At 46.8% G+C, this 60948-nt stretch overlaps 1 protein-coding gene across 2 annotated transcripts; it reads right to left on the bottom strand.

Moving 5' to 3' along the window:
- Window positions 1–4213: 4213 nt before the first annotated feature.
- Window positions 4214–18594, bottom strand: LOC138662997 (oocyte zinc finger protein XlCOF22-like). 2 transcript variants are annotated; one of them, XM_069749034.1, is made up of 7 exons: window positions 18438–18594; window positions 13555–13704; window positions 13246–13425; window positions 13039–13162; window positions 12858–12955; window positions 12572–12662; window positions 4214–8142 (listed from the first exon to the last, which is right to left on the bottom strand). In XM_069749034.1, exons 1-7 carry the CDS (start codon window positions 18465–18467, stop codon window positions 7163–7165), a joined length of 1653 nt encoding a protein of 550 aa, XP_069605135.1. In that variant the 5' UTR covers window positions 18468–18594; the 3' UTR covers window positions 4214–7162. The 2 variants fall into 2 exon arrangements, with proteins under 2 accessions (XP_069605135.1, XP_069605137.1); XM_069749036.1 differs by having other exon boundaries at window positions 6668–8139.
- Between the last annotated feature and the right edge of the window lie 42354 nt (window positions 18595–60948).

Here is a 60948-nt window from a genome sequence, read left to right as displayed (position 1 = left end):
CGCATCGGGTACTCTAGAATATGCATGTCCACATAGTATATTGCCCAGTCACGTAGTTATGGCACCATAGAGGCCGGCTGGCCTCGACCAATCAGCAAGGCGGGATTTCCGAGACAAACAGACAATTAGACCCTTAGACAACACAATGGCGGCACTTGACAGCAGTGGAGGACAATGATGATTCCAGAATTCGCGGCACACTGGCGGCCTCGACCAATCAGCGATGCGGGATTTCCAGGACAGACAGACAATTAAACCCTTAGACAATTATATATTATATATATAAAGGGATTAAATGAGAAAAGGTAAAACTCACATGTTCCCAGTTCATTTCAGGCAAAACCATAATTTTTCTGGTAGGCGGAACCCCAAATGTCCCAGTGCATCAGGAGGTCTGGATAGGAACAGCTCCTCAGGAAAGACTCACTGCTGGGTGCCTTGCATGAAACTTATAGCTTAGCCTGGTGACATCACTAAAAGGGTTGGTTTCCTCAGACCCTCCTCTCTCCTCAGATTCACCAACTTTAACACAAATTTGTATAATGCTCGTATCTCCGCTCCAGAACATGTCAGAATCATAACACACCCAGCATTCATCTTATTTTACCATTGGCTTCCTATTGGTACTAAATTCGGGCTAGTTCCGGAGAAATCAGTATTTTTTACCTGTTGGAATTAGAGGCTAGCGCTTATAGTGGCTGATAGATCCGCCGATGGAGGTTAGCAATATATACTTATTATTTTTCTAGCCCAAATCGGTGGCCCAATATCTTACTATAACAGAACAAAGAACCGCATGTCCTTGAGAGGGATAACAGACCAGTTTCAGCTGGAGGGAGATTTGTGCCGCTACAAGCGCAATAAACCTTCCTGGCTTGGGGGCAGGGCAGAGCATTGAGAATAGCTTCGCACACACATAGAAGCAAAGAGAGAGGGGTTTTTTCCAGCTGCCATGTGCTTCTAGGACCATGGTCAGAAGTTCAAAAATCCATCAGCTAAACACAGAGTGAAGGGAGTCAACGCCCACCCTATATGTGCTGGCAAGAGAAACTAAAACTTATATTATACATTTTCCTCACACTATCCATGAAAAGATGGCCAACAGTGCATCTGCCACCTTATCTGCCCTAGTTGAGGACAGAGCCACTGCCTTTGGGTACCAGATAGCGTAGTCTACCACAGTGAGGATGTATTGCTTTCCAGAGCTGCTGGGGACGGCCAGCGGGCCCACAATGTCCACTGTGATCCTCTGGAAAGGCTCCTCTATCACTGGCAAAGGGATCAGGGGAGCCTTAAGCGCAGGCCCCCGCACTCTTTGGCAGGTGATACAGGAACGGCAGTAGTTTGTCACATCTGTCCCCATCTTGGGCCAATAGAGGTGTTGAGACAGCTGTGCCTTACTTTTGCTGATCGCCAAGTGTCCAGCGAGAGGGATATCATGGGCAATCTGCAATAACTCACCCCTGAATTGATACAGGATGACCAGCTGTCTTTCCCTCAACCACTCCTTTTGGGATTGACTGGGTACTGTTTCTCGATACAACCTCCCTCATTCCCAGAACACTCTCTCCTAATCAGTCATGGATGTGGGCATCTCAACGAGGTGTCTTAAACTCTCCGGGCTAGCATCTGAGTGCAGAGCAGCCTGGAACTTCTGGCTAGGGGCAGCCAGAAGCGACGTCAGGGTCCCTTCCCCATGGGAACCCTCTGGGACCTGCTCTGGGTCCATCTCTGGTTCAGTCACCCTTGTGACTGAGGAGGGTCCGAAAGGCAGAACGTTATCTGCGTTCTGTGCACTCTGCGGGTGACACCAGCTACATAGGCTGTCTCCCCAGGGAATTCCACAGACCCATCAGTCGGTACTGCTATGGGTACTACCTCCCCATCCACCCCCATTACCTCAGGAGCAGTGCCACTTATGGGGCAGTTACCTTCCTCTGTGGCATGGTCAGTTGCACGGCATCACCTTCCTCAAGGTTCCCATGCATCTCCCCATTTCCCATAGCACCATCTCTTGATCCTGTTAGAGGTTCCTCAGCCATCCCACCCTGCAGAGTGGCGTGGCTGAGCACTCCTGCACCTGTAGACACATCATCATTGGGAGATAAACGGTTAGCAGGTAGAACATGCCCATTAACATAATTATCAGTATCACCCTTGGCATTTCCAGAAAAATGGTTATCAGGTAACTCATTAAACATTAAAGCGTTGTCGGTTAACACATGCAATTTCCCATCGCTATCATCCGCATTAGATTGGGGAGGGGGGTCAGGGACATAATATGCAAACATCTGCCCCAAATCAGTCCCCCAAAAATGTGTCTGTGGACACGTTTTCAGTCAACCTCACCTCCTTCACCCTGCTCCAGGCACCCCAATCTATAAACAACCAGGCCATCGGCAAGGGACAACAGATGCCCCCAATCCCAGTGAGTCAGGGTTTTCCCTGGAATAATCTCTTCAGGGGCCGCCAGTTCGGGTTGGATGAGGGTTCGTTCAACCTCTGTGTACTTGAGGCCTGTAGCGACATGGCCCCCCACGGTCACGTACTACACGTTGTCATAGACCCTCCCAACCGCCCCCCCTACCCCACCAAAAGAACTGCTGCATTAGGCCCTGGGGCCTTGGCTGGGGGGTTCTTCTGATTCTTGGATCACAGGGCACTGATATGACCCATCTTATTGCAGGATAAACATTTGCAAAGATAGGTGGTAGATCTGGTTCTGTTGGCAAAGGGGACAGGGCCTCCGGTGAGTCGGCTGGCAGGGGTACTGGCATTGGTTGCAGGCTTACCCCCTCTCCAGTTGGCGGTGACTAGCTTCCGCACTTCCGATTTATGGTTAGCCTCATAGGCGTCGGCAATCTGCACTGCTTTATCTGCGTCTTTGGGCTCTCGGTCCATCACGAACTGTTGCACCTCAGCTGGGCATAGGTGTAGAAACTGGTCTTTGATCATCAGGTCTCCCAGCTGCTCAAGGGTGGTCACTGACAGTCCTTGGATCCACTGGTTAAAGTGGGTCCTGAGTCCACGCACCACATCACTATAACGGTCGTGTGGGCACGTTGGAGGTTCCAGAACTTTCTATGGTAAACGTCAGGTGTTAGATGGTATTTCTTTATCAGCGCCTGCTTGATGGCCTCATAGTCGCCATCTTCTTCTTGAGGGAGAGCAGCAAATGCCTCCAGAGCTTTGCCTCTTAGCCCTGGGGTGAGGTATCGGGCCCATAGCTCCTCAGGCAGCCAGCACTGTGTCAGTCTTTCTCAAAGGCCCTCAGAAAAGTGTCCAAGTCCTCATCCTTTTCCATCACAGGAAAGTGCTCTAGCCGGGGTTTGGAAAACTGAGCACTGCTGGACTCACCGCTGGACTGGGATGATCTGGGCCCCTGGAGTTGGGCTAACTCTAGCTGGTACTCCCGCTCAGCTTGGCGCTCAGCTCTCTCTGCCTCCCGCTGTGCTTGGGCCTCCTGCTGGTATTGCTGGATCAGCTTCAGACATCCATCACGGTCGTTGGCGGGGAGTTATTCCAAGGCCGCCTACAGTTGGGTGTCCAATGCGCTCTGATTGAAAGTAGGGTCAGCATTCAATGGTTGGACCTCTGCAGCAGCACCATTTTCGCCTGGGCCGGCTTCTGCGCCCGCTGGGCTCTGAGCGATTTCCAGTTGCACCAGATCCACGACCAGTTGGCTTTTGTTTTCGCCCGTGGCGTCAATCTGTCTCAACCCACAAAGGGCAATAAGAGTGTCCTTGGTATGTTGCTAATACTAGCCTTCACCTTTTGTGGCCATCATTGCTAAATAAAAGATAAGATAGAAAAACAAACAGAAAGGCGGGGGTAATCGTTATACACACTACTGTCTCAGGACTAGTAAACACTGAGTTCATTCTCCACAACTTTTTTGTGCAGAGTCCTCGCAACAACTGTGCAAGTTTTTAGTGAGAGGAATGATGGCTCAAACCTGATCACTAATGCTCTATTATCCCACCGCTCACACCAATATGTCATGAACCGAGGTTGTTTGATTGCCCCAGGTCCTTTTCTGAAGGGGATTTCTCTATATCCCAATTCCCAGTTTGGAACTTAAATAACAGGTATGACAGAAAAACATGATATACTATTCAACAATTCTATAACCATGTATCCACCTGGATTACTAAAGCCCATCATCAAATACTGCACAGAACCCAACAAAATGATGATCATAAAGCAAGTATTTGTATATCATGAAAATATAATTTTATTGTAGAAAAACAATTTAAAACCATACTGCAAAGCATTTCTTTGGGTTTGCTGTTAACTCTGCGACTCTGAGAGACTCCAGCACTGCTTGTACCTGGGACTGATGGGTCTCCCAGTTGGTACTAAAGATGACTGTCATCCAAATACGTTGATGCGTATTTCCGATGAGGCTCTAACTCTATGTCCATCAGGCTCTGGAATGTGGCCAGAGCCCCATGTAACCCAAAAGGCAAGACAACATAGTGATATAGACCCTCTGGCATTATACATCTACAATGGAATAGTTCACAAATAAATGTATCCAGGTGTTAGAATGGCCAAGTCAAAGTCCAGACCTCAATCCAATTGAGAATCTGTGGAAAGAGCTGAAAACTGCTGTTCACAAACGATCTCCATCAAACCTCACTGAGCTCGAGCTAAGGAAGAATGGGCAAGAATTTCAGTCTCTTGATGTACAAAACTGATAGAGACCTACCCCAAGCGACTTGTATTCGCAGCAAAAGGTGGCGCAACAAAGCATTAAGTTACAGGGGCCGAATAATATTGCACGCCCCACTTTTCAGTTTTTGAATTTCCACAAAAATTTAAAATAACCAATAAATTTCGTTCAACTTCACAATTGTGTTCCACTTGTTGTTGATTCTTCACCAAAAATTTACATTTGTTATCTTTATGTCTGAAGCATGATATGTGGGAAAAGGTTGAAAAGTTTCAGGGGGCTTAATACTTTCGCAAGACACTGTACTTTTACCTCACACCCAGCCGCATCCCTGCCCGGGGCCAGAGGGTTGGTATGCGCGAAGTCGCCTCTGTGACTAAGCACTCCCGGCCTTCAAGGCTTTTAGCAGGATAACATGACACAGTTGCTCATGTTTCCTTTTCCTGGGTTGGTGCACCCTATAATTCACTTCGCCTACCTTCCCTCCTATCTCAAGTGGCCCTGAGCTTTCTCTCTGGGATGGGCACTAGTACCAACACCCGGTCTCCTTCTTTAAAGGTCCTGATGTGGCCCTTTTATTATACGTGCAGCTCTGAGAGGCCTGGGCATCCAACAGATGGTCCTTTACTATGTGCCGCGCGGCCGCAATCCAATCCTCCATACTTGCCACGTGCTCAATGACACTCTTAAGTGGAGTGGGCTCCTGTTCACACGTCTCCTTGGCTACATCCAGCAGTCCCCTTGGGTGCCTGCCATACAATAGCTCAAATGTAGAGAACCCCATGGATGCCTGCAGGAACCTCTCAGATGATGAACATTAGATAGGTCGGAAACATGTCCCAATCCCTCCCATCCTTGGCAACCACCTTTTTGAGCATGGCTTTGAGGGTCTGATTAAACCTCTCCACCAACCCATCAGATTGTGGGTGGCACACAAACGTACATAGCTGTTTAATCATATTAGACATAAAAGGAGTTTCCTGATCTGTAAGGATCTCCTTGTGTAGCCCAATGCAACAAAACATGGCAAATAATTCACAAGCTATTAGTTTAGTCAAGGTGTGGCAGAGATGTATTGCCTCTGGGTACCGGATGGCATAGTCTTTAACTACTAATATGTGTTGGTGGCCCCGGGCGGATTTTACTATTGGCCCTACCAGATCCAATTCCAAAAAGTACCTCTATTATAGGCAAATGTACTCTGGTAGTTTGTGGTGAGTGAGGTTAGTTGGCACTGCGGACATCTATGCAGCACCTTTGGACCTCAGTGTAGACACCAGGCCAAAAAAACTACTGTAGTATGCGCTCCTGCTTCTTATTGGCCCCCAAATGCCCTCCCAGTATGTGAGTGTGAGCCATGTCGAGCACCGCCTGACGATAGGATTGGGGCACTACCAGGTGGCGTAGTCTACAACTACAAATATGTCTTGGTGGCCCCGGGCAGATTTTACTATTGGCTCTACCAGATCCATCGCAATCCTCTTGCCATCTCATGTCCCCTCCAACAACGTTTGGGATCCAATTTCTCCTGTTACCCTTGGGAAAAAAAATAATAGGGGGCAAAAAATAATTAAAAAAAAAATGTTTTATTTTTTACGGCTCTACATTATAAACTTCTATGAAGCACTTGGGGGTTCAAAGTGCTTACCACACATCTAGATAAGTTCCTTAGGGGGTCTAGTTTCCAAAATGGTGCCACTTTTGGGGGGTTCCCACTGTTTAGGCACATCAGGGGCTCTCCAAACGACACATGGCGTCCTATCTCAATTCCAGCCAATTTTGCATTGAGAAGTCAAATGGCGCTCCTTCCCTTCCGAGCTCTGCCATGCGCCCAAACAGTGGTTTACCCCCACATATGGGGTATCAGCGTACTCAGGACAAATTGTACAACAACTTTTCAGGTCCAATTTATCCTGTTACCCTTGCTAAAATAAAACAAATGGGATCTAAATTAAATTTTTTGTGGAAAAAAGTTAAATATTTTTTTTTTTTAAACATTCCAAAAATTCCTGTGAAACACCTGAAGGGTTAATAAACTTCTTGAATGTGGTTTTGAGCACCTTGAGGGGTGCAGTATTTAGAATGGTGTCACACTTGGTTATTTTCTATCATATAGCCCCCTCAAAGTGACTTCAAATGTGATGTGGTCCCTAAAAATAAAGGGTGTTGTAAAAATGAGGAATTGCTGGTCAACTTTTAACCCTTAACTCCCTAACAAAAAAAAAAATTGGTTCCAAAATTGTGCTGATGTAGAGTAGACATGTGGGAAATGTTACTTATTAAGTATTTTGTGTGACATATCTCTGTGATTTAAGGGAATGAAAATTCAAAGTTGGAAAAGTGTGAAATTTTCTAAATTGTCGCCACATTTCCGTTTTTTTTCACAAATAAACTCAAGTAATGTCAAGGAAATTTTAACACTAACATAAAGTACAATATGTCAAGAGAAAACACCATGATCCATGCAAGCATTCCAGAGTTATAACCTCATTTACCCCTTGGGGGTAAAGGGGTTAAAACATTTCCCACATTCTGAACAGGAAAAGGCTTCTCTCCTGTGTGAGTTCTATGGTGACGAACCAAATCTGATTTCTGGTTAAAACATTTCCCACATTCTGAACATGAAAAAGACTTCTCCGCTGTGTAAGTTCTATGGTGTCTACCAAGATGTGATCTGTTAAAACATTTACCACATTCTGAACATGAAAAAGGCTTCTCTCCTGTGTGAGTTCTTTGGTGTTTAACAAGATTCACTTGCTTGTTAAAACATTTCCCACATTCTGAACAGCAAAAAGGCTTCTCTCCTGTGTGAGTTCTTTGGTGTTCATTACGACTCCTTTTGTTGGTAAAACATTTCCCACATTCTGAACATGAAAAAGGCTTCTCTCCTGTGTGAATTCTTTGGTGTTCATCATGACTCCTTTTGTTGGTAAAACATTTCCCACATTCTGAACATGAAAAAGGCTTCTCTCCTGTGTGAGTTCTTTGGTGTTCATCACGATTCCATTTGTTGGTAAAACTTTTCCCACATTCTGAACAGGAAAAAGGCTTCTCCCCTGTGTGAGTTCTATGGTGACTAATAAGATTCTCTTTCTGGCTAAAACATTTCCCACATTCTGAACATGAAAAAGGCTTCTGCCCTGTGTGAGTTCTATGGTGACGAACCAAATCTGATTTGCATTTAAAACATTTCCCACATTCTGAACAGGAAAATGACTTATTTGCTTTAGGAGCAGTTTGTTTTTTAATGCCTCTTTTGTAACTTTGATTTTCCTTAGTAGTCAGTAATGAATTAGAAGATGGGACCTGTTTCATAGGATCAGATGACAGAACTTTGCTGTGAATGGATGATGATATATCTGGAGTAATGACATTCATTTCAGTTGTATCTTGTAGGATTTCAAGATCATCAGATTTAAAAATTGAAGATGTCGGCTGTCCCTCTGATCTTCTAGTACAGTCATCTGCTAAGATAAAAACATTTTTTTAATAAAATATCCTTAAGTTTAAAATTTTTAAACATTTCTACTTAAGCTGTCCATAAAATAGCAAGCTATGTAAAAAAAACTTTAATTATTTACCAAGACAATGACAGTTCACAGTCTAATAGAAAACCTTATTGGATGAACCAGTAGTGTGTGGTGTTCAATTGTTTGTTCATTCTGCCTCCCAAATAACGAATAAAAAGAAACCAATCAATGTTATGTAGGCAAAAATAATACCAATTCTCATCTTACAAAAAAACCACCAAGTCACCACTCAGGTCCATCATATGTCAATGGAAAAACAGAGGATCCCACACTATTAGTGGCTCAAAGGCTGTTGAAAAGCAACAGAGTTTCTATAAACCAATCCAGCAAAATCCGCTCTCACTTCTGAGTCTTGCAGTGTGCTCAAACAACATTTAGGATCCCTGTATTTAGCAATATTATGGTGAGAAGAATCCAGCTAATTTGCAGTGTGTGTTTCCTGGAGTACAATCTGTGCACTATGTGCTGGGTAATAAAATCGGAAATGTGTAATTTTCACTCTCCAACATCCACGGCATGTTAATTTCCAGAAAGTGGCTGTGAAGTAAAAATATAAAAATGCACCTGGTATAAATGTGGAGGTGCAAAATTTTGGACCGGTTAATTTTTTTAAATTTGTTTATGACAGATACCTTGCTAGAGCATATTGTCCTACAAACAAATTTATATGTGTCCCAGTTCATCAGCCAGAATCCACGATCCTATCATGCTAGGTCAAATTTATGGACACCAACTAATGTCCTAGAAATGAAAAAAAAAATAGGACTTACATTCACTATTGGGCATGCTAAAGGCATGCTGAAAAAAACGAGGATTCGGTCCTATTGGTCCAACCGCCCTGTTCAAGCCACCCCAATGTTTTCTGCTGTTCTTCCTAGGACCCATTATGAAATGCTCATGAGATTTCGGCATTTTAAAGACCATAGTCGATGCCTGCCCAGAAATTCCCCAGAACATGACAGAATATTCAAAATCAGACCCATCATCGAATTCTTGACACAAAGGTTCTTGAAGTTTTACACCCCAACAGAAAACATTTCCATTGATGAGTCCCTTGTAAAATTCAAAGGAAGACTGCACCTCAAGCAATTTATTCCTTCTAAGAGGGCAAGGTTCGGAATAAAGCTCTATAAAAATGTGCGAGAGTTCAACCGGATACACATCAGCTTTTTGCATTTATGAGGGGAAAGATAGCCAACTAAACCCACCAGGATGCCCTACTTATCTGGGGACATCTGGAAAAATTGATTTGGAGCTGATATCTTCATTTTAAAGCGCCATGGAATAAATGGCGCTATAATAATTAATAATAATTTTTACAAAAAGGCTACAATCTGTATGTTGACAACTACTACACCAGCATACCTCCATTAAAAAATCTGGTTGAACATAACATGGGGGCTTGTGGGACCATTTGCAAATCCGTCAGGGGTTTCCACAATCATTGGTCAATGAAGTCCTGAAATGGGCAGTCAGGGGCTTTAAACAATGGAGAACTGTGTGCCCTTAAGTAGAAGGATAAAAAAGATATTTTTATCCTGAGCTTGATCCACACAGATGCCACAAGGGCCACTGCAGACCAACAGGGATCCACTATTCCAAAACCTGTGTCTCTCATTGACTTCAACAAATATATGGGGGTGGGGGGAGAGTGGGGGGGGGGGTGGACCTTGCAGATTAGGTTCTAAAGCCACACCAGGTATAAAGAAAATCATATACCTGGTATAAAAAGTTAGTCATTTATTTGTTTAAGGTGGCCTCATATAATTCTTTTGTGTTATACAAAAAAGCCAGAAATGCTGATACTTTCCTTTCCAGGAAAAGGTCATTGAAAATCTTGTTTTTGAAAATGTTGTCCCTGCCAATCCTTTATAATCTGGAGATGTCAGAAGACTCACTGAGCGACATTTTATTGCACTCATTCCAGCAACTGAAACAAGAAAGATCCCCAGAGAAGATGTCGTGTATGTTCCAAGAGAGGAATGAGGCATGATACCCGCTATTATTGCCCACAATGCCCATCATTGCTGGCCTTATGCCTCCATGACTGATTTATAATCTTCCACACAGAACCACGTTTTTAAACTGTTTTGACATTCAAGCATTTGGTTTATTTAGTGACAGACACATCTCAGTAGAGCTGACTTAACAATTTCCGGGGGTAGGTGGGGGATGTCTCCAGAGACACAAGCTGGGCACAATATATTGGGCACTACAATGACATTTTTGCAATTTTTGCTCTAAAACTTCCACTACGTGTTCCTGGAAATCATCCGTGTAGTGAAAATGGTCACTATATCCATAGATGAATAACCAGAGGGGTGTCATTTCCAAAATGGGGTCACTTCAGGGGGATTCTGTTGTTCTGGCACTTAGCGGCTCTCCAAAGTGCCATAACAGCAGAATCCCCCCTGAAGAGACCCCATTTTGGAAATTACACCCCTCTCTGCGAATTCATCTATGGGTGTAGTGACCATTTACCTATCTACCTATTTTCCAATGTAAAATTTGGGGTTAAAACATTTTAGTGGTAAAAATTTAATTATTTTTTCTTCACTGCCCAATGGTATAATTTTCTATGGAACAGCTGTGGTGTCAGTATGCTCACTGCACCACTAGAAGAATTCATTCAGGGAAGTATTTTGTAAAATGCAGTCACTTTTGGGGGCTTATGCTGTTCTGGCACCTCAGGAGCTCTGACAATGTGACATGTCACCACAAACAATTCCAGCAAAATCTGCTCTCCAATATGGCGCTCTTTCCCTTCCGCGCTCTGCCATGCACCCAAACAGTTCTTTACCCCCACATATGGGATGTCAGCATGCTCAGGACAAATTGCACAATGACTTTTGGGGTCCAATTTCTCCTGTTACCCTTTTGAAAACAATTTGAGGGCAAAAATATAATTTTTTGTGGAAAAAAATATGATTTTTTTATTTTCACGGCTCTACGTAATTTTCTGTTAAGCACTTGGGGGTTCAAATTGCCCACCACACATCTAGATAAGTTCCTTGGGGTGTCTAGTTTACAAAATGAGGTCACTTGTTGGGGGTTTCCACTGTTTAGACACCTCAGGGGGCTCTGACAATGACATTTCACCCACCAACAATTCCAGGAAAATCTGCTCTCCAATATGGCGCTCCTTCCCTTCCAAGCCCTGCAATGCGCCCAAACAGTAGTATTCCCCCACATATGGAGTGTCTGCGTGCTCAGGAGAAATTGCACAACAAATTGTATGGAGCATTTTCTCCTGTTACCCTTATGAAAGTTTTAAAAAAATTAGGTCTAAAGGAAAATTTTTGTGAAAGAAAAGTAAATGCTTATTTTTTCCTTTCACCTTCCACTCATTTCTGTGAAGCACCTGAAGGGTTAATAAACTTCTTGAATGTGGTTTTGAGCACCTTGAGGGGAGCCTTGAGCGCCATTTTGCTGGATGTAATTTTTTTTCTAAGCCTCCCAATAGCCACAATATTATAGGCATTATCAACACTATTATATGCATTATGTAAAAATTGGGGGCAGGCCACTACAGATGAATACGTAAACAGAGCATATAAAGCCCCGCCCACAGCCCCACCCCAGAGCACCACATAAAGCCCGGCCACAGCCCCGCCCCAGAGCAAGACAAAGCCCCACCCACAGCCCAACCCACAACCCACCCAAAGCCCCGCCCAGAGCACCACCCCAGAGCACGAGAATCTCATTAACTGAGAACTACAAATACAGATTACACAGCAGTAAACCAGAGTTGCATTCATTTATGGTGGACCATTGGAGCTACTATTAATCCTGACCAGAAGATAAGAGAAAATAATGTTGCTCCCCATTTCAGGAGAGATTGTGCAGTAATCTGAATTTCTTAGGATCAAAAACAATGTAATTTATGCCGTGGTGTGAATCCATGAAACCAGGGCTGGAGCCAACACATCTCCTGTAGGCGGGAATAAATGTATATTACAGCCATCAGCCACGCACAGCTCAGAGATATATCATGGCACCGATGGGTGCCGATGGGTTTATGTAGATTATCACAATCCTCCTTGAAGTTAGTCGGTATTAATATAAATTGAAAAGTCTGGATAAAGGGAAACTCTGTTATTGTCCAGAAATTCACACTTGGCCTCACTGCACATTTAATGTTGTCGCTCATAAAAGTGAAATTTGGCCAGAAAGACGGGACCTGGTCTTGTAGGGACCATATGATCACATTCAGCAGAACAGAAGGGAGAGAATGGAGGAGAATGTTGTGGTCTAGAGGCAAAACGGTGATCATGGTAATACGGCTGGACTACACCACCGATAAAGCAGCCACAGCCAGTGATGAGAAGAATCTGTGACCTCTCTGCATTTAGTGGTTACTACTCACCTGGGTAGTCATATGTGGGAATCTCCTCTTTACACCACTCATTCCCCCTCACATATGTCTCTGTAGTATTAATATGGGTCAGATCTTCACCCTGAAACAAATATTGTAAAAGTCACCGACAGATGGAGAAGTCACATCTATGATCAGCTCTAATCCTGCCATCCCCACCGTTCTCATTACACAAGTATAAAACATATAATACTGGTGGATAAAACAAGACTGAGCACAAGACCTTCACCGGCGTCTACACATCATAGGGGAGATCTCCTGACACCTCTCCATCTACCTGATGATCCTGAGGAGCATTGGGATCTTCTTGGTTACAGTCCTGTGGAAGAAGAGGACGGGGACATCTCTCTGGTGTTGTCCTCTTACGGGATAGATCTGGAGGTAACACATACAGTGAGTGAATTCATTCTTTACATACAGATAATTATAGGCCGTGTGTATTTAGTCCGGTCTATTACCTGGAGATGTGAGGGGCTGGGGAACCTCCATTATGACGTTCTTGTACAGATCTCTGTGTCCTTCTAAATACTCCCACTCCTCCATGGAGAAATAGACAGCGACATCCTGACACCTTATAGGAACCTGACACATACAATGATACCGTCATCCCCCCGATCCCTTCATAGCGTTACTGTATAACGTCCCAGCATTCCCAGCAGTGTCACCTCTCCAGTCAGCAGCTCAATCATCTTGTAGATGAGTTCTAGGATCTTCTGGTCATTGATGTCCTCATGGATCAGGGGGTGAGGTGGAGGTCCTGTGATTGGGCTCAAGAGTCTTCCACATCCCTCAGACACAGGGTCCTGACAGCGATCACTAGAGGTCTTCTTCACCACTGTGTAATCCTGGTAATGGAGAGACACATTAATAAATCTCACTACAGACATTTCCAGAGTCCTCACCTCTCCAGTTCTGTCCATCTGTTATTCCCATAGATAAGAATGATGTAATGTGACATCATCAGAATCTCTCACCTCTCCAGTAAGCCGGAAGAGGATCTCTAGGGTGAAATGTAATATCCTCTCCGCCATCTTGTCTCTGTCCATATCCATCTTTGATGGGTAAATCAGGAAAATGTTCTTTTGTAGAAGATCTTCACTGAGAGGATCCGATATTGTAGAGACCTGAATGAAAAGATGAGCCGATGTAACATCATAAGAATCCTGTGTAATAATACAATTACTGGAGATAATAAGGGAAACATATGAGGAGATTTATTTTTTTACAGTATTTAGTTTCCGTCTTTACATCTACGAATAAATCCTATATATTTAGGCCACAGACAACATGCAGTTTCCTCCTCGGAGTCGGCAGCTGAATACGTTTCTCATAGACTCATCTTCCATAACGCTAATTCTCGTCTCATTTACCGACCCTGGAATCGGCATTAGCAATACTGCAGGAGATATTCATTACACGCGACATGAGAAATAACTATGATGAGGACGACATCTTGATCTTCTACTACGGCTCTAGAGACAGATTTGGCCAGTGTCGGTCACTGACTCCATCACCACCGGCCTCTATATGAAGGTTTCCAGTCTTCCCTGCACTGTAGTCTTTATCACGTTAGATCTCAGGTCCAAATCACACATAGAAGTTTGTTTATAGCCTGGGAAGGGGATAATACACATGGAGCTTCCCAGGCTAGTAATATCAGCCAACAAATGTATACTTAGCCTTTAGTGGCTATTAAAATGGGGGACCCCCCAAAAAAGTGAAGTAGAGTCCCCCTATATTTAATAACCAGCAAAGGCTATGCAGGCAGTTGTGGGTTGATATTAATAGCCTAGGAAGGGGCCATGGATACTGCGCCCCCAGGCTAAAAATATCAGCTCTCAGCCACCTGGAAAAGGCACATATCCAAGATGCACCAATTCTGGCACTTAGCCTCTCTCTTCCCACTTGCCCTTTAGTGGATATCGCTGAACTTGGGATGATGGGAAGGAGAGGGTAACAAATACCACACCCCACTGAGCCCTGTCAATTCATAGGCATCATAGCAACCGAGTGGGCTATCGTTTTGGATGATACACTCCTGCCTATCCAACTATCGTATGGTAAATATCTCATAGATCCTGGGTTCATTAGTATTTGCACCAAGGATGAGGCTAAGTGAGTATTTATTAATTGTCGGTGGTAGTCAGTGAGGTGGATGGAACAATATTGTGAATGTAGGGGGCAGTACTGTGGGAACATTAAAAAGTGGGGGGATGGCAGTACTATGAAAACATTATACTGTGTGTGGTGGGATGGAGGTACTGTAGGAACATTATACTGTGGGGGTATGGAGGTACTGTAGGAACATTATATTGTGTATGAGGGTATGGAGATACTATGAGAAGATTATACTGTGTGTGGGGGTATGGCGGTACTGTGAGAACATTATACTGTGTGTGGGGGTGTTGCAGTACTGTAGGAACATTGTACTGTGTGTGGGGGTATGGCGGTACTGTAGTAACATTATACTGTGTGTGGGGGTATGGTGGTACTATGAGAACATTATTCTGTGTGGGGGGGTATGGCGGTACTAAGAGAACATTATACTGTGTGGGGGTATGGCGGTACTATGAGAACATTACACTGTGTGGGGGTATGGCGGTACTTTAGGAACATTATACTGTGTGTGGGGGTATGGTGGTACTATGAGAAGATTATGCTGTGGGTGGGTGTATGGCAGTACTGTAGGAACATTATACTGTGTGGGGGGTATGGCGGTACTGTAAGAACATTATACTGTGTGTGGGGGTGTGGCGGTACTATGAGAACACTATACTGTGTGTGGGGGTATAGCAGTACTATGCGAACACAATACTGTGTGCGGGGTATGGCGGTACTATGAGAACATTATACTGTGCTTGGGGGTATGGCGGTATTGAGAAGATTATACTGTGTAGGGAGTATGGCGGTACTATGAGAACATTATACTTTGTGGGGGTATGGCGGTACTGTAGGAACATTATACTGTGTGTGGGGGTATGGCAGTACTAAGAGAAGATTATGCTGTGTGTGGGGGTATGGCGGTAATGTAGGAACATTATACTGTGTGTGGGGGTGTGGCGGTACTATGAGAACACTATACTGTGTGTGGGGGTATGGCGCTACTATGAGAACACTGTACTGTGTGGGGGGGTATGGCGGTACTATGAGAACAGTATACTATGTTTGGGGGGTATGGCGGTACTATGAGAACATTATACTGTGTGTGGGGGTATGGTGGTACTATGAGAACACTATACTGTGTGTTGGGGTATGGCGGTACTATGAGAACGCTATGCTGTTTGGGGGGTATGGCGGTACTATGAGAACATTGTACTGTGTGGGGGTATGGTCGTACTGTAGGAACATTATACTGTGTGTGGAGGTATGGAGGTTCTGTGAACATTATACTGTGTGGGGGTATGGCAGTACTGTAGGAACATTATACTGTGTGGGGGTATGGCGATACTATGAGAACACTATACTGTTTGGGGGGTATGGCGGTAATATGAGAACATTATACTGTGTGGGGGTATGGCGGTACTGTAGGAACATAATACTGTGTGTGGGGGTATGGCGGTACTATGAGAAGATTATACTGTGTAGGGGGTATGGCGGTACTATGAGAACATTATACTGTGTGAGGGGGTATGGCGATACTGTAGGAACATTATACTGTGTGTGGGGGTACAGCGGTACTGTAAGAACATTATACTGTGCGAGGGTATAGCGGTACTATGAGAACACTATATTGTTTGGGGGGTATGGCGGTACTATGAGAACGTTATACTGTGTGTGGGGGTATGGCGGTACTATGAGAATATTATATTGTGTGCGGGGGTATGGTAGTACTATGAGAACATTATACTATGTGTGTGGGGGTATGGCGGTACTGTGAGAACATTATACTGTGTGTGGGGGTATGGCGGTACTGTGAGAACATTATACTGTGTGTGGGGGTATGGCGGTACTGTGAGAACATTATACTGTGTGTGGGGATAGGGCGGTACTTTGAGAACAATATGCTGTGTGTGGGGGTATGGCTATACTGTAGAAACATTATACTGTGTGTGGGGGTATAGCGGTACTGTAAGAACATTATACTGTGTGGGGGTATGACGGTACTATGAGAACATTATACTGTGTGTGGGGGTATGACGGTACTATGAGAAGATTATACTGTGTGTGGGGGTATGGCGGTACTATGAGAACATTATGATGTGTGTGGGGGTATGGCGATACTATGAGAAGATTATACTGTGTGTGCGGGTATGGCGGTACTATGAGAAGATTATACTGTGTAGGGGTATGGTGGTACTGTAGGAATATTATACTGTGTGGGGGTATGGCGGTACTGTAGGAACATTATACTGTGTGAGGGGGTATGGCGATACTGTAGGAACATTATACTGTGTGTGGGGGTATAGCGGTACTATGAAAACATTATACTGTGTGTGGCGGTATGGCGGTACTGTAGGAACATTATACTATGTGGGGGTATGGTGGTACCATGAGAACCTTATACTGTGTGTGGGGGTATGGCGGTACTGTAGGAATAATATACTGGGTGGAGGTATGGCGATACTATGAGAATATTATACTGAGTAGTGGGATGGCGGTACTATGAGAACATTATACTGTGTGGGGGTATGGCGTTACTATGAGAACATTATACTGTGTGTAGGGGTATGGCGGTACTATGAGAACATTATACTGTGTGTGGGGGTATGGCGGCACTGTAGGAACATTATACTGTGTGTGGGGGTATGGCGGCACTGTAGGAACATTATACTGTGTGGGGGGGTATGGCGGTACTATGAGAACATTATACTGTGTGTAGTGGTGTGGCGGTACTGTAGGAACATTATACTGTGAGGGTGTATGGCGGTACTATGAGAACATTATACTGTGTGTGGGGGTATGGCGGTACTATGAGAACATTATACTGTGTGTGGGGGTATGGCGGTATTATGAGAACATTATACTGTGTGGGGGTATGGCGGTATTATGAGAACATTATAGTGTGTGTGGGGGTATGGCGGTACTATGAGAGCATTATACTGTGTGGGGGTATGGCGGTATTATGAGAACATTATACTGTGTGGGGGTATGGCGGTATTATGAGAACATTATACTGTGTGTGGGGGTATGGCGGTACTATGAGAACATTATATTGTGTGTGTGGGGAAGGCGGTACTATGAGAACATTATACTGTGTGTGGGGGTATGGCGGTACTATGAGAACATTATATTGTGTGTGTGGGGAAGGCGGTAGTGTGAAAATACCCTTTTTACGAGAGATGCCAGTACTGTGGAAACATTATACCGTGTGAGCGCCATCATATATATTACATAAGGGGTGTAAAAAGGAGAGTCATAAAAAAGACTCCTCAGGGCTGTGCTGCATTTGTACAGACTGCTATCTGCCGTCCAGACGGGACCATGTGACATCAATGGGAAGAGGGAGGGTTTCCGGAGGGAAGAGTCTAGAGGGTGCACCTGGTCAGGAGACCTTGATGACGCAGTTACTGATATTATAAAGGCCGGAGCCCCAAAGGCAGAACAGATTTGGCGCCAACAAAGGAAAGGGGTGCGGGGAAGAATCTGAGGTACCAGCTGATGGTAAAGTGCCCGAGGCAGCTGGGTGTGGGGCAGAACCTGCTTACAGGGCATAATGGGGGCATTACACTGTGTGGGGCCAAGAAAGGGGCCCTGTACTAGGAGAACAATCCGCTCCCTCACTTCCTGTCCTCCATAGTTGGCTCGTATGTATCTATTACAGGAAACAGAACAACAACGTCATGATTCTTATAAAGAGTCTCCGTGCAGAAGGGGTTAATGTCCCCCCCGCGCTCAGTAATGGGGAATCTCCACATACCTCCACCTGCAGAGCCGCACTCCACCACATGAGTGGCTAAATCCAAGTCGGCTAAGGGACCTCTGCTGACGTCGTGCCCATGTGACCGGAAGGGGCGGTGCTTCTTCCTCCATAGAGCAGACAGGAGGAAGCTGTGGATGTCATGGCGGGATTTCGTGCAGGATTTAGATTTTGAGTGCTTTGTGCAGGATTTGCCTCTTCCTCCATAGAGCAGAGCAGACAGGAGGGAGCTGTGGATGTCAGGGCGGATTTCGAGGATTTTGTACAAGATTTGGAGTGTTTTGGGTCGTTCTCCATAGTCACAGATCAGGTAAGTGGGAGTCTTCCTGGGGAGAAAGGGGTGATGTTGCCTGCATGGGGCTGCATGTGCATGCTGGACGGGGGGTCTGCCTGGGGAGAAAGGGGTGATGCTTGCATGGGGCTGCATGTGCATGCTGGACAGGGGGGTCTGCCTGGGGAGAAAGGGGGTGATGCTTGCATGGGGCTGCATGTGCATGCTGGAGGGGGTCTGCCTGGGGAGAAAGGGGTGATGTTTGCGTGGGGCTGCATGTGCATGCTGAACGGGGGTCTGCCTGGAGAGAAGGGGGTGATGCTTGCGTGGGGCTGCATGTGCACGCTGGAAGGGGGGGTCTGCCTGGGGAGAAGGGGTGGTGATGCTTGCATGGGGCTGCATGTGCATGCTGGAGGGGGCTTGCATGGGGCTGCATGTGCATGCTGGAGGGGGTCTGTCTGGGGAGGAGGGGGTGATATTTGCATGGGGCTGCATGTGCATGCTGGACGGGGGGGCTGCCTGGGGAGAAAGGGGTGATGTTGCATGGGGCTGCATGTGTGTGGGACTGCATGTGCATGCTGGACGGGGGTCTGCCTGGGGAGAAGGGGGTAATGTTGCTTGCATGGGGCTGCATGTGTATAGTGGAGGGGGGGTCTGCCTGGAGAGAAGGGGGTGATACTTGCATGGGGCTGCATGTGCACGCTGGATGGGGGTCTGCCTGGGGAGAAGGGGTGGTGATGCTTGAATGGGGCTGCATGTGCATGCTGGAGGGGGGCTTGCATGGGGCTGCATGCACATGCTGGAGGCGGGCTTGCATGGGGCTGCATGTGCATGCTGGAGGGGGTCTGTCTGGGGAGGAGGGGGTGATGTTTAAATGGGGCTGCATGTGCATGCTGGAAGGGGGGTCTGCCAGGGGAGATGGTACTTGCATGGGACTGTGTGCTGGTGGTCTGCCTGGGGAAGCTGGTGATGCTTGCATGGCACTGCGTGCTGATGGTCTGCCTGGAGAAGGGGGTACATTGCTTGCGTGGGACTGCGTGCTGGGGGCGCTACCTAGGGAAGGTGGTTACATTGCTTACGTGGGACTGCGTGCTGGGGGTCTGCCTGGGGAAAGGGGTGATGCTTGCGTGGTACTGCACGCTGGAGGGGCCTGCCTGGGGAAGGGGGTGACGTTGCTTGCCTGGGACTGCGTGCTGGAGGGGCCTACCTGGGGAAGGGTGACTGCATGCTGGGGGTCTCTGTTGGAAGGGGGTCATGTTCCTTGCGAGCGGGGCTGTGTGTCTGTTGGGAAGGGGGGCTGCGTGCTGGGGGTCTCTGGGGAAGAGAGGCTGTGTGCTGGAGTCTCTGTTGGGAAGGGGGTCATGTTGCATGCGTGGGGGATCTGTGTGCGGGGGGTCTACCTGCAGAGTGGGGCCGATGTTATTTGCATGGGTCTGCATGGTGTGGGGGGCTGTTGTCACGTACTGTGCAGGTCAGTGTGTGATGTCACTTGCGGTGGGGGGTGTGTAGGGAAGAATAGTGTGAGGGGGCGAACAGGGGAGGGGATGAATGATGATGGAGATCTGAGGGATTGATATTACTTAACATGAGAATCTCTGCCTGATGGTGAGTCGGTCCTGTTGTGTTTTGTTTTTTGTTTTTTTTTGTTTTTTTTTTACATAAAACTTTCTTATTAATATTATTGGGCGCACATGACGTCAGGTTGATGACTGACCTATGACCTCTGGGAGCAAAACTGCGTGATGATGTCTCCAGATCCCGGGCTTTATTCTCTCCTCGCACGCTATTCTGTTCAGTATTAGCCTGGTGGCCACTGGTGTCAGCCACTACTTGAGTTTTCTACATGATTTTTTCTGTTTTATTCTAGGTATTGTGGCTTTTCCCCATCCTGTGTCCCTCAGAGCAGTGACCTCCCTACAGATGTCATTTCATCACTGGACTTCTCTTCACCAAGTGGAATGCTTGTGCCCCCACAATCCGTGTGAGGACCCAAAGTGATGACACTGTGGGTGTCTGATAATGTCGGGCCCCTCCGCCTCCCCGGCCCCGTCGGGGCCCCTCCGCCTCCCCGGCCCCGTCGGGGCCCCTCCGCCTCCCCGGCCCCGTCGGGGCCCCTCCGCCTCCCCGGCCCCGTCGGGGCCCCTCCGCCTCCCCGGCCCCGTCGGGGCCCCTCCGCCTCCCCGGCCCCGTCGGGGCCCCTCCGCCTCCCCGGCCCCGTCGGGGCCCCTCCGCCTCCCCGGCCCCGTCGGGGCCCCTCCGCCTCCCCGGCCCCGTCGGGGCCCCTCCGCCTCCCCGGCCCCGTCGGGGCCCCTCCGCCTCCCCGGCCCCGTCGGGGCCCCTCCGCCTCCCCGGCCCCGTCGGGGCCCCTCCGCCTCCCCGGCCCCGTCGGGGCCCCTCCGCCTCCCCGGCCCCGTCGGGGCCCCTCCGCCTCCCCGGCCCCGTCGGGGCCCCTCCGCCTCCCCGGCCCCGTCGGGGCCCCTCCGCCTCCCCGGCCCCGTCGGGGCCCCTCCGCCTCCCCGGCCCCGTCGGGGCCCCTCCGCCTCCCCGGCCCCGTCGGGGCCCCTCCGCCTCCCCGGCCCCGTCGGGGCCCCTCCGCCTCCCCGGCCCCGTCGGGGCCCCTCCGCCTCCCCGGCCCCGTCGGGGCCCCTCCGCCTCCCCGGCCCCGTCGGGGCCCCTCCGCCTCCCCGGCCCCGTCGGGGCCCCTCCGCCTCCCCGGCCCCGTCGGGGCCCCTCCGCCTCCCCGGCCCCGTCGGGGCCCCTCCGCCTCCCCGGCCCCGTCGGGGCCCCTCCGCCTCCCCGGCCCCGTCGGGGCCCCTCCGCCTCCCCGGCCCCGTCGGGGCCCCTCCGCCTCCCCGGCCCCGTCGGGGCCCCTCCGCCTCCCCGGCCCCGTCGGGGCCCCTCCGCCTCCCCGGCCCCGTCGGGGCCCCTCCGCCTCCCCGGCCCCGTCGGGGCCCCTCCGCCTCCCCGGCCCCGTCGGGGCCCCTCCGCCTCCCCGGCCCCGTCGGGGCCCCTCCGCCTCCCCGGCCCCGTCGGGGCCCCTCCGCCTCCCCGGCCCCGTCGGGGCCCCTCCGCCTCCCCGGCCCCGTCGGGGCCCCTCCGCCTCCCCGGCCCCGTCGGGGCCCCTCCGCCTCCCCGGCCCCGTCGGGGCCCCTCCGCCTCCCCGGCCCCGTCGGGGCCCCTCCGCCTCCCCGGCCCCGTCGGGGCCCCTCCGCCTCCCCGGCCCCGTCGGGGCCCCTCCGCCTCCCCGGCCCCGTCGGGGCCCCTCCGCCTCCCCGGCCCCGTCGGGGCCCCTCCGCCTCCCCGGCCCCGTCGGGGCCCCTCCGCCTCCCCGGCCCCGTCGGGGCCCCTCCGCCTCCCCGGCCCCGTCGGGGCCCCTCCGCCTCCCCGTCGGGGCCCCTCCGCCTCCCCGTCGGGGCCCCTCCGCCTCCCCGTCGGGGCCCCTCCGCCTCCCCGTCGGGGCCCCTCCGCCTCCCCGTCGGGGCCCCTCCGCCTCCCCGTCGGGGCCCCTCCGCCTCCCCGTCGGGGCCCCTCCGCCTCCCCGTCGGGGCCCCTCCGCCTCCCCGTCGGGGCCCCTCCGCCTCCCCGTCGGGGCCCCTCCGCCTCCCCGTCGGGGCCCCTCCGCCTCCCCGTCGGGGCCCCTCCGCCTCCCCGTCGGGGCCCCTCCGCCTCCCCGTCGGGGCCCCTCCGCCTCCCCGTCGGGGCCCCTCCGCCTCCCCGTCGGGGCCCCTCCGCCTCCCCGTCGGGGCCCCTCCGCCTCCCCGTCGGGGCCCCTCCGCCTCCCCGGCCCCGTTGTTTGCTTTTTTTGTCATTAATCTGTCTTTAATGTTTAATTTATTGTTTAGATTTCTTAATCTCTCTTCTTTATTTTTAACTATTTGACTTGTAATAAACTTGTTTGACAGCTATGAGTTGAATTTTAATTTCTATAATTCTTAAGCGCGGGGTGATATTAGTGGAGGGTAACGCAGTTGGATCTGTATCAGGCTGAGTTTACACATTGCAGGTTATTGGGGAAACGATCTGTAGGGACGTCCTCACCAGTAGACCGGACCCGCACTTCCATGTAGCCCATACAGCCGGACTAGCTGTATGTTTTTTTTTTTTTGTTTTAAGTCCATAATTGTTTTTTCTTTAAAAGACATAAGCTGGTTTTCTCTGAGGGTTTCACTGCTGCTGCCACCATTGATGGGACTGGCTGTGACATTTTCTAGAGGAATAATGTATCTCTGGACTGTTAGGCAATATTCACATTTAAATTTTTTTGTACTAATGGTTTACAAAATTCTGACAACCTGTGACACAGCTGGAATGAATATGTCGCATGTATTTGTCTTGCTCTATCAATTAAGGAATGTTTCCCTCAGACATCCTGGAGACTTCACAACCCTGGATCAGACCTAAATCACAGGACAATAAAACCTCACCCTCCTCATCTATGAGCTGCCCCAATATTTATGGCCACAACTGTTTCCCGCTCCCATATTGATATTTCCCGCTCCCAATGGGTCCACTGCTGAAAGCGCAGTTTTCACCTGAGGACCGTGGGCATCTTTCTACCACCTCACCCCCTTGCAAATCGGCCAAGCAGTATCAGCCCAAAGTCATGAAGCAGTCTCTTCTGATTTTTTTTAACATTTTCTTAACCTGAGCACCACCTGCATCTGAGTTCTAAGTACGAGCTGCAGTAGAGTAGACACCTTAAAAAACATGACAGATGTGAGCTTTCCTCCTGCTCCCTCTTCTGCTGCGGTCTTGACCTCTTCATCCAGCTCACGAACAACAGTCTACCCGCAAAGACAGGATGTGACAGCACCACCAGCAGTGTCACCAAGCATCTCCACCCTGTCCCATGGAAGTGTTCATCTCTCCATCACCCAAACCCCATAAAGAGGAAATACCCCACTACCCCCCGCCCACAGGCCCTGGCCCTGAATAACAGCATTTACCAATTCCTGGCCTTTGAAACACTGCCATTCCAGCTGATGGAGAAAAACCATTTTAAAAAAAATGATGGTGGTGGCTGTTGCGAAGTACGTGGTTCTCATCCACCGCTAATGTTTCAAGTTGGCCATGCCTGCCCAGCACACACATGTTGCAACCAAAATCAGGTGTGCACTGTGCAACGCCATCAGTGGCAAGGTCCAGATAACTACCGATACGTGGACCAGTAAGTATGGGCAGGGACGTTACATCTCCCTATCTGCACACTGGGTAAATGTGGCAGCTGGGACAGAGGAGGAAGGCGTTCTAGCGCATGTCCTACATCTATTGTTTGACATTGCTCTGCCCATGTGGCCTACTCCACTTACTCCATCACCTAGCAGTAAGACTAGCACCTGCAACTTCAACACAGCCAGGGGGAAAAGACAATAGGCTGTTCTCAAACTCATCATTTTGGGGGACAAGTTCCATACTGCTCAAGAGCTGTGGACAAGGAATAAACGAGACTGATGAGTGGTTGGTGCTGCTGGACCTAAATCCAGGCCTGGTGGTGTGCAATAACGGGCGAAATCTGGTAGCACCTCTAGGCCTAGCTGGTTTGACCACATCCCTTGCCTGGCACATGTGTCAAGTTTAGTGGTGCAAATCTTTCTTAAAAATTACCCATATGTGAGAGGTCGTCTGTGCACGATTATGGCGTTCACACCCTGCAGCTGCTCGACGGTCTGTGCTGCAGCTTCACTTCTACCTTCTCGATCAGCGCCTCATATGTGACATATCAACAAGGTGGAACTCAAAAGTTGCATACGCTGTAGAGGCTGTGCAAGCAGAAGCAATACTGGAGTTTCAGCTGCAGCACGCACGGGCGAGTAGTTCTGTGGAACAACACTTCACCATGTCATGAACACAACAGGGTGGAACTCAAAGTAGCTCACGGGCATCACTGGAGCATGGCAGGGAGGACATAGACAATACACCTCCCACAGAGGACAGTTTGTCTTTGCCTCTGGGCAGCCTGGCATGAATTATTATTATTTATATAGCATCATTAATTCCATGGTGCTGTACATGAGAAAGGGGTTACATACAGGGTTATAGATATCATTTACAGTGAACAAATTTACAATGACAGACGGGTACAGAGGGGAGAGGACCCTGTCCTTGCGGATTTATGTTCTATGGGATAATGGGGAAGAGACAGAAGGCTGGGGGTGCAGCAGCTCTGGTGGTGGGGAGGCGGCAGAATGGTTATTGCAGGCTGTAGGCTTTCCTGAAGAGATGGGTTTTCAGGTTCTGTCTGAAGGATCCGAGGGTGGTGACACTAGTGGCTAATCAGACGTGTTGAGGTGTTGAATTCCAGAGGATGGGGGATATTGGGGAGAAATCTTGGAGGCAGTTGTGTGAGGAATGAATAAGTGTGGAGGAGACTAGGAGGTCTTGGGAGGATCGAGGATTACGTGAGGGAAGATATTGGGAGAATAGTTCAGAGATATAGGGAGGGGACAGGTTGTGGATGGCTTTGTAGGTCAGTGTTAGTAGTTTAAACTGGATTCGTTGGGGAATTGGGAGCCAGTGGAGGGATTTGCAGAGGGGAGGAGAGAGGTGGATTAGCCGGGCAGCAGAGTTGAGGACAGACTGGAGTGGTGCAAGAGATTTAGCAGGGAGGCCACAGAGGAGGGTGTTGCAGTAGTCGAGGCGAGAGATGATGAGGGCATGCACAAGCGTTTTAGTAGATTGAGGGCAGAGGAAGGGATGGATTCTGGCAATATGTTTGAGTTGGAGGCGACAGGAGGTGGCAAGAGTTTGGACGTGCGGTTTGATGGACAGGGCAGAGTCGAGAGTTAGGCCGGCGTCACACTAGCGAGTTTTACGGATGTATGAGAGGTGTAGAAAATACGGATTGCACACGGTACAATGATTCTCTATGGCCCAGCTCCTATCTGCCATATTTTATAGATCCGTATTATACGGTCTTTTACGGCCGTAGAAAATCGCAGCATGCTGCGTTTGTCAGCGTATTGCGCAAAAAAAAAATCGCCAATGAAAGTCTATGGGGGTGAGAAAAATACGGATTACACACGGACCAACAGTGTGTCTTGCGAGAAAGACGCAGCGGTGTTCTATAGAAAAGCCGGCAATTCAGTGCGGTGTACAGTTAAATCACACTGACAGGTTAGAATAGAATAGCTAAAATAAATGTCTAGACATAGTATAGGGATATATATATATGTCAGTGAGACACATATATTAATATATATATATATATATATATATATATATATATATATTTCATGCAGCGCTAGATAGCAGAAAAGCCGGTAATTCAATTGCCGGCTTTTCCTATCTCCTTCCCCATCCCGACATGATATGAGACATGGTTACATACAGTAAACCATCTCATATCTCTTCTTTTATTACATATTCCTCTTTAGTAATGTGAGAAGTGTCTTGGTGTAAAATTTGGGGGCTCTATCTATTAAATTAAAGGGTAAAATCGCGGAAAAAATTGTCGTGGACTCCCACGCAATTTTCTCCGCCAGAGTGGGAAAGCCAGTGACTGAGGGCAGATATTAATAGCCTGGAGAGGGACCTGTTATGACCTGGTGGTCAGGACAATAATGGACCTGGTGGTTAAGAGCACACGGAATGACCTGATAGTTTCTGATAATAAAGGACGAGCTCTGGGACGTGGGAACTCTGCTGACCGTAATCCCTAATCCTATCAAACACACTAGAAATAGCCGTGGATTGCGCCTAACGCTCCTTATGCAACTCGGCACAGCCTAAGGAACTAGCTAGCCCTGAAGATAGAAAAATAAAGCCTACCTTTTCTCAGAGAAATTCCCCAAAGGAAAAGGCAGCCCCCCACATATAATGACTGTGAGTAAAGATGAAAATACAAACAGAGATGAAATAGATTTAGCAAAGTGAGGCCCGACTTACTGAACAGACCGAGGATAGGAAAGGTTACTTTGCGGTCAGCACAAAAACCTACAAAAAGACCACGCAGAGGGCGCAAAAAGACCCTCCGCACCGACTCACGGTGCGGAGGCGCTCCCTCTGCGTCCCAGAGCTTCCAGCAAGCAAGACAACAATAAGAATAGCGTTATGACGCGGTGTAACATAGTCCGTTAATCGCGGTCACATAACGCAATGTGACCCTAGCCTAAGTCTGTTATTAAACCACTTCAAGGGACCTGGTCCTTTATCCCACTTGGATTTAGCTTTCTCACAGTGAGCAGGCTAAATTCAAGTTGGCAGAAGGACCTGGTCCTTTAGCCTGCTAGATCTAGTAGATCATCTTTCGTCGCAATGCGTTGTACCGACGGACGTTGTGAAAGTTTTGCACGACGTGGGCAGTGGATGCAGTTTTTCGACGCATCCGCTGCCCATTCTGAAGTCTGGGGAGGAGGGGGCGGAGTTTCGGCCGCGCATGCGCGGTCGTAAATGGCGGATGCGATGTACAAAAACACGTTACATTGAACATTTTTTTGTGACGACGGTCCGCCAAAACGTGACGGATCCGTAGCACGACGGACGCGACGTTTGGCAATCCGTCGCTAATACAAGTTTATGGTAAAAAAAACGCATCCTGCGAGCACATTTGCAGGATCCGTTTTTGCCCAAAATGATGGATTGCGACGGATTGCAAGAAAAGGAAGTGTGAAAGAGGCCTTAGCCAAATGGGATTTAGCTTTCTCACAGAGAGCAGGCTAAATCCAAGTTGGCAGAAGGATCTGGTCCTTTAGCTTGCTAGGTCTAGTATTAAAACACTCACAGGCACCTGGTCCTTTAGCCAACTGGGATTTAGTTTTCTCACCGAGACCAGGATAAATCCAAGTTGAAAGAAGGACCTGGTCCTTTAGCCTGCTAGGTCTAGTATTAAAACACTCACAGGGACCTGGTCTTTTAGCCGACCGTGATTTAGCTTTCTCACAGAGAGCAGGCTAAATTCAAGCTGGCAGAAGGACCTGGGCTTTTTTTATCTGCTAGATCTAGTATTAAAACACTCACAGGGACCTGGTCCTTTAGCCGACTGGGATTTAGTTTTCTCACAGAGAGCAGGCTAAATCCAAGTTGGCAGAAGGACCTGGTCCCTTAGCCTGCTAGGTCTAGTGTTAAAACACTCACAGGGACCTGGTCCTTTAGCCTGCTAGATCTAGTGTTAAAACACTCACAGGGACCTGGTCCTTTAGCCGACCGGGATTTAGCTTTCTCACAGAGAGCAGGCTAAATCCAAGTTGGCAGAAGGACCTGGTCCCTTAGCCTGCTAGATCTAGTATTAAAACACTCACAGGGACCTGGTCCTTTAGCCGACCGGGATTTAGCTTTCTCACAGAGATCAGGCTAAATCCAAGTCGGCAGAAGGACCTGGTCCATTTGGCCAATAGTTATAGAATTGACCCCTTCACAACGCATGATGTAGTTAGGTCATATATCATAAAAATATATATAAAAAAAAAATATCACTTTTGCTCCATTTAAAAAAAAAAAATCCGCGCCAAAATGGTATCAATAAGAACGTCCCGCCAAAATAAAAAAAAATCCCAAAGGCGATGTGGATGGAAAAATAAGTTATGGGCAGGGAAAAAAATATTAAAAAAATGAAAATCGCCGGAGAGTTAAATCACTCCTAGGTGCATGCATGGAAAAAAATCTGTGGTTGTGTGATCTACAAGTTACGTCATATATCATAAAAATATAAGAAAAAAAATATCGCTTTTGCTCCATTAAAAAAAATAAATAAATTGGGAATTGATGTGTTCAGAAAGGTCTGACCAATGAAAATATAAAATAATATAATTGGTAAACGGCATAACGAGAAGTAAACTCGAAACGCCATAATTACGTTTTTCTTTGTCGCAGCAACATTGCAATAAAATTAAATAAGAGGTGATCAAAACATGGTATCCGCGCCAAAATGGTATCAATAATAACGTCCCACCAAAATAAAAAAAAAATCCCAACGGCGATGTGGATGGAAAAATAAGTTATGGGAAGGAAAAAAAATGTTAAAAAACGGAAAATCGCCCGAGGGTTAAAACACTCCTAGGTGCGTGCATGGAAAAAAATCTGTGGTTGTGTAATCTACAAAAATGATCACCAGTAAATAAAACGGGACGCGGATGAGATTGGCGCAGAATATTGTACACACTGGGCTTAAGAGGAAAATTCTTGCGTGTAATTGTCACATATAAATAAATGTGTGATCAGATGTCATATTTAGTCTGCTGCTCAAAAAAATCACATGACAGGATTCATCTATATCTATATACAATAAGGGTCCTTCTATCTACTGGGATTTAGCATTCTTATATAGAGCAGGATAAATCCAAGTCACTAAAGGACCTGGTCCCTCTGCAACTGGGAAATAGCCGACTCTGTGTGAGAAAGCTAAATCCCAGTGCACAGAGGGACCTGGTCCTTTAGCCGACTTGGATTTAGCCACAACCCCACCTGCAGAGTCCCACTCCACATATATGGCTGCTCTGTGCGCACAGGACCTGTGATGAGGTCACAGGAGGGAGGAGTCAGGGGTCACGTGATCCGCAGTGAAGACGCTACATGGAGACGTCTCAGTCAGTGACATTTCCGCCATTATTCGCCCTCACTACTGGCACAATTACCTCGCGCCGCCTTTTCTACACAATGTTATGTGTGGAATGTAACGTGTGATTTCTCTGGAGACAAATAGACCCCACACATGAGGGAATTATTACCGGTTACCGGACGTCTAGTATATGGCGGCATATGATTGTGCTATCGCCTCCACACCAGGAGCTAAAATGCCGAAATCTCGCTTATTTACCCCCTTCCAGTGTTCGGCTAAGGGTCATATACGGCCACGCACCTCTCCAGTCACTGTGGGGGTTTTGGTAATAGGATGGAGGGCGGCGTCCATGCTTGGACTTCAGAGAGAGTAATAAAATCACAGCTCACCTTCCCTGTCCTTTACCCCTTACACCTGACCTGTTTAGCCAATTACCTGGAGATAAATGGTTTTACAGACTTACCGTGAGAGGAGCATATAACCTTATACGTATCGCCATGGTGACGGATGGAAGACCGCACACAATACACCTGAGGGGCAGATGGAACATTTGATGCTGCCATTCGGGGTAACCAATGCTTCGGCAGTCTTTGAAAATGTCATTAATTATATTTTATTCTCACTGATTGGTAGATTTGTGGTAATTTTCCTGGATGATATATTGAGTTCCTCACGTACTCTGGAGGAGCATGGTGAGCGTGTCAGACAGGTTCTCAAGGTTATACGTGACAACTATTTATTTGCTAACCTGGAGAAATGGCAATTTGTGGTACAGCAGGTCCAGTTCTCAGGACATTTGGCTTCTGCATTGGGGTTTCAGATGGACCCCGTTAAGGTCCAAGCAGTCCTTGATTGCTTCTAACCAAGTAACCTGAAAGCGTTACAGAGATTTCTTGTAGTCGAGATCCTGAGGAACAAACAGGCGAAAAATAGGGTCTTATCTGATAACAAGATATAATGAGAATAGAGGAGTATTACACTCACCTGATAGAGCGGCACCTCAGCAACATGTTCAATGCATAAATCAGCTGCTGCCGGACACGGGGCCAAAGACCGAGCAGAATAGCTGATCCGGGTATAATGTGTCTGTACCTGCACTGCTGATGAAGACTACTGTGTATTCACGGTGGAAAATGAAATGCTAGGTGAAATCCCAAGAAACAATGAAAACCCTATATTAAGGGTCACCAATCTAACCCAAGAAGAGGTGCGAAACCGGCTAAATAAGATTAAAATAGATAAATCTCCGGGTCCGGATGGCATACACCCACGAGTAGGGTTGAGCGAAACGGGTCAAACATTTTCAAAAGTCGCCGACTTTTGGCGAAGTCGAGTTTCATGAAACCCGATCCGACCCCTGTGCGTTGTCGGCCATGCGGTACGCGACTTTCGCGCCAAAGTCGCGTTTCAATGACGCGAAAAGCGCCATTTCTCAGCCAATGAAGGTAAACGCAGAGTGTGGGCAGCGTGATGACATAGGTCCTGGTCCCCACCATCTTAGAGAAGGGCATTGCAGTGATTGGCTTGCTGTCCGCGGCGTCACAGGGGCTATAAAGGGGCGTTCCCGCCGACCGCCATCTTACTGCTGCTGATCTGAGCTTAGGGAGAGGTTGCTGCCGCTTCGTCAGAAGCAGGGATAGCGTTAGGCAGGGTCCATTAACCACAAAACCGCTTGTGCTGTAGCGATTTCCACTGCCCAACACCACCATCGGTGTGCAGGGACAGTGGAAGCTACATTTTTTTTTTTTTTCCCCCCCTCATCGCTGTAGCTCATTGGGCTGCCCTAGAAGGCTCCCTGATAGCTGCATTGCTGTGTGTACGCCGCTGTGCAAACCAACTGCTTTTTTCAAAGCACAAATCCTCTTGTTCCTTCCTTTCTGCACAGCTATCTTGTTTGTTTGTCCACACTTTTTATTTAATTTGTGCATCAGTCCACTCCTTATTGCTGCCTGCCATACCTGGCTGAGATTACTGCAGAGAGATAGTAATTGAAGGACAGTTCCTTTTTTTTTTTTTTTTTTTTTTGGTGGGAGATAAAGATTGGCATTTCTGCTAGAGTGCCATCCCTGTCTGTGTCATCTCTCACTCTGTGGGCCATAGAAAGCCTATTTATTTTTTTTGCTTGATTTGGCTTCTAAAATCTACCTGAAAAAATAACTACATCAATCAGTGGGAGAAAAATATTGGCCTCAGGGCTTGTGTGCCACTCCTGACTCCTGTGTGTGCCATCTGTCACTCAGTGGGCCATAGAAAGCCTATTATTTTTTTTGCTTGATTTGGGTTCTAAATTCTACCTGAAAAAATCAATAAATCAATCAGTGGGAGATTAATATTGGCCTTTGGGCTTGTGTGCCAGTCCTAAGCGTGCCATCTCTCTCTCTGACATAGTGGGCCATAGAAAGCCTATTTATTATTTTTTTTATTGGGTTTATCAATTTTCCCTGGAAAAAAAAAAAAAAGTGGGAGATTAATATTGGCCTCTGGGCTTGTGTGCCAGTCCTGAGCGTGCCATCTCTCTCACAAATAGTGGGCCATAGAAAGCCTATGTATTTTTTTGGTTGATTTGGGTTCTAAATTCTACCTGAAAAAATCAATAAATCAATCAGTGGGAGATAAATATTGGCCTCTGGGCTTGTGTGCCACTCCTGACTCCTGTGTGCGTCATCTCTCACTCAGTGGGCCCTAGAAAGGCTATTTTTTGTTTTATTTGTTTTCTAAATTCTCCCTGAAAAAATCATTTTATTTTATTTGGTTTCTAAATTATTCCTGAAAAAATCATTTTTTTTGTATTTTTTTTTCTCTAAAGTCTCCCTGAAAAAAAAAAAAAAAAATCTGTGGGAGATTCATATTGCCCTTTCTGCTTGTGTGCCAGTCTTGACTCCTGGGTGTGCCATCTCTCTCTCTCTCTCTCTCCAATTGTGGGCCATAGAAAGCCTATTAATTGTTTTGCTTGATTTGGGTTCCAAAATCTACCTGAAAAAATCACTAAATCAATCAGTGGGAGATAAATATTGGCCTCTGGGCTTGTGTGCCACTCCTGACTCCTGTGTGCATCATCTCTCACTCAGTGGGCCCTAGAAAGGCTATTTTTTGTTTTATTTGTTTTCTAAATTCTCCCTGAAAAAATCATTTTATTTTATTTGGTTTCTAAATTATTCCTGAAAAAATCATTTTTTTTGTATTTTTTTTTCTCTAAAGTCTCCCTGAAAAAAAAAAAAAAAAATCTGTGGGAGATTCATATTGCCCTTTCTGCTTGTGTGCCAGTCTTGACTCCTGGGTGTGCCATCTCTCTCTCTTTCTCTCTCCAATTTTGGGCCATAGAAAGCCTATTTTTTGGGGGGGTTGATTTGGGTTCTAAATTCTACCTGAAAAAATCAATAAATCAATCAGTGGGAGATAAATATTGGCCTCTGGGCTTGTGTGCCACTCCTGACTCCTGTGTGCGTCCTCTCTCACTCAGTGGGCCCTACAAAGCCTTTTTTTTTTTTTTTTTTTTGTTTTCTAAATTCTCCCTGAAACAATCATTTCATTTTATTTGGTTTATAAATTCTTCCTTAAAAAATCATTTTTTTTTTATTTTTTATTTTTTTCTAAAGTCTCCCTTTTAAAAAAAAAAACACAAATCAGTGGGAGATTAATATTTACATTTGCGCTTCAGTGACAGTTCTGCGTGTGTGGCATCTCTCTCATTTGTTGCCAACAACAACAGAGTGTGTAACATTGTGGCTGATTTTCGTTGTGGTCTCACCCACCTGTAAAGGGGTAGCTAAATCATACTGAACTTATAGCTCACCGTGTAAGTTGTGTGACAGCAACAAATACCGTTAGTTTGGTAACGTTTTTAAAACAATGAGGAAGTCTGGTGGAAGAGGTCGTGGCCGGGGACGTTCATTGTCAGCTGGTAATGAGGGTAGTGGTAGTGGTGGAGCATCAGGTGGTCGTGGGAAAAAAAATATTGCACCTAAGTCTGGAGCTGTGGAGCCAGGTTCGTCGTCTGGCTACACAAGGCCTCGAACGCTCCCTTTTCTGGGAGTAGGAAAACCGCTTTTAAAGCCGGAGCAGCAAGAGCAAGTTTTGGCTTATCTTGCTGACTCAGCCTCTAGCTCTTTTGCCTCCTCTCGTGAAACTGGTAAAAGTAAAAGCAGCGCGTCGTTAGTGGATGTTCACGGTCAGGGACAAGTCGCTTCCTTGTCCTCTTCAGCAAAAACAACAACAGAGAAGAATGCAGCAGGCGACACAACGGGTTACTCCATGGAGCTCTTTACACATACCGTCCCTGGCTTAGAAAGTGAAGCAGTTAACAGTGCATGCCCATTACAAGTTGAATCTGACATGGAGTGCACTGATGCACAGCCACAGCCAGACTACTATGCTGGTCCTTTGACTCAGACCACAACATTGCCCTCGCAGGGTGCTGATCAAGAATCAGACCCTGATGAGACTATGTTGCCCCATCACGAACGCTATACCACCGACCGACACGGTGACACAGACGAAGTTGCACACGAGCTACAAGAAGAGGTAATAGATGACCCAGTTCTTGACCCCGATTGGCAGCCATTGGGGGAACAGGGTGCAAGCGGCAGCAGTTCTGAAGCGGAGGAGGAGGGGCCGCAGCAGGCATCAACATCGCAACAGGTTCCATCTGCCGGGCCCGTATCTTGCCCAAAACGCGTGGCAAAGTCAAAACCTGTTGGAGGACAGCGTGGCCATCCAGTTAAAGCTCAGTCTGCAATGCCTGAAAAGGTATCCGATGCTAGAAAGAGTGCAGTCTGGCATTTTTTTAAACAACATCCAATTGATCAGCGCAAAGTCATCTGTCAAAAATGTTCAACTAGCTTAAGCAGAGGGCAGAATCTGAAAAGTCTCAATACAAGTTGCATGCATAGACATTTAACCACCATGCATTTGCAAGCTTGGACTAACTACCAAACGTCCCTTAAGGTTGTAGCACCCTCGGCCAATGAAGCTAGTCATCAACGCAACATCCCTTCCGGCAGTGTAGGGCCAACATTTTCTGCACCACCTGCAGTATCTGTGCAGGTTTCTTTGCCAGGCCAAAGCAGTCAGGGTCAGGGAATCACCAGTTTCGTAGTAGGAAACACTGCATCTAGGGCACCGGCGGCAACAATACCATCTCCCACCGTCTCTCAGTCTGCCATGTCCACCGGCACCCCCGCTAGTTCCACGATCTCCAGCTCTCCAGTCCAGCTCACCCTACATGAGACTATGGTTAGAAAAAGGAAGTACTTAGCCTCGCATCCGCGTACACAGGGTTTGAACGCCCACATAGCTAGACTAATCTCGTTAGAGATGATGCCCTACCGGTTAGTTGAAAGCGAAGCTTTCAAAGCCCTGATGGACTACGCTGTACCACGCTACGAGCTACCCAGTCGACACTTTTTTTCCAGAAAAGCCATCCCAGCCCTCCACCAGCATGTTAAAGAGCGCATCGTCCATGCACTCAGGCAATCTGTGAGCACAAAGGTGCACCTGACAACAGATGCATGGACCAGTAGGCATGGCCAGGGACGTTATGTGTCCATCACGGCACACTGGGTAAATGTGGTGGATGCAGGGTCCACAGGGGACAGCAAGTTTGGGACAGTTCTGCCTAGCCCACGGTCTAGGAAACAGTTGGCTGTAGCCGTTCGCACCCCCTCCTCCTCCTCCTCGTCCTCCTGCAGAAGCGAGACCTCGTCCACAGACCGCAGTCGCACAACCACTCCATTCGAAGCTGCCACTGTTGCACACCAGGTCTCCCATTATGGGGCAGCTTCTGGCAAACGTCAGCAGGCTGTATTGGCTATGAAGTGTTTGGGCGACAACAGACACACCGCTGAAGTTCTGTCCGAGTTCTTGCAGAAAGAAACGCAGTCGAGGCTGGGCACTGTAGATCTTGAGGCAGGCAAGGTAGTGAGTGATAACGGAAGGAATTTCATGGCTGCCATCTCCCTTTCCCAACTGAAACACATTCCTTGCCTGGCTCACACCTTAAACCTGGTGGTGCAGTGCTTCCTGAAAAGTTATCCGGGGTTATCCGACCTGCTCCTCAAAGTGCGTGGACTTTGCTCACATATCCACCGTTCGCCCGTACACTCCAGCCGTATGCAGACCTATCAGCGTTCTTTGAACCTTCCCCAGCATCGCCTAATCATAGACGTTGCAACAAGGTGGAACTCAACACTGCACATGCTTCAGAGACTGTGTGAACAGAGGCGGGCTGTTATGTTTTTGTGGGAGGATACACATACACGGGCAGGCAGTAGGATGGCAGACATGGAGTTGTCAGGTGTGCAGTGGTCGAAGATTCAAGATATGTGTCAAGTCCTTCAGTGTTTTGAGGAATGCACACGGCTGGTTAGTGCAGACAATGCCATAATAAGCATGAGCATCCCCCTAATGCGTCTGCTGATGCAAAGTTTGACGCACATAAAGGATCAGGCGTCTGCAGCTGAGGAAGAGGAAAGCCTTGATGACAGTCAGCCATTGTCTGGCCAGGGCAGTGTACAGGACGAGGTAGCGGGCGAAGAGGAGGAGGAGGACGAGGAGGATGATGGGGATGATTATATTTTTAATGAGGAAGCTTTTCCGGGGCCAGTGGAAATTGTTGGCGCGGCAAGGCCGGGTTCTGGTTTTTGGAGGGACACAAGTGACGTGGATTTGCCTGAAACTGCCCCTCAACCAAGCACAACCACAGATTTGAGAACTGGAACTTTGGCCCACATGGCGGATTATGCCTTACGTATCCTCAAAAGGGACACACGCATAACAAAAATGATGAACGATGACGATTACTGGTTGGCCTGCCTCCTTGATCCTCGCTATAAAGGCAAATTGCAAAATATAATGCCACATGAGAACTTGGAACTAATATTAGCAACCAAACAATCAACTCTTGTTGACCGTTTGCTTCTGGCATTCCCTGCACACAGCGCCCGTGAACGTTCTCACACGAGCTGCAGGGGCCAGCAGACCAGAGGTGTTAGAGGGGCAGAAATCAGAAGTGGCGATGGCCAGAGGGGTTTTCTGACCAGGTTGTGGAGTGATTTTGCTATGACCGCAGACAGGACAGGTACTGCAGCATCAATTCAAAGTGACAGGAGACAACATTTGTCCAGTATGGTTACTAACTATTTTTCATCCCTTATCGACGTTCTCCCTCAACTGTCATTCCCATTTGATTACTGGGCATCAAAATTAGACACCTGGCCAGAATTGGCAGAATATGCATTGCAGGAGCTTGCTTGCCCGGCAGCTAGTGTCCTATCAGAAAGAGTATTCAGTGCTGCAGGTTCAATACTAACAGAAAAAAGGACTCGTCTGGCTACCCAAAATGTAGATGATCTAACCTTCATTAAAGGGACTCTGTCACCTGAATTTGGCGGGACTGGTTTTGGGTCATATGGGCGGAGTTTTCGGGTGTTTGATTCACCCTTTCCTTACCCGCTGGCTGCATGCTGGCTGCAATATTGGATTGAAGTTCATGCTCTGTCCTCCGTAGTACATAGAACATATATGCCAGATCATACAAGCACCACAATACAAAAGTACCCAGGGTGCGTGGATATATAACTACGGTTCAGTGCGACAGCAAGTAAACATAGAACCCAAAAAGAGACAGCACTATAAGGAACCAAGTAAAATGAAGTCAATTTTTATTAAGGTATAAGTACAAAAAACAGTAAAAACCAGTTTAAAACCAGACAAGGGAGAAGAACAGGAAAAGACAATGATCACCAAACTCAGGCAGTGTGGTATCCACAGGTAGTAACTATGTTAAAGACTATTATAATGGAGTAACATCTAAAGCATATCATAACACCGCAAACTGGCCCCAGTGCAAGAGTACATACCATCTAGGGGTTAAATAATGACAGTGCAGTGTATTGCCCATAACCTTGCACCGCAAAGCCAGTGGTGATGACAGCCAAAAGATATATAGCCAAAGAATTAGTATGTCATATTACCTGAGGGGGAGACCACACTGCCAGGAACCCCAACGCGCGTTTCGGCGCGGTGCCTTCTTCCGGGGGTGTACTATGGAGGACAGAGAATGAACTTCAATCCAATATTGCAGCCAGCATGCAGCCAGCGGGTAAGGAAAGGGTGAATCAAACACTCGAAAACTCCGCCCATATGACCCAAAACCAGTCCCGCCAAATTCAGGTGACAGAGTCCCTTTAAAATGAACCACAACTGGATTTCGAAATCTTTTGCCCCACCTTGCCCGGCTGACACCTAGCTTTCCTATGTAAAGGTCTTGCCTGTGGACTATTCTGAACGACTTTTCCAATCTCGTAATTTGCAGCACCTGATTGTCCAGCATCCAACATGTTAACACCTCCCTAAATGGCCAAAGTCCCCACACGGGGCCGTGGTATCGCCACTTGGCGCCAGCACCCGTGAGAGTACTGTTTGTCTGAAGAGGTGGGTGTGCCCGCTTTTGGTCGACGGCACTGCCACTAGGTCCCTCATAGTACAATAAAGTGTCTGGCGGTGGTGGTGCGCACCCAACGTCAGACACACCGTTGTAATATGAGGGGCCCTGGGCCTGTACCGCCGGCCACAAGACAGTCCCCCCCCCAGCTCAAACAGTGCTCTACCACTTGCAAAATTTTCTCTCACAGCTCCACCAATGTTTAGTCTATGCGCTGACATCCTTCAATGCCTGGCACTGTCAATACCATTGTATGGACATTTTTGTTATGTTAGGCCTTCGAAGCCTGTCTGCGGTCCCTCCTTCCACTAGGCCTCCACTGACCTGTCTACTGCTGTCCGTGTTCCCCTGGAACTAATTGTAAATTGCCTACATCCCAATTTTTGTTATGTTAGGCCTTCGAAGCCTGTCTGCGGCCCGTTCTTTCCACTACTACTACACTGACCAGGCCACTGCTGCCCGTGTTCCCCTGGAACCAATTTTAAATTGCCTACAGCCAGCCCAATTTATTATGTTAGGCCTTCGAAGCCTGTCTGCGGTCCCTCCTTCCACTAGGCCTCCACTGACCTGTCTACTGCTGCCCGTGTTACCCTGGAACCAATTGTAAATTGCCTACAGCCAGCCAAATTTATTATGTTAGGGCTTCGAAGCCTGTCTGCGGTCCCTCCTTCCACTAGGCCACCACTGACCTGTCTACTGCTGCCCGTGTTCCCCTGGAACCAATTGTAAATTGCCTACAGCCAGCCCAATTTATTATGTTAGGGCTTCGAAGCCTGTCTGCGGTCCCTCCTTCCACTAGGCCACCACTGACCTGTCTACTGCTGCCCGTGTTCCCCTGGAACCAATTGTAAATTGCCTACAGCCAGCCCAATTTATTATGTTAGGGCTTCGAAGCCTGTCTGCGGTCCCTCCTTCACTAGGCCTCCACTGACCTGTCTACTGCTGCCCGTGTTCCCCTGGAACCAATTGTAAATTGCCTACAGCCAGCCAAATATATTATGTTAGGGCTTCGAAGGCTGTCTGCGGTCCCTCCTTCCACCAGGCCACCACTGACCTGTCTACTGCTGCCCGTGTTCCCCTGGAACCAATTGTAAATTGCCTACAGCCAGCCCAATTTATTATGTTAGGCCTTCGAAGCCTGTCTGCGGTCCCTCCTTCCACTAGGCCTCCACTGACCTGTCTACTGCTGCCCGTGTACCCCTTGAACCAACATCAGAAAATAAAAAAATAAGTATTTTGCTTTTAAAAAAGAAAATACTGGAGAGATATCAATTGCAGACATGTTAAAATTAAAAACAAACACATACAACAAAAATCTGGTACAGTACTTAAAATGGCCACCAGCTACAATAACTTTCTCCTGCAAGTAGTTAACTGAAAGTTTTTTTAAATTTAAAACACAGATATGGCATCCACCGAGTGTTGTCCTGTCGCGTCTTCTTTATATTATTGCCAAGAAGATGCAAAACAATGAAAACAATAAAATCATTATTTACCAAAAAAAAAGAGTAAGTCAAAAGCACATTGCAAATAAACATTCATTACAAATAAAGAAGCAGGGCGCGTCCGAGGGTGAGTATATACCTAATAAGAATATAATCACCCTCGGACGCGCAATGCTTCTTTCCGACAGCCTTCCTTCCTAAGAATCAGCCCTTCCGTGGTGTAGAGAGAGGGTGTGTTACACTCCAAGGTGTTCCCCAGGTTGCCTTTCCTGAGCTTCGATCTTCATGCTCTCGTTTAGTAGTTGTCGGAAGCTACGCTGCATTAGGCCTACAAATTGGGTATGGGGTGTAGAGAGAGAGTGTGTTACACTCCAAGGTGTTCCCCAGGTTGCCTTTCCTGAGCTTCGATCTTCCGGCTCTCGTTTAGTAGTTGTTGGAAACTACGCTGCATTAGGCCTTCAAATTGGGTATGGGGTGTAGAGAGAGGGTGTGTTACACTCCAAGGTGTTCCCCAGGTTGCCTTTCCTGAGCTTCGATCTTCCGGCTCTCGTTTAGTAGTTGTTGGAAACTACGCTGCATTAGGCCTACAAATTGGGTATGGGGTGTAGAGAGATGGTGTGTTCCACTCCAAGGTGTTCCCCAGGTTGCCTTTCCTGAGCTTCGATCTTCCGGCTCTCGTTTAGTAGTTGTAGAAAACTACACTGCATTAGGCCTACAAATTGGGTATGGGGTGGAGAGAGATGGTGTGTTACACTCCAAGGTGTTCCCCAGGTTTCCTCGCCATTGCTTCGATCTTCCGACTCTCGTTTAGTAGTTGTAGAAAACTACACTGCATTAGGCCTACAAATTGGGTATGGGGTGGAGAGAGATGGTGTGTTACACTCCAAGGTGTTCCCCAGGTTTCCTCGCCATTGCTTCGATCTTCCGACTCTCGTTTAGTAGTTGTAGAAAACTACACTGCATTAGGCCTACAAATTGGGTATGGGGTGGAGAGAGATGGTGTGTTACACTCCAAGGTGTTCCCCAGGTTTCCTTGCCATTGCTTCGGTCTTCAGACTCTCGTTTAGTAGTTGTAGAAAACTACACTGCATTAGGCCTACAAAATGGGTATGGGGTGGAGAGAGATGGTGTGTTCCACTCCAAGGTGTACTCCAGGTTGCCTTTCCTGAGCTTCTATCTTCAGGCTCTCGTTAAATTGTGGTTAAATGGAACAACTGCATTTGGCGTACTAGTTGGTTTGGGGCCTACTAACAGTGTCTGCCGCTCCTTGCTGTTCTCCTGGTTTCCTGTCCTGAAATTCCGTTTTCAGGCGCTCGTTAAGTAGTTGTTAATGTTAGACTGCATTTGGCCTACTAGTTGGGTTGGGGCCTACTATCGGTGTCTGCCACTCCTTGCTGTTCTCCTCCACTGAACAAAGCTGTGCCGCCTGTTTACTACGGTTGCCAATTTTGAACTGCATTTCGACTACTTACTGATTTGGGCCTACTCTCTGTGTCAGCCTCTCATTCCAGTTGTCCTCCACTGCAATGCCCCCTGGTTAGTCCTGTGTTACCAATTTTGAACTGCATGTAGCCAACTTTATTCTTTGGGCCTATATCTGTGTTTCCTCCTCATCCTGCCCATTGCCCAGCCAGTGATAGATGAGTCTGCTGGTACATTGACCCATAACGCAAAATTCCCCGTGCACGCTACACAGCAAGATTGTGACCCTGCTGAAAGTCAGGTTTCTCTTCCCGCATACCATACCACCTTACAAGGGGACAAAGAGGAAGGTGCAGATGAAAGTGCAGGTTCCTTCATCAGGTGGGGGGAGGAATACTAGTTGGCGACGTCACTGGCACAGGGCCTCTCATAGTACGCAAAAGTGTTGCTGCCGGTGGGAGGCGCCCCCGCCGTGCAAACACACCGCTGTACTTTGAGGGGCCCTGTGCCAGTGCCAATGCCAACGAGTGGGCCCCCCCTGCTTGCTCAGGTTCACAGCACTTGCAAAGTTGAAATACTTACCTCTCCCTGCTCCACTGCCGTGACGTGGTCCAGATTTCCTGGGCCCACTAATTACTTGAACCAGCCCTACCCACCACAACTTTAGCCAAATGACCCCCAATTTCAAATGCCTTCCAATTATTATAAGGTTAATTACGCTTGACAAGCTTCATTAAGAAGAATGGATGGTTTTGACATTAAAATGGGCACTCTAGGTGTTTTCCTGGCCCCCACTCACTGCCGACTATGCTGCCCCATTGACTTGCATTGGGTTTCGTGTTTCGGTCGATCCCGACTTTACGTCATAATCGGCCGATTTCACTCGACCCGACTTTTGAGATAGTCGGGTTTCGCGAAACCCGGCTCGACTCTAAAAAGGTCAAGGTCGCTCAACTCTACCCACGAGTACTAAGAGAACTAAGTAATGTAATAGATAAACCATTATTTCTTATTTTTAGGGACTCTATAGCGACAGGGTCTGTTCCGCAGGACTGGCGCATAGCAAATGTGGTGCCAATATTCAAAAAGGGCTCTAAAAGTGAACCTGGAAATTATAGGCCAGTAAGTCTAACCTCTATAGTTGGTAAAATATTTGAAGGGTTTCTGAGGGATGTTATTCTGGATTATCTCAATGAGAATAACTGTTTAACTCCATATCAGCATGGGTTTATGAGAAATCGCTCCTGTCAAACCAATCTAATCAGTTTTTATGAAGAGGTAAGCTATAGGCTGGACCACGGTGAGTCATTAGACGTGGTATATCTCGATTTTTCCAAAGCGTTTGATACAGTGCCGCACAAGAGGTTGGTACACAAAATGAGAATGCTTGGTCTGGGGGAAAATGTGTGTAAATGGGTTAGTAACTGGCTAAGTGATAGAAAGCAGAGGGTGGTTATAAATGGTATAGTCTCTAACTGGGTCGCTGTGACCAGTGGGGTACCGCAGGGGTCAGTATTGGGACCTGTTCTCTTCAACATATTCATTAATGATCTGGTAGAAGGTTTACACAGTAAAATATCGATATTTGCAGATGATACAAAACTATGTAAAGCAGTTAATACAAGAGAAGATAGTATTCTGCTACAGATGGATCTGGATAAGTTGGAAACTTGGGCTGAAAGGTGGCAGATGAGGTTTAACAATGATAAATGTAAGGTTATACACATGGGAAGAAGGAATCAATATCACCATTACACACCGAACGGGAAATAACTGGGTAAATCTGACAGGGAGAAGGACTTGGGAATCCTAGTTAATGATAAACTTACCTGGAGCAGCCAGTGCCAGGCAGCAGCTGCCAAGGCAAACAGGATCATGGGGTGCATTAAAAGAGGTCTGGATACACATGATGAGAGCATTATACTGCCTCTGTACAAATCCCTAGTTAGACCGCACATGGAGTACTGTGTCCAGTTTTGGGCACCGGTGCTCAGGAAGGATATAATGGAACTAGAGAGAGTACAAAGGAGGGCAACAAAATTAATAAAGGGGATGGGAGAACTACAATACCCAGATAGATTAGTGAAATTAGGATTATTTAGTCTAGAAAAAAGACGACTGAGGGGCGATCTAATAACCATGTATAATTATATAAGGGGACAATACAAATATCTCGCTGAGGATCTGTTTATACCAAGGAAGGTGACGGGCACAAGGGGGCATTCTTTGCGTCTGGAGGAGAGAAGGTTTTTCCACCAACATAGAAGAGGATTCTTTACTGTCAGGGCAGTGAGAATCTGGAATTGCTTGCCTGAGGAGGTGGTGATGGCGAACTCAGTCGAGGGGTTCAAGAGAGGCCTGGATGTCTTCCTGGAGCAGAACAATATTGTATCATACAATTATTAGGTTCTGTAGAAGGACGTAGATCTGGGGATTTGTTACGATGGAATATAGGCTGAACTGGATGGACAAATGTCTTTTTTCGGCCTTACTAACTATGTTACTATGTTACTATCAGATATGGAGATTTCCTTAAAAACGTTTATTCAAATAGGCTTTCAAAGTCAACGCATTTCACAGTCATGCAGGACCTCTTCCTCAGGAGGTACCTGATAACGGATGAACATGTCAAGCTTGGAACGTTTTATATGAAGTCTTTTTGAGAAAAAAAGCCAAACAAAGCACAATATGTCAAAGTTCATGAGAAAGTCCTTCAAACAAAGATAAATTATGGTTCATGAAAAAAAAACATTTACATACATTAATTATATTAAAAAGTACTTATGAATGAAGTGAGGTCACCTAAAAGAATAAATAAACCTGTATGTGATGTGAATGCCCGTAAATAAATCATTTATAAATGGTGTTATTGAGTTGTGTCAGTAGTTTCCTATATGAGATGTGACCTGGTGTTCTGGAAGGTTCTGAAGTCACTGGTATAGCGGTGTAAAGCTGGGCACCACTAGTGAACTTGATGGATCAGCATTGGACTGAAAAAATAGGATTATTGGAAAAGAATCCACTGAACCAGAAGACAAATCCATAACCCAATGATTAATAAGTAATAAGAATAAACGTCAGCCTGGGGTGTTACCAGGGCCGTATTTAGATTTTCTGCTGCCCTAGGCACTTTTAGTGCTGCCTCCCCCTTTGGTAAGTATGACACTATCGGCAGTGACTTTGGCAAGAATCGCTGTTGTGAAAGTCGCCTTTTACAGAAGATCGGGCAGTTTCTCCGCATCTGCCGCGTAACGGATCACTTATGGCAACACTGTGTTCGGCCTCATTCATTCCCTATGGGATTTGCGGCACTTGCTGTGATCTGGCAAATGCAGTACCATACCTCCCAACTTTTGAAGAAGGGAAAGAGGTATAAAGGTTGCGGCGCACCTAGTGCGCGGCGGCAATTTTTAGGCCATGCCTCTGACCATACCCATTTCACAACTAGTCACACCCATATCCAAGTCCCAACCACACCCATTTAGCACTGCTGATCACACTGTTTCATATACAATAATTATAACCCCCAAAAAATATGGCCACACAGTGCTCCATACTGTATAATGGCCACACATGATGCTCTATACTGTATAATGGCCACACATGCTCCATACTGTATAATGGCCACACATGGTGCTCCATACTGTATAATGGCTACGCAGTGCTCCACATACTGTATAATGGCCCTACATGATGCTCCATACTGTATAATGGCCACACAGTGCTCCATACAGTATAATGGCCACACATGATGCTCCATACTGTGTAATGGCCACACATGATGCTCAATACTGTATAATGGCCACACATGATGCTCCATACTGTATAATGGCTACGCAGTGCTCCACATACTGTATAATGGCCCTACATGATTCTCCATACTGTATAATGGACACATAGTGCTCCATACTGTATAATGGCCACACATGATGCTCCATTCTGTGTAATGGCCACACATGATGCTCAATACTGTATAATGGCCACACATGATGCTCAATACTGTATAATGGCCATTGGCCACACATGATGCTCCATGCTGTATAATGGCCATACATGATGCTCCATACTGTACAATGACCCCACATGATGTTCCAATACTGTATAATGGCTCCACATGATGCTCAATACTGTATAATGGCCACACATGATGCTCAATACTGTATAATGGCCACACATGATGCTCCATATTTTATAATGGCCACACATGATGCTCCATACTGTATAATGGCCACACATGATGCTCCATATTGTATAATGACCCCACATGATGCTCCATACTATATAATGGCCACACATGATGCTCAATGCTGTATAATGGCCATTGGCCACACATGATGCTCCATACTGTATAATGGCCACACATGATGCTCCATACTTTAGAATGGCCACACATGATGCTCCATAATGTATAATGACCCCACATGATGCTCATTAGTGTATAATGCCCCCCTCCCATCTTGTATGCATGGCTCATCTCCCTCCCATCCCATATGCATGGCTCATATTCCCCCCTCCTCCTGTATGCATGGCTCATATCCCCCCCCTGTTTGCATGGCTCATATTCCCCCCTCCTCTATGCATGGCTCATATCCCCCCTCCTGTATGCATGGCTCATATCCCCCCCTATGCATGGCTCATAATTCCCCCCCACCTCTTGTATGCATATCTCATATTCCACCACCACCTCCTCCTGTATGCATGGCTCATAATTCCCCCCTGTATGCATGGCTCATATCCCCCCCTCCTATTCCCCCCTTGTATGCATGGCTCATATCCCCCCTCCTGTATGCTTGGCTCATAATTCCCCCCCTGTATGCATGGCTCATATTCCCCATATGCATGGCTCATCTCTCCACCCCCCCGCTCCCAATCCTTCTCCCATCTTGCATGGCGCGGGCGGCTTACCATCCTCCTTCATCCCCCTGTCCCTCATACTCACCTGTCAGCTGTCCCACACCGCGCGACCGTGCCGACATCCCTTTGGCTCTGTCCTGACTCCCGGCGCAGCACCTTCTACCTGAGTGAGCAGTCATGTGGTACCGCTTATTAAGGTCATGAATATGGGCATATTCATGACCTTAATGAGCGGTACCTGTTGTGAATTCTGTGGCAGAGCTCCCTCCTGTGGTCACAAGTGGTACATCGGCTGATTCTGTCTGTGAGCTTCCGTTGGTGGAGGAGAGTGGTACTGCGGCTTCTGAGTTTCCTTCCTCAGGTGATGTGGTGAAGTCGTTAGGTGCTGCTCTATTTAACTCCACCTGGTGCTCTGATCCTGGCCTCCAGTCAATGTTCTAGTATAGGACTTGCTTCCTCCTGGATCGTTCCTGTGGCCTGCTGCTCTGCATAGCTAAGTTCCGCTTTTGTTATTTTGTTTTCTGTTTTTTCCTGTCCAGCTTGCGTATTTGTTTTTTCTTGCTTGCTGGTAGCTCTGGGACGCAGAGGGTGTACCTCCGTGCCGTTAGTTCGGTACGGAGGGTCTTTTTGCCCCCTTTGCGTGGTTGTTTGTAGGGTTTTGTGTTGACCGCAAAGTTACCTTTCCTATCCTCGCTCTGTTCAGAAAGTCGGGCCTCTCTTTGCTAAATCTATTTCATCTCTACGTTTGTCTTTTCATCTTACTCACAGTCATTATATGTGGGGGGCTGCCTTTTCCTTTGGGGTATTTCTCTGAGGCAAGGTAGGCTTATTTTCTATCTTCAGGCTAGCTAGTTTCTCAGGCTGTGCCGAGTTGCATAGGGAGCGTTAGGCGCAATCCACGGCTGCCTCTAGTGTGTGTTGGAGAGGATTAGGGATTGCGGTCAGCAGAGTTTCCACGTCTCAGAGCTCGTTCTATGTTTTTGGGTTATTGTCAGGTCACTGTATGTGCTCTGGCTTCTATGTCCATTGTGGTACTGAATTGCCTTATCATAACAGGTACCAAATGACCGCTCACTCAGGACACGCTACAGACGCTGAGACCAGGCATCGCTGGAGCGGTGTGAGTATCGTCTTCAAGGAGGGTGGGTGGGAGGCAGGGTGGCGGGGGCGTTGCAGTCAGTTGGGAGGTGACCCAGGACTTAATAAAAAAAGACCTTGCTCTGGTGCCGCCCCCCCCCCCCGCATCGTCCCCGCCCGTGCCCTCAAGTGCCTAGTGGCAAATACGGCCCTGGGTGTTACATAGTGAGAAATGGAAGTGCTGACAAAACAAGAATGTCACTGAATCTTGTATGTGGCGGCTGTCTATTCGAAGAGCGCGTGTTGGTTCCTGATCGCGGCTGGTGACAGGAGACATAAACCTAGTGAGCATGTATCGGGGTCAAGCTACTATGGTGGAAGCTGATAGAATGTGTAGTGAATGGGAGTAAGGAAAAATGAGGGAGGTGATGATGAGGTGAATAATGCGATACAAAGAGCGTCGGCTGATCACTCAGGATACAGAATGGAGGATCCATTGGAGGAGCACTCTGGATGCCAGAGTCAACGAAAAAAGTGGGGGAACGAGCTACACTAGTGATGAGCGAGCATACTCGGTAATGATCATCGCTGATCTTGGCAAGCACCGAACATTTCCGGGTTTGCTCGGCGGGAATTTGGGTCCCTGCTCTGCATGTTTGGCGCTCTTTAGAGAGTCAATAAACATGCAGGGATTGTCTGCCATGCACTGTAATGCTGTAGCCATGTTGGTTGTGGCATTATAGTGATTGGCTGGCCGCACAGCATCATCAGGTCTATAAGAGACCTGGCCCCGTCCTGCTCATCGCATTCAGCTCCAGATTCAGACAGTGTAGGGAGAGCTTCTGCCGAGATAGGGTCAGATGTGGGGGGGGGTTTCAGTTAGTGAGGGTCTACTATCATAGAATCCACAAATCCAGCTAAACCAATAGTCCTTCTAAGGGCTCATTTCCACTTGCGAGGAAAACGGACGAGTGCAATCTGATAAAAAATCGGATTGCACTCGGACCAATGTTAGTCAATAGGTGTCTTTTCATTAGTGATTTTTTTCTCAGCCGAAATCGGACTGAGAAAAAAATCGCAGCATGCTGCGTATTGCTGCAATTCTCGGACAAGACTTGCCAATGCAAGTCAATGAATGCGAGTAAAAAAACGCACAGCACTCGCACCATGCGTATGACATCCGTTTTAAACAGATTGAAGTTAGAGAATTTAGCACAAAAGAGTAAAATTATCCCATGACAGGAAGTGACATACAGGGAAGTGTTGGCAGGCTCCCCTACACCACATGTCAGGAATCACTGCTTGTGACACACCTCCACGGAGTGGACAGTTGTTCTCTGTTTGCCATGTCTCATATAATTAACGTGGAGATGCTCTTGGTGTTAGTCCAGGAGCGCCCAGAACTTTGGGATCCCCAAGATTCAAATTACCAAAACCGCCTTGTCAAGGACGCCTCCTGGACTTACATTTGCCGGCAATTATTTCCCAATTATGCTGAGAGCACCCCAGATGTCCAACTGAGTAAGTAAAAAAGTTTTATATATATATATATATAATATATATATATATATATATATATATATAATATATGTTAATTTGTAAACTCTAATTTCTATATATATATATATATATATATATATATATACACACATATATATCTACATATATATATGTGTATATATATACTATATATGTATGTATATGCTGTTTAATATATATACATATATATATATATATATATATATATATATATATATACTAGATGGTGGCCTGATTCTAACGCATTGGGTATTCTAGAATGTGTAGGTAGTATATAGCACAGGCCACGTACTAGATTGCATAGCCATGTAGTATATAAAATAACCCATGGAGTATATAGTATATATAGTAGTATATAGCCCAGCCACATAGTATTTTGCAAGGTGGGCAGTATATTACTGTGCAAAAAATAATTAAAATAAAAAATCATTATCTACTCACCCTCCGGCGTCCTGCGTATCCAAGGCAGGCATTTACCGATGGACGTTGCGACGCGGCGGTCTGAAGAATGCACTGCAGTCTTGTGAGATGATGATGTGCGTTCTCGCAAGACCGCTACATCATCATCTTGCGAGATCGCAATGCATGGTCCGTAGCCTCGCCAACAGTGGTAAAGCCATTGGAGGGTGAGTACCGTATATACTCTAGTATAAGCCGAGATTTTCAGCCCATTTTTTTGGGCTGAAAGTCCCCCTCTCGGCTTATACTCGAGTCATACTCGGGGGTTGGCAGGGGAGGGGGAGCGGGGGCTGTGTAATTATACTTACCTGCTCCGGCGCGGTCCCTGCAGTCCCTGCTTCCAGCGCTGCATCTTCTTTCTGTATTGAGCGGTCACATGGTACCGCTCATTACAGTCATGAATATGCGGCTCCACCTCCCATAGAGGTGGAGCCGCATATTCATGACTGAAAATGAGCGGTAACTGTTGACCGCTCAATACAGGAAGAAGATGCAGCGCCGGGAGAAGCAGGGACCACGCCAGGAGCAGGTAAGTATACGGAGAGGGGAGAGCTGCGCGATATTTACCTGCTCCTCGCTCCGGTGCGGCTCCGTCTCCAGCGTCCTCTAGCAGTGACGCTCAAGTCAGAGGACGCGGTGACATAGTCAGTGCGCGCCCTCTGCTGAGCGTCAGTGCTGGAGACGGAGCCACACGAGGAGCAGGTAAATATTGAAAGCGCCGGCCTCCTGAGCAAGAGAGGTGAGTATGTGATTTTTTTTTTTATTGCAGCAGCATTATATATTGGACAGCTTTATATGGAGCATCTATGGGGCAATAATCAACGGTATGGAGCATTATATGTGGCACAGCTTTATATGGAGCATCTATGGGGCAATAATCAACAGTGCAGAGCATTATATATTAGTTAGTTAGTTAGTTAGTTAGTAAGGCCGAAAAAAAGACATTTGTCCATCCAGTTCAGCCTATATTCCATCATAATAAATCCCCAGATCTACGTCCTTCTACAGAACCTAATAATTGTATGATACAATATTGTTATGCTCCAGGAAGACATCCAGGCCTCTCTTGAACCCCTCGACTGAGTTCGTCATCACCACCTCCTCAGGCAAGCAATTCCAGATTCTCACCGCCCTAACAGTAAAAAATCCTCTTCCATGTTGGTGGAAAAACCTTCTATCCTCCAGACGCAAAGAATGCCCCCTTGTGCCCGTCACCTTCCTTGGTATAAACAGATCCTCAGCGAGATATTTGTATTGTCCCCTTATATACTTATACATGGTTATTAGATCGCCCCTCAGTCGTCTTTTTTCTAGACTAAATAATCCTAATTTCGCTAATCTATCTGGGTATTGTAGTTCTCCCATCCCCTTTATTAATTTTGTTGCCCTCCTTTGTACTCTCTCTAGTTCCATTATATTCTTCCTGAGCACCGGTGCCCAAAACTGGACACAGTACTCCATGTGCAGTCTAACTAGGGATTTGGACAGAGGCAGTATAATGCTCTCATCATGTGTATCCAGACCTCTTTTAATGCACCCCATGATCCTGTTTGCCTTGGCAGCTGCTGCCTGGCACTGGCTGCTCCAGGTAAGTTTATCATTAACTAGGATCCCCAAGTCCTTCTCCCTGTCAGATTTACCCAGTGGTTTCCCGTTCAGTGTGTAATGGTGATATTGATTCCTTCTTCCCATGTGTATAACCTTACATTTATCATTGTTAAACCTCATCTGCCACCTTTCAGCCCAAGTTTCCAACTTATCCAGATCCATCTGTAGCAGAATACTATCTTCTCTTGTATTAACTGTTTTACATAGTTTTGTATCATCTGAAAATATCGATATTTTACTGTGTAAACCTTCTACCAGATCATTAATGAATATGTTGAAGAGAACAGGTCCCAATACCGACCCCTGCGGTCCCCACTGGTCACAGCGACCCAGTTAGAGACTATACCATTTATAACCACCCTCTGCTTTCTATCACTAAGCCAGTTACTAACCCATTTACACACATTTTCCCCCAGACCAAGCATTCTCATTTTGTGTACCAACCTCTTGTGCGTCACGGTATCAAACGCTTTGGAAAAATCGAGATATACCACGTCCAATGACTCACCGTGGTATATGGCACAGCTTTCTATGGAGCATCTATGGGGCCATAATGAACAGTGCAGAGCATTATATATGGGGCACAGCTTTATGTAGAGCATCTATGGGGCCATAATGTATGTGTCACCTAGGTGGCGTGTCGCTGTTAGGTAGCCCAGAGTGTTTTCTTTATTTCCCATAGCCATGTATATATGTGTTTCAGGACCTGTGGTGATGTCAGACCACATGTCTTATCATGTGATGGGATACTGGGTGTGGTTAGCTCTGTATAAGACAGGCTAATGCTTTACACAGGAGATATGTGTGGAGGTGAAACCCTCCTGAGTGTGTTAAGGCTCCAGGACTGAGCCTGAAGGACTGGACACTTGCTTTTCTTTCCTGAGCCAAAGGCTATTTGTTTTCTGTTATTTTTTGCCATGTGGTTTATGAAGCAATAATTATTGAGGTGCCGTTCGAGAGAATTGCCATGGACTTGGTCGGTCCCTTAGTTAAATCAGCCCGGGACCATCAGTATATATTAGTCATCCTGGACTATGCCACACGCTATCCTAAGGCAATTCCCTTGAGAAATTCATCCTCGAAGAGTATAGCCCGTGAGTTGGTCCATGTGTTTTCCCGGACAGGTCTGCCAAAGGAGATCCTGACTGACCAGGGGACACCTTTCATGAGCAAGGTGATGAGGGAGTTATGCAAAGTCCTGAAAATCTCCCAGGTGGGGACCTCGGTGTACCATCCCCAGTCAGATGGCCTTGTTAAGAGATTTAACAAGCCACTGAAGAGCATGCTGAGAAAAGCTATAGAGAAAGACGGTAGAGACTGGGATTGTCTCTTACCATATCTGATGTTTTCCATTCGTGAAGTTCCACAGGCCTCCACAGGGTTCTCACCATTTGAGCTTCTATATGGCCGACATCCGCGAGGACTCCTGGATTTAGCCAAGGAAACCTGGGAGGACGAAGTCACGCCCCACAGAAGCGTCATTGAGCATGTGGCCCTGATGCAGCAGGGGATTGCAAAGGTGATGCCTGTCATGAAAGAACACCTCCTCCAGGCACAAGAAGCTCAGGGCAGGGTCTACAACCAGTCTGCAAGAGTTAGGCAGTTCAATCCGGGAGACCAAGTTCTTGTGTTAGTTCCGACGGTGGAAAGCAAGTTCTTGGCCAAATGGCAAGGGCCATATGAGGTCGTCGAGAAACTTGGTGAGGTAAATTATAAAATTCACCAACCAGGAAGACGGAAACTATTCCAAGTTTACCATGTCAACCTCATCAAGCCATGGCAAGATAGAGAGCCAGCAGTAACTCCATCTTTGTTAAGCAACCCAGAAGGTGAGGTTGGAGTGGTTACTATAGCGGAGACGCTATCGAAGACCCAGAAACAGCAGTGCCGGGAGTTACTCCAGAAAAACAGGGACCTGTTTTCAGAGTTGCCAGGACACACGAAGGTCATAGAGCACAAGGTCCTAACAGAACCACATGTGCGGGTGAACATGAAGCCCTATCGTATTCCTGAGGCTCGTCGAGAAGTAATCTCCAAGGAGGTGGAGCGTATGTTGAAGCTTGGAGTCATTGAGGAATCCAAGAGCGGTTGGTCGAGTCCAATTGTCCTGGTCCCAAAACCTGATGGAGAGTGGAGGTTTTGCAACAATTATCGGAAGTTGAATGAGGTCTCCAAGTTCGATGCTTATCCCATGCTCCGCGTTGATGAGCTCATCGAAAGGCTTGGGCACGCCAGATATATAACCACCTTGGATTTGACGAAGGGGTATTGGCAGATCTCCATTGCACAGGAAGCCAATGAGAAGACGGCGTTTTCTACACCAGATGGATGCTTCCAGTATGTTCGGATGCCATTTGGCCTACAGGGAGCTCCGGCGACCTTCCAGAGGGCTATGGATAGAGTCCTTGCATCCCATAAGCCATACGCTGCTGCGTACCTGGATGATATCGTCATCTTTAGTCCGGACTGGGAGAGTCATCTGGAAAAAGTCCAAGCGTTGATTGATGCTTTAAGAGAGGCGGGGTTTACAATAAACCCGAAGAAATGTGCCTTGGGAAAGGAAGAAGCTAAGTACCTAGGCTATATAGTGGGTCGTGGAGAAATAAAGCCTCAAATCAGGAAAGTAGAGGCAATCCAAACATGGCCAAAACCACTCTCCAAAAAGCAAGTTAAAGTCTTTCTGGGAATCGTGGGATATTACAGGAGGTTCATCCCGAACTTCGCCACAATGGCTGCGCCTCTGACCGATCTGCTAAAGGGGACAAAATCAGTGATGGTTAAATGGTCCATAGAGACAGAATCAGCCTTCCAAGAATTGAAAGGGGCTCTATGTAAGCAACCTGTTCTGATGGCCCCAGATTTCAAGATAGAATTTATTCTTCAGACAGATGCCTCAGATGTTGGGGTAGGAGCAGTCCTTTCTCAAGAGCTACATGGAGAGGAACATCCTATTCTCTATCTGAGTAGAAAGCTGTCTTCATCTGAGAACTACTCAGTCATAGAAAAAGAGTGTTTGGCCATAAAGTGGGCGGTGGACACGTTACGGTACTATCTGCTGGGATGTAAATTCAGACTAATATCCAACCATGCCCCACTTAAGTGGATGAGGGAAACAAAAGGTGGAAATGCTAAGGTCACCCGTTGGTTTTTAGCCCTGCAGGACTTCAGTTTCCATGTGGAACATAGGGCCGGAAAGCTGCACAGTAACGCGGATGCCCTATCAAGAATCCCTTGTTTAGTGGGAGAAAGTGCCAAGCCCCACGGCTTTAGGCAGAGGGGGAGGTATGTAGCATGGCTAAAGGGTGTGTAGTCGACGGGAGGTATGTGTCACCTAGGTGGTGTGTCGCTGTTATGTAGCCCGGAGTGTTTTCTTTATTTCCTATAGCCATGTATATATGTGTTTCAGGACCTGTGGTGATGTCAGACCACATGTCTAATCATGTGATGGGATACTGGGTGTGGTTAGCTCTATATAAGACAGGCTAATGCTTTACACAGGAGATATGTGTGGAGGTGAAACCCTCCTGAGGGTGTTAAGGCTCCAGGACTGAGCCTGAAGGACTGGACACTTGCTTTTCTTTCCTGAGCCAAAGGCTATTTGTTTTCTGTTATTTTTTGCCATGTGGTTTATGAAGCAATAAAAACTGTGAACTTTTGGAGGAACGTGTCTTCTGAGTATCAGCTGTCGCACCTGAGTGAGTGAAATCCCTAATATATATATATATATATATATATATATATATATATATATATATATATATATATATATATATATATATATATACAGTGGGGCAAAAAAGTATTTAGTCAGTCAGCAATAGTGCAAGTTCCACCACTTAAAAAGATGAGAGGCGTCTGTAATTTACATCATAGTTAGACCTCAACTATGGGAGACAAACTGAGAAAAAAAAATCCAGAAAATCACATTGTCTGTTTTTTATCATTTTATTTGCATATTATGGTGGAAAATAAGTATTTGGTCAGAAACAAACAATCAAGATTTCTGGCTCTCACAGACCTGTAACTTCTTTATGAGTCTCCTCTTTCCTCCACTCATTACCTGTAGTAATGGCACCTGTTTAAACTTGTTATCAGTATAAAAAGACACCTGTGCACACCCTCAAACAGTCTGACTCCAAACTCCACTATGGTGAAGACCAAAGAGCTGTCAAAGGACACCAGAAACAAAATTGTAGCCCTGCACCAGGCTGGGAAGACTGAATCTGCAATAGCCAACCAGCTTGGAGTGAAGAAATCAACAGTGGGAGCAATAATTAGAAAATGGAAGACATACAAGACCACTGATAATCTCCCTCGATCTGGGGCTCCACGCAAAATCCCACCCCGTGGGGTCAGAATGATCACAAGAACGGTGAGCAAAAATCCCAGAACCACGCGGGGGGACCTAGTGAAGGAACTGCAGAGAGCTGGGACCAATGTAACAAGGCCTACCATAAGTAACACACTACGCCACCATGGACTCAGATCCTGCAGTGCCAGACGTGTCCCACTGCTTAAGCCAGTACATGTCCAGGCCCGTCTGAAGTTTGCTAGAGAGCATTTGGATGATCCAGAGGAGTTTTGGGAGAATGTCCTATGGTCTGATGAAACCAAACTGGAACTGTTTGGTAGAAACACAACTTGTCATGTTTGGAGGAAAAAGAATACTGAGTTGCATCCATCAAACACCATACCTTCTGTAAAGCATGGTGGTGGAAACATCATGCTTTGGGGCTGTTTCTATGCAAAGGGGCCAGGACGACTGATCCGGGTACATGAAAGAATGAATGGGGCCATGTAACGTGAGATTTTGAGTGCAAACCTCCTTCCATCAGCAAGGGCATTGAAGATGAAACGTGGCTGGGTCTTTCAACATGACAATGATCCAAAGCACACCACCAGGGCAACGAAGGAGTGGCTTCATAAGAAGCATTTCAAGTTCCTGGAGTGGCCTAGCCAGTCTCCAGATCTCAACCCTATAGAAAACCTTTGGAGGGAGTTGAAAGTCCGTGTTGCCAAGCGAAAAGCCAAAAACATCACTGCTCTAGAGGAGATCTGCATGGAGGAATGGGCCAACATACCAACAACAGTGTGTGGCAACCTTGTGAAGACTTACAGAAAACGTTTGACCTCTGTCATTGCCAACAAAGGATATATTACAAAGTATTGAGATGAAATTTTGTTTCTGACCAAATACTTATTTTCCACCATAATATGCAAATAAAATGTTAAAAAAACAGACAATGTGATTTTCTGGATTTTTTTTTCTCAGTTTGTCTCCCATAGTTGAGGTCTACCTATGATGTAAATTACAGACGCCTCTCATCTTTTTAAGTGGTGGAACTTGCACTATTGCTGACTGACTAAATACTTTTTTGCCCCACTGTATATATATATATATATATATATATATATATATATATATATATATTGATTGATTGTGGGATTCACAGTACTAATATTTGTATGTGTAAATGGTTTTTTTTTTATTTATCCTTTGCAGTGAATGATGTATCCCGGAGGTGGTGGAGTTGCCAGGATCAATACAGGAGAGAGCACCAACTACGTCAGCAAAGTGGTTCTGGGGCTATAAAAAAAAGGCCATATGTGTATATGAGTCGCTTAAACTTTTTATCACGCATCATTGACCTAAGACCATAAGTACCCTATACACTCGAGTATAAGCCGGGCATGCATTGTCCCCCTCATCCCTGTCCTGCTATGCGTACCTAACCCCGTTCTGTCCTGGTCTGTGGCTCCCCTTGTCCTGTCCTGGTATGTGTGGCTAACCCTGTTCTATGCATGGCTCTCCTGGGCACGCATTGCTCAGCTACCCACCATTACCATGGTTGTAGGCTTGGCTTACATCCCCCCTTCACATCATACTCACCCTCTGTCGCTGCATCTCCGTCCCTGCATCTCCGTTGTCCGGCGTCGGCTGCTCTCCCATGCGGTCACGTTTTACCCCTCATTAAGGTTATGATTATGCACTCCACGCCTATGGGAGTGGAGATGTGTCCATATTTATTACCTTAATAAGCGGTACCACGTGACTGCTTAGCCCAGGAGCGGAGAGATGGTGGCGCTGTGACAACAGAGATGCATCGACGGAGGTTGAGTATGATGTATTGTGAAAGTCGGCTCCAGCTGCTGCTATGGCGTTGCCCTTCCCCCGCCAGCATTGTGGCAAATTTACTTGTGTATAATCCGAAATTTGAAGATAATCTTGGCTTCTGCACGAGTATACTGTATATGCTACTTGATTTTATGGCGCATCGATAATTTTAGGACAGAAATTCCTAGTTGTATTCAAAAAATGTATTAATCTTAAAAATTCTTTATATCTAGAACCGAATCTAACATTCGAGAAACAGACACAGGCTCGGAGGCAGAGGCAGGGACATCACAACCTGAAGAACAACAGCCATGTGAGGAAGATGTCCCTGGACCATCAGCGGAGGAAGGTCGAGAACCACCAAACCCTACAGAGGATGCTGCACAGCAGAAAGAGCATGCCAGGAACAGCAGTCTAGCATTGCCTCTAGATAGCTCACCCCAGGCATCAATACCACAGCGAATGCGCAGAAGGAGAGAAGCACAAAATCTAGGGACAAGGAGGGAGATTGATAGACGTGTAATGGATTACATTGGTCGCACCATTTGTGATGATGGAGAGGAGGCATTTTGGCGCAGCTTGGCCTAACATCTTCGCCGAATACCAATCGATTTAAGGCTAAATACCAAAACATCTATAATGCACCTCATACATGCTGCCACCCCACCCCAAAATCCTCAGGATCTTTTTGCAATAATTGAGAGACATCACCAACAGCTGTCTGACTGCCCCAATGCATCCAGCTCTGCCGCTGCTCATGGCCCTGCAACTAGGGAGACACAAGAATCACCTATCAGTAGGCCAACTACTGACTCTGGGCGTCCATCTTCATCTGTCATTTCAACCCAATCATGGCAACGTCACATGAGTGTGGAACGCCAATTTGGACAGGAGCATGGCAACATAGGCCAACCGCCTCTTTTTGTTGGGTATTCTAACCCCACCATCACCAATGTTCCCCCCACACATACTCAGCAACAATGGCCCCCATACCAAAGACATTATGGTCATCAAGGCCAATATGGGCCACAGTATAGGGCAGCAAATGTAGTTGGGCAGGGTGAAGGCTGGCTTCCTCGGGCTCCACACCAAAATTCAAATATTGCCCAATACAGCAATATATTTCACCATCAACAAACACAAGAACCTGCTTTCTATTCTCAGAGACCAGTTGATTATGTGCCCAGTCATCACCAACCAATACGAACCCAGACAAACCCCCCAGCAGCAATAAATCAAATCAAACACATCAGCAAAGCACTGGTCCAGAAAACCGCAGCATTAACATTTCTACTTCTTCACCAACCACACATCACATCAGTCTTTTATTGATTTGTAAAGTTTGTAACTTTAAATTATTTGCCAACGTTGGCTATTAGAAACTTTAGGCTAAAGGAAGTCTTGTTATTTAGTTTTTTTTTTTGCTAAATAAAAGCAAATATTGTCTTCAAAACAAGATATGTGTTTATTATTTCAAGAAAACATGTAGCCATTGTAATGATCACAAATGATTACCGTATATACTCGAGTATAAGACGACCCCCCCGCTAATTTAGTTAAACAAAAACATTAAGTACCCGAGTATAAGCCAAGAGGGGGACTTTCAGCGCTTAAAAAATGGGCATTAAATCTCCGCTTATACTACAGTATATGTGGTTCAAATAATTAATCTGTAATTAAAATTCATCAGACTACGGTGAAGACCCTGCCGAGGATAAGGCCTCATAACATTGCCCATTATTTTTAAAAAGCCTCCTCAGCCACTATCATGTAAGGAATTGTTGAACAACCTGAACCTGGAAGGCTCCTTGGAGGCGGACCACCCATTTGCTTGTGATTAATCCGCCAACCCATTATGTAAGAATTGAATATGCGACAATCTCCAGTTCTTACATAATCCACAATATCTACCTTTCAAAATTTTAATTGCCTGTCAACTGACAAGAGAATGCCAAGAGTGTGCAAAGCAGTCATCAAAGCAAAAGGTGGCTACTTTGAAGAACCTAGAATATATGACATATTTTCAGTTGTTTCACACTTTTTTGTTAAGTATATAATTCCACGTGTTAATTCATAGTTTTGATGCTTTCAGTGTGAATTTACAATTTTCATAGTCATGAAAATACAGAAAAATCTTTAAATGAGAAGGTGTGTCCAAACTTTTGGTCTGTACTGTATGTCTGAGTTAACAGACTAAAAACTGTTTCAAAAATTAGAAAGTATCCAAATGTGATTTACAGTTATATGAAAAAGTTTGGGCACCCCTATTAATCTTAAGCTTAATGTTTTATAAAAATTGTTTTTTTTTTGCAACAGCTATTTCAGTTTCATATATCTAATAACTGTTGGACACAGTAATGTTTCTGCCTTGAAATGAGGATTATTGTACTAACAGAAAATGTGCAATCTGTATTCAAACAAAATTTGACAGGTGCATAAGTATGGGCACCCCACCAGAAAAGTGACATTAATATTTAGTAGATCCTCCTTTTGCAAAAATAACAGCCTCTAGTCGCTTCCTGTAGCTTTTAATGAGTTCCTGGATCCTGGATGAAGGTAATTTTGACCATTCCTCTTTACAAAACAATTCCAGTTCAGTTAAGTTTGATGGTCGCCGAGCATGGACAGCCCTCTTCAAATTATCCCACAGACGTTCAATAATATTCAGGTCTGGTGACTGGGATGGCCATTCCAGAACAGGGTATTTGTTCCTCTGCATGAATGCCTGAGTAGATTTGGAGCCGTGTTTTGGATCATTGTCTTGCTGAAAGATCCATCCCCTGCGTAACTTCAACTTTGTCACTGATTCATGAACATTATTGTCAAGAATCTGCTGATACTGAGAGGAATCCATGCGTCCCTCAACATTAACAAGATTCCCGGTGCCGGCATTGGCCACACAGCCCCAAAGCATGATGGAACCTCCACCAAATTTTAGCAAGTGTTTTTCTTGGAATGCTGTGTTTTTTGGCCGCCATGCATAATGCCTTTTTGTATGACCAAACAACTCAATCTTGGTTTCATCAGTCCACAGGACCTTCTTCCAAAAATAAATTGGCTTCTCCAAATGTGCTTTTGCATACCTCAGCCGACTCTGTTTGTGGCGTGCTTGCAGAAATGGCTTCTTTCGCATCACTCTCCCATACAGCTTCTCCTTGTGCAAAGTGCGTTGTATAGCTGACCGATGCACAGTGACACCATCTGCAGCAAGTTGATGCTGCAGCTCTCTGGAGGTGGTCTGAGGATTGTCCTTGACTGATCTCACCATTCTTCTTCTCTGCCTTTCTGATGTTTTTCTTGGCCTGCCACTTCTGGCCTTAACAAGAACTGTACCTGTGTTCTTCCATTTCCTTACTATGTTCCTCACAGTGGAAATTGACAGATTAAATCTCTGAGACAGCTTTTTGTGTTGAATAATCTTTGTGTTCAGATCATTAGACAGTTGTTTTGAGGAGCCCATGATGCTACTCTTAAGAGGAGATTCAAACAGGAGAACAACTTGCATGTGGCCACTTTAAGTAGCTTTTCTCATGATTGCATACACCTGGCTATGAAGTTCAAAGCTCAATGAAGTTAGAAAACAAAAAAAAGTGCTTTAGTAAGTCAGCAAAAAGTAGGTAGGAGTATTTAAAACAAGAAAATGATAAGGGTGCCTGTTATGATCTGGTGGTTTAGGAGCAACATGGGACGAGCTCTGAAGGAGGTGGTATCTGTACTGACCACAAACCCTGAACCTAGCAGCGCAACTAGAAATAGCCGTGGGGGGTACCTGACACTCCCTAGACCCCTCGGCACAGCCTAAGATCTAACTTCCCCTAAAGATGGAAACAGGAAACCTATCTTGCCTCAGAGAAAATCCCCAAAGGAAAGATAGCCCCCCATAAATATTGACGGTGAGAGGAGGGGAAAATAACATACACAGAAATTAAATCAGATTTTAGCATAGGAGGCCATCCTAGCTAGCTAGATAGGACAGGACAGGATACTGTGCGGTCAGTATTAAAAACTACAAAAAATCCAAACAGAGTTAACAAAAATCTCCACACCTGACTAAAGGTGTGGAGGGTAAATCTGCTTCCCAGAGCTTCCAGCTAACAGAATTAATCCATACTGACAAGCTGGACAAAACATAGAATGCACAGAACAATTAAGTCCACAACATGTGGACAGAAATGAGCAAAGCCAGGACTTATCATAGCTGAACTGGTCAGGATATCAGGGAAATCCAAGCAGAGATGTGAATCAAACCAGGAAACATTGACAAGTGGCACTGGCTGAAGGGAAGAGCCAGGAATAAAAGCCGAGCAGAAAGACAATTAGTGGAAGCAGCTGCAGACTGCTAAATCCAAGGAGCAGCCATTCCACTTATAACCACCGGAGGGAGCCCAAGAGCAGAACTCACAAAAGTGCCACTTACAACCACCGGAGGGAGCCCAAGAGCGGAATTCACAACAGTACCCCCCCTGAGGAGGGGTCACCGAACCCTCACCAGAGCCTCCAGGCCGATCAGGACGAGCCAAATGAAAAGCATGAACCAAATCGGCGGCATGGACATCGGAGGCAACAACCCAAGAATTATCCTTCTGCCCATAACCCTTCCACTTGATAAGATACTGAAGCCTCCGCCTCGAAAAGCGAGAATCCAAAATTTTCTCAACCTCATATTCCAACTCTCCCTCAACCAACACCGGGGCAGGAGGATCAACCGAGGGAACAAGGGGCACCACATATCTCCGCAACAAAGATCTATGGAAAACATTATGAATGGCAAAAGAGGCTGGAAGAGCCA

The sequence above is a fragment of the Ranitomeya imitator genome, chromosome 2, assembly GCF_032444005.1.
Source record: "Ranitomeya imitator isolate aRanImi1 chromosome 2, aRanImi1.pri, whole genome shotgun sequence".
NCBI classification, from domain to species: domain Eukaryota; kingdom Metazoa; phylum Chordata; class Amphibia; order Anura; family Dendrobatidae; genus Ranitomeya; species Ranitomeya imitator.
The sequence above is the reverse complement of the archived record's forward strand: the minus strand, read 5'-3'. Positions and strand labels throughout refer to the sequence as shown.

Bases quoted from the DNA above. Each gene is read 5' to 3' on its own strand.
- LOC138662997 (XM_069749034.1), bottom strand. From the start codon at position 18,467: ATGTGGTGGAGTGCGGCTCTGCAGGTGGAG. The intron at 12,956-13,038 runs GTAATAGACCGG...TGTTACCTCCAG, and splicing joins CCAGCCCCTCACATCTCCAG to ATCTATCCCGTAAGAGGACA. The intron at 12,663-12,857 runs GTAGATGGAGAG...TATTTGTTTCAG, and splicing joins ATGCTCCTCAGGATCATCAG to GGTGAAGATCTGACCCATAT.